General features: G+C 36.4%; 2 pseudogenes; both read right to left on the reverse strand.

Moving 5' to 3' along the window:
- Nucleotides 1-27,386: 27,386 nt before the first annotated feature.
- On the reverse strand, nucleotides 27,387-28,889 carry LOC131489755 (eukaryotic initiation factor 4A-I-like; annotated as a pseudogene).
- Nucleotides 28,890-42,871: 13,982 nt separating this feature from the next.
- On the reverse strand, nucleotides 42,872-43,904 carry LOC131489756 (glyceraldehyde-3-phosphate dehydrogenase-like; annotated as a pseudogene).
- Between the last annotated feature and the right edge of the window lie 28,185 nt (nucleotides 43,905-72,089).

Consider the following 72,089-nt stretch of genomic DNA (forward strand, 5'->3'; position numbering starts at 1 on the left):
TTTTTAAGCAAACATAGTTGAAATAGTAGAGCTAAAGTTTTACAATTTATCATTTAAAGGTTTAAATTATGCAAGGGAAAAGTCAAGAAATCTCCATTTACACTGTGATTTAGTAGTAGCCATTTTATGAGTTGGCAAGCTTTGTACCCTCCATTTGATGGGGGAAAAAGTGCAACTTAACTAGAACATTAAAAGATAGATCAGAAAAAAAAAAGAAGAAAAGAATAGTGCTTTGGAAAAAAAAAAGAAGAAAATAATAGTTCATGACTCGAAACATGGTTGATACAGTGCCAGCAGCTGTCCAGTGGAATTATTGCGTGTCACCTTGGTAGTTAAGATGAGTATTTGGACTTCCAAGTACAAAAGTACTTCCTTATCCTCAACTGAACAGTAAAATATAGGAAAAGTATTGAAAAACTGAATGGGTAAAAACACTTTGTCATGATAAATTATATTTTACCAGTTAGGATCCTATGTCAGAGTTTCAAGACAGACCAATGACTGATTAGAAGCTAATAATACAGACACATGATCTAATACCAAAGATGAACGTTTGCTTGACGAAAGAGATTTCTTCCACTAATGTTGACTTCTTACAAGAGGGTTCCCTCTGCGGTTCACTTCACAATGTTGCCAATTTCACTGGATTTTCAAATATCATTTATAAATACAATTCTGACCTTCATATTTCAGTAGGGTTAATGAGACTAAATCAAAGATAATACCAATTCAAGAATGGCCATAAAACAGGAAATGTCAGGATGTAGAACTTTTATGTGACATATTCTGATTTTAAAAAAAAAGTCTTAAGAGTTTAATAAAGTTTCCAGCTACACTGCAAAGCAGAAAATAAAAGAAAATAAAAAGATTTAAATAAGAATATTAATATTTGCCATTTACTCCCCAGAGCATCTTTACAGTAACTAAAAGAGAGAGAGAGAGAGAGAGAGAGACTTATCCCAAATTATTTTAATTATGTATTGGGGCATATTCATATACATGTGTCCTGTCCGGCTGCACACGATCTTTCTTAATGCAAGATCATAGTATTTCTCATTTCTATCACTTAATTAAATGCCACATACTGACTTGAGGTTCATGGCAGATATCTCAAAATGAAGGGTACTGCATCTGTTTTGTCTCTCTCCAACTATGAAAAACGGAAAGAGATTTCATTGAGAAGATATTTATAAGTTGTATGTTGTATTTGTACTAACATAGTGATTTGGGTAGAATGTGCACAGGTAATCAGACCAAACAACATTGGGGGTCTCCTAATTTCCAATGCATGCAATTTTGTCTTTCTCACATTGATACACATATAAGTACTCACCGCCAACTCAGCATCTTAGGGTCAAGCCTAGTACGTAATGCTAATTCACGACTTTTATGCCTTTCCTATCTTTGCTTGGAACTATACATGCAAAATTATATATATGTGTATATATATATATATATATACACATATATATAATATAATGTTTATAGTATATATATATTTATAAATATATGTATATATTTATATATGTTATCACCACATTGAAGGAATTTAACCCATGGTCATATTTGTCACATTTCAACTTAGATTCCCAATTCTTACCATGCTGCACTGGCTGATTATTTCTCTAGTGTTTCTGGAGAAACCAAATATAAATGGTAAAATAATATATTAATAACAACAGGGGCACCTGAGTGGCTCAGTCGGTTAAGTGGCTCAGTCCGACTTCGGCTTAGGTCACGATCTCACAGTTTGTGAGATCAACAGTTTGTGAGTTCAAGGCCCACATTGGGCTCTGTGCTGACAGCCTGGAGCCTGGAGTCTGCTTCCGATTTTGTGTCTCTTTCTCTCTCTGCCCTTCCCGGACTTGTGCTCTGTCTCTGTCTCTCAAAAATAAATAAATGTAAAAAAAAAAAGTAATAATATATTTATAATGGCATAATCCCAATAAATTGGATTAATAAAAAGTCTTCAATTAATTAAAAAGATAAATGAAAAAAGTAATAATACAGTTCTAATAAATGGGGAAAACAGTGGTTGTAAACTTAAATATATCAGTGATTATATTAAATGACAAGGGATTAATCATTCCATTGAAAAAACAAGACTTTTCAGGCTAGATTTTAAAAATTATAAAGTCAAACTAAGTACACTCATTGTGGAGGACTTCATTCAATAACTGATAGGATAAACAGAAAAACATCAGAAAAAAATACATATCTGAACCAATTTTGACCTAATTTATACACACACACGCACACGCACACACACACGCACACGCACACACACACACACACGTGTGTGTGTGTGCGTGTGCGTGTGTGTGTAGACATAAATGAAAGAGAAAATAAATAAAGGCAACAGAAAAAAAAATTAAAAGTCACACATTTAGTTATTTTAAAATATTAGTACATCTGATGAACCCCAGTATGACTAAAATGAAAAGGAAACACAAAATAGCAATATAAGACATAAAATGAGAGGGCCACAACAGATCTTACTGATATTGAAAAGATAATAAAATAATATTACCTACAACTTTATGCCAATAATTGAAAATTTAGATGATGTGGATAAACTTCAAACAAAAACTTACCAAAACTTCGTAAGAAGAAATTAAAAAAAAAAAATTTTCACTGGCTGGCCTAAAAAATATCTCTGAAAATACCTGTTTTCTAGCATTTGACTCTTATCCAAGAAATGGCAATGGATTTTATGATGTACTGTTGAAAGTCTAAAACCCTTGTTCCCCATGTTGGGGTAGGTCATCAAGAAGGCATGACCTCAGGTTTGACCCTTGAGCTGGACCTGGGAGATTGGAGGCTCCTCACAGCCTCCCCTGTACTTGAGATGTGCCCTCCACTTGCCTTCCCCATGCTAGGACTCTCTCTCTTGAGAGAGTAAAGTATTGTTTCTCAACATATGGGCTGAATGTCTGATGGAACTGTGAAGGCCTCTCAGTAAACTACTAGGACTTGGTGGGTGGGTTAGGAGATCTACTCATCTTGCAGCAGCAGAAGACAAGCTTCTTATGTAAGTTCCTTGCTTGTTGAACCTGCTGGCCAAGCAGTTTGGAGTGGCTGCCTTTCTCCTCCATCTCTCCTTGCCCTCCTTGCTGGAACTGGCTTCAAATTTCATGGTGGGGGCTGGGGGGAGCTTCTGATGTTGCAACCTACATAGTCTCTTCACTTTTGGTTTGCAATGGCCTAACCAGTTGGACAAGGCTGACTTGATTATATAAAGGGCTGCTGAGAGCTCTTTGGGTAAACTCTTCCAAGCCAAGACTCCTCATACCAATGTGAAGGTTCACACTGGGGACACAGCATGACACATGAAACGTGGGTCCAAGGGTAGCTTATGCCTGAGATGCCCTTCACATTTGCAATGTGTGACTGCATTCTCTTTCTCTTACTGCATTATATTTCTTGCCTTTAAATCTCTGTGGAGGTTTATGAGCCCTTTTGAACATCTATTCTTAGGAAAAAATATACTTAGATATTGTAAAGAAATCAAATACGCAATTAAACCTTTTCAAAAATATCCAAAATAATAATAATAATAAAGACATAAATCATAATCTGACTCCAGATTCAGGTAAATTTGTTTGTGCATTCTTCCAAATATTTAAGGAAGATATAACCTCAGTCTTAAATAAGTAAACCCATGCAGTTAACAGGTAAAGAGGAATAACTTCCAAGTCAGTTTCTGGATTCAGCATATCTATTGTATTAAAACCCAGTGAGGATACCAAGGCAGGGGGAATGACAAATGTAAAATTCCTAAATAAAAATGTCAACAAATCAAAGCTACCAAATATAAAAAAAAGGGTAAACCATCATAACAAGGTAGTGCTTATGTTTGGAATAAAAAAATGACTTAGCACTTAAATATCAATAATGTGATCAACCATATTCACAGGAATAAGTGGGAAAAAAACATAAGCAACTCAATAGATGCTGAAAAAATCATTTGATATTAAAAAAACTTTCTTAATATGATAAACTGTCTAAAATAAATACAAGGGACACCAATTATAATGGTAAATAATTGAGAACTTTCTTTCTAAGTTCTTTAATAAATCTCTCTATTTGTATCAAGCACTTTGTATTTAGTCAATAATCATTGGCTCTCCAGTTATTTTTTTTGAAGAATAAAGTTATTTTTATTATGTGATGGAAGTTAAAATGTTCCATTGCATGTTGTTATTAAGCCATTATGACTTCATTTCAGACTTCAACACACGGGGGATATTTTCCATCATTACAACTCTTCCTTTTTACCAAAATAACCTATCCAGAAACTTCCAATGAATGTTGATCCCCTCTCATTTCATTTTTAAATTTATCCTTGATTTGGCATTCTTACAAACTCTTCACAATCAAGTCTCACAAATTCTCTTGTACTAATTCTCCCCATGAACTTTCTGCTCAATTTATATTTCTGTTATATTCACTCCAAATTCCTCCTTCCACTCCCCACAAATCCTTGACCTTTAATGATGTCTCATGATATTGCCCTAAAATGCAGTCCTTCTGATCTCCTCTGTTTGATTCTTATAAATTCTTAAAATTCATGATTAACTCCATCTACACAATAACATGTTCTCTAACCCCTCTGATACATTTGGATCCTGCTATTGTCAGAGCTAAAAAGCCAATTATTTTTATTTTGAACTTCCATATGTTCTTCCATATTGTGCATTTGCATACTAATAGTTTATGGACACAGCTTCATTGAAAGCTTCGAAAGGCCAAGATCATGACTCTGCTTTTTATTATCTCCCAAGATGCCTATCTTGGTTTGGCATGGTACATAATTGACTGGTTGATTTTTACATGGTTCTCTAATAATAAACACCTTTCTTTTTTATGGGGCTGGGGCTAGGATGAGGTGAATAAGTTGCTTGCTTTAGGCACAGAATTAAGGTGCACACCAAAAAGCCCTCTTTAATCAAGATAATTAATAATGCAATAAATTTGAAAATCAATTAATATGAAACTTCATGAGGAACAAAATAGGAAATTGTAAATATAAGATCACTATTATTGATTTTGCTTTATGTCTCAAGCCCCAGTATTCCTTAGCACAGCAATGCTTACATACAAGCAAAGAAAAAAATATATAGATATGGGGTCTTTTCACTATTTTTTTAGTCTATTGATGGCTGTAAGTAAGCTCAAAACTGAAATGGCGGAATGACACCAGTAATCCTGTGAAACATTGGCAAACTTAATGTTTAAATATTTCAAACTATAAGGAAAAGAGGTGTAGTGGCCTAGTGGTCAGAACTCAGATACTGAAGTACAGATATAGACTTACTTCCAAATTGTGGCCTTTTATTATTATTATTATTATTATTATTATTATTAATTGGAAACTCTTGAGAAAATATCTAACATTTAAGAAATAGTTTCCTGATTTATGAAAAAAATATTAATATGTTTGTAGAGCTTAGGACAGTTAAGGAAAAGAAGCAATACATATAAGATGATGGCTGGAGGCATTGTAATCATCTCTAAATTACAAATATTAAGGTTACCACAAACCATTTGTAAAATATGTTAAAAAGAACTCTTTTCTGATCTGCAATGAATCTAAAAATACAGATGACTCCTGAGGAAAAGAAAAAGAATTGATTTGCTTTTTGGAACATACGAAGAGCTCAAGGTAAATAGGGCAGCTGGAATGAATGGAGAAACTTAGGGTTCCCTAAATGGGCCAGGAGCATAAGGAAATCATTTTTGTCCTTTCCAAACAAAACCCTTCAAGCCGAAAGACTCATCCCCCAAAAGAACAAGCTATAGTTAGAATAAAACAGGTAGATGGAGCAGGAAGGACACTGCTGTCCATGGGTGTTGTGCAGCAAGCCTGGTGTGAGGAAATAAAATTTCACTCTCTGTAGACTTGGAAAAAAAGGACACACTATTTTAGAATCCTTGAAGAATGGGGTGGTCCCTTGAGAAATAAACTGTATTTACAGTCTTTCTCAACAAGGGATCAATAAGCCCTTATGATAGGCCAAAAGCAAAACAAACAAATAGTGAATTAATCAATAAAATATTTTAAATTATAAAATGCTGATAAAACACAGTTTCTGTATCCAGGGACTCACCATCCAACAAAGGAACGCTAATGATTATAATTCAATGAACACTGGAAAACAACTAAAATTATTATTAAAAAGAAAAATCTAATAAAATAGAGAGCTCCTTTTTCTTTATTCTGATAAGCAGAGTTCAGAGCAATGTACTAACCCCATTAGTGACCTTGAGCAGGGAAGATTTATACAGTCACAAGTTCAAAGGTGAAAGTAAGACAAATTCCCACAAAACTTTTGCCTTAAAATCAAGTAATTACACACCTGATACCAAATAAATAAATAAATAAATAGCTTGAACATATCCTGGATCTAAAGAAGACAAGTCCCACAAATGAATACAAATGAAAATAAACCAATGTAATGTTACATCAGTTTCATAGTATTGACACAGGAAGAAACAATTTACATGAAGTAATTTAAGGAAAAGGTGTTGACTGTACTTTAAGATTATACTTTCGTTGGATGCATTTGAATGAAAAAATGTACAAGGAAATTGTAAATTTCACATTATAGTGTTATTTTTAGTAGTCAATTCATATTTTGTTTTGAAACTACTGTTCTATGCTTCAAGATAAAACAAGTAATTAATTATGGAATTCATGGATGTAAGATATACACATATGTAAGCTTTTAATACATAGATGTATGTTTAAAATACATATTATGTGTAATACATAAATGTATACAAACATAAACATATGTAAGTGGACATTTGGGGTCTTTAAAATGGATTAAAACAAACTAAGATGTGAAAATGCAAAATTCCTACAAGAAAATATAAAGACAAAGTCCTTGACGTTAGCTCTGGCAATGATTTTTTGGATAAGAAACCAAAAGCCAGCGAAAAAAACCAAAAAATAAACAAGTGGGACTACATCAAACTAAAAAGGTTCTACACCAAAGAAAGCCACCAACAGAAAAAAAAAAAGAAGGAACCTATGGATTGGGAGAAAATATTCGCAAACTATATATCAAATAAGTGGTTAATATTAAAAATATGTAAGGAACTCATACGTCTCCATAACAAGAAACCCCACAAATACCCGATTAAAAAGCATCCATTCCATACCACAGATATTTTTGACAAATTTCTTAAAGGCATCATCTGTACTCTTGGAGGCTTTATGTAATCTCTCAACTGGAAAGGTAAAGGAAATGTGTCAGTTTTGTGACGCTGATCATTGGGACACTCATTTTTCACCTAATTTTAGAAGTTGCGTTTTCTTTTCTCATCTACTCATTTGTGACTAGGCATTGGAATACCCTGAATAAAGCGTGCAAGACAGAACCACAAACGTGTAAATCTTAAGGTTTTTTTTTTTTTTTTTTTCAACGTTTTTTATTTATTTTTGGGACAGAGAGACAGAGCATGAACGGGGGAGGGGCAGAGAGAGAGGGAGACACAGAATCGGAAACAGGCTCCAGGCTCCGAGCCATCAGCCCAGAGCCTGACGCGGGGCTCGAACTCACTGACCGCGAGATCGTGACCTGGCTGAAGTCGGACGCTTAACCGACTGCGCCACCCAGGCGCCCCAATCTTAAGGTTTTTTTGAAGCAGCAATGGAGACTATTCTGCAAGCACCATATACACTAAAGTAGTAATGGCCTCGATACGTTCTGAGCTCTCCATCAAGCAAACACATTTAGGAAGGACTGGAGCCAGCGGGCGGGCTCATTCTGTATGAGATGTCTGAATTATGTTGACAATCTAATAATGCAGCTGAGGAGCTAAAGGCTTCTGCAGGCCTTCAGGAGTTAGGAATGTTTTTACAGCGTTAATGGCATCATGGAGATAAATGAGACTAATATAGTTTGAAACTGATCATCTCTCTTGTTTTAAAGAAAGATTTAAAATGTATAAATATTATATATTTATATGCATATGGCTCATCATTCACATTATATGTCTTAGCACACTGAGCGTCGCATATAAAGTAGAAGAAACCAATAGTGGTAAGAAGTCTTTGTGAAATTCAACTGAACGTTTTCTTAAAAAGGCTAATTAAAGGGTAATATATAAGATTGATTTCAAATTCTAATATGATTTTTAAGAGAGAAAAGAATGTACACTCCTTTTCTTTCTCTCAAACAATGGCTGTATCCTCATAAAAATCCAAAAATATAATATATGAAAAACTAATGAATCGTGGGTGAACATGTCAACAGAAATGAGATATACAGCTGTGTACTTTATAACTACATGTGATGGTAATTTAAATACAGTCAAAATACTGCTCGTTACAGCACTTCAGACAAATGGTTGATGAGTTTATTTCATTCGATTTTAAACAGTAAACTAAAGGAGACTGGTATCACGGAAGTTAAAGATTATTTATTATCGAGTGTTTTGTATTCTATAGAATTTTCTTAACATTAAAATACTTTTAATAGCTATTAAAAATTCAGTCAAAAGGTAACATAATAGGCATTTCTGGTTGCTCAATCCATTTTTAACTAATTGCTCTTATGTTCATTTGCAGAAATATAGACATTTTCTCTGAATAATGTAACAATCCATTGCCTGCAAGTGAAAGAATATAAGAAAACAAATACAGAAAAACATCGTCATGGTATGAGTAAAAGTGACATTTTTGTCTTTCAGTTGATAATGAAGAAAGGGTTAATGTGACCATTCATTTTCAGGTTCTCATGTTCTTTGTTTCAGAGGCAGGGAGAAAAAAAAAAGAAACTAGGTATGTCCAAGGGCAAATTAAAAAGCGAAAGGAAATAGCCCCCATGGACAGAACCAAAGTGATGCATGCTGATAAAAGCAACCTGCGGTGAGAACAAGAGACACGTGACAACTTCCGCACTGAAAAACTGCACTGCTTACAGTCAGAAAGCTGCTTGTAGCAACTAGAATTCCTTGGCTGCTCTGTGAAAACTTGCCCAAGCAGAAAGAACATTTTAAGTTATTCTGGGACAAGGAGAAGGCCCCTTATAGGTATCACGTTCAGCAAGCATTGCCTTCCTGGTCACACATCTATCCGTGTAAACATCTGTCCCTTCCATCGATCAAGCCTCAATCATCTCATGGAAACACATTAAACCAAAACTAATGATTTTGTTAAAAAATTAAGTCACTTCCTTTGCTTCTGATTTACATATTCTTGGCCTCGTTTGCCTGGCAGACGACTTCGAGTTTCTATGTTAGTTTTTGATCTACTGACCATGCGGCTACCCCTGGGGTTTCCCCATCCTCCTGTGGACGATAACGTTCTTGCATGGTTTCTGTCTTTTTTTTTTTTTTAAATTTTTTTTTTTTCAACATTTTTTTATTTATTTTTGGGACAGAGAGAGACAGAGCATGAACGGGGGAGAGGCAGAGAGAGAGGGAGACACAGAATCGGAAACAGGCTCCAGGCTCCGAGCCATCAGCCCGGAGCCTGACGCGGGGCTCGAACTCACGGACCGCGAGATCGTGACCTGGCTGAAGTCGGACGCTTAACCGACTGCGCCACCCAGGCGCCCCGCATGGTTTCTGTCTTTGCGTGAACTTTTGTCTTCGGTGTCCTCTGCTGTTTCAGCTGACAATATCTTACCTGGAAGTTTTCCAGCACTTGTCACTAGCCTGTCTCCAGCTAGTTAAAATACCACTCTAGCAGCTACCCAGGTCAGAACAGAGGGGATTTGAACATTTTCTTTCCAGTAGAATGAAAGTAAATTGAAATACAATATAAGGACACAGACGAAAGAAAACCACAAATGCAGATTCACTAAAAGAAACTAAAATGGATCCACCAAGCCATAAAATGTACTTATTTCTTTAAACTGGAAATACATGTCTTCATTATGTCATACACTTTTTATTCTTGATATTTCCTAAACCCTGGTCAATCGACATTAATTTGATCATAAAGGAACTTTACCTTTTATATGGAATATGAAAGTGGCATGAGGAGTAATTGCCAATTCAAATAAAGCTGAACATTTTTTTGGAAAGTGTACGTGAAGACTGACAATAAATATTGCAGCGATGTTTGGCAACTATCCAATAACCATAAATGAAATGTTTGGCTTTAACATGCAACAATAGAAGATCAAATCCAATGAAAGACATATTTGGATCTTCTGAATTTTGGAGCCATGGGCTTGTTTTTGAGTTGTATTAAACCTTAAATCTATATTTACAGGTTTTCCACCATTGAAAAACATTCTTAGGTCTTGATATTTTTCTCCTCAACGTTACCCATTTCCTATGAACCTCGATTCCTGGCATCGCAGTTAACATGCCTTTGCAAAAGGAGCAGATTTTTATGGTGGTAACTTAAGACCATCTAAAAAGCCATTTCTCTTTAATATTTCCTGTGAAAATTTTAAATCAGCATTTTGAATTTTATGTCGTTACAAAGAAAAACTGGGCACAGTGTATGAGCCATATAATAATCAACATATAGTTAGCTATTGAACAATGTGACACAATTGAATAAATATCATATTAATATTTAAATATACACTCTGTCTAGAAGAGCATTTTGGCTATTCTTGTTTTTGCTTGGTAGGAAATGTAACTTGTCACAGACATTTATCTCAGAATAATGAGACCCACACTTTTCATCTCTACATTATCACGTTTGTGTGTGTACTGAAAACTAGTCTTAAACAAAATTGGTTAAAAAAAATATTTTTTTAATTAATTAATTTATTTTGAGACAGAGAACGCATGAGAGGGAGAGGGTCAGAGAGAGAGGGAAAGAGAGAATTCCAAGGAGACTCCATGCAGACAGCAAGGACTGCAGGTCTCAAACTCGTGAACCGTGAGATTATGACCTGAGCTGAAATCAAGAGTCAGATGCTTAACCCTCTGAGCCACCCAGATACCCCAGGAAAAATAAATGAAAGTAACAAAGGAAGCAAACTTTCCATTTTCCTCTCGTTCCCAGGATCCAAATGGCTTTCAGTTGTACATGGGTGTTTTACTGTGGTGCCTCTCCCAAAGCTGGCAGGTTTTTCTCCTCCCTTGTGAATATAAATTGAAGCTTTTTAGTGTTGCAGCCACAGATAAAAGTGTAGTTGTCTCAAAAACACTTTTAAAAGGAAAATATATAGCAATATAAGTCTGCCTCAAGAAATGAAAGTCCAAATACAATCTAACTTTAAACCTAAAGGAACTAGAAAGAGAAGAACAAAGAACAAGCTGTGTAGAAGAGGGGAAATAATAAAGAATCCGAAGAAAAAGAAATGGCATACAGAGAAAAAAAAATCAATGAAATCAAGAGTTGGTTCTTTGAACAATAAATAAAATTGATAAACCTGAAGCAGACTCATCAAGAAAAAAGAGCAAGGACCTAAGTAAATAAAATCAGAGATAAAAAAAGGAGATGTAACAATGCCACCATAGAAGTAAAAAGAGTTATAAGACAATACTATGAAAAATTATACGCCAACAAATTGGGCAACCTAAAAAAAGGATAAATTCCTAGAAACATACAACCTTCCAAAACTGAATCAGGAAGAAGTAGAAAATCTGAACAGATTAATTACTAGTAATGGAATTGAACTGGTAATCAAAACAGCTACCAGAAATTAAAAGTCCAGGATCAGATGTATTCGCAGGTAAATTCTACCACACTTTAAAAAGAGTTAGTATTGGGACTCCTGGGTGGCTCAGTAGGTTAAGTGTCCGACTCTGGATTTCAGCTCAGGTCATGATCTCAGGGTTCTTGGTTTCAAGCCCTGCATTGGGCTCTCTGTTGTCGGCGCAAAGCCTGCTTTGGGTCCTCTATCTCCCTTTTTCTCTTCCCCTTCTCCACTTGCTCTCTCTCTCTCTCTCAAAAATAATAAATAAACATTAGAAGAAAAGAAGAGTTCATACCTATTCTTCTCAAACTATGTCAAAAAATAGAAAGCTTCCAAACACATTCTACAAGGCCAGATTGACACTACACCAAAACCAGACATAGATAATACAAAAAAAGAAAACTAGAGGCCAATATCCCTGATGAACATTTATTCAAAAATCCTAAGCAAAATATTAGCAAACGATATTCAACAATAAATTAAAAGGATCATTGACCACAATCAGGTTGGACTTATTCCAGAGATGCTAGAATTGTTCGATATTCACTAGTCAATCAATGCGATGTACCACGTTTACAAAACAAAAGATAAAGAAATCATATGATCATCTCAATTGATGCAGAAAAAGCATTAAAAAAATCAACATTCATTCATAATAAAACCTCTCAACAAGGTGGGTTTAGAGGGAACGTACCTCAACATAAAGAAGCCATATATGATAAACCCACAGGCCAACATCATATTCAATGATGAAAAACTGAGAGCTTTTCCTCTAAGTTCAGGAAAAAAACCCCAGATGCCCACTCTCACCACTTTTATTCAATATAGTACTGGGAGTTCTAGAAACAGTAATTAGACAAGAAAAGAACCAAGAGACATCTATATTGGTAAAAAGGAAAAAAAAAGAAGGTAAACTTTCACTATTTGCAGATGACATGATACTATACTGTGAAGAAAAATTATATATTATGTATTATATGTATCTTATATATCATACATGAAATATATATCATATATATGTATCCACATCTATATAAATCCATATTTAATAAATATATATCTCTACATCTGCATATATTTTATTGTGAAGAAAATAAAACCTGGGTTAATTTCTAACTCATTTCAACTGCAAAACAATGTAAGAAGGTGATCAAGAGAAAGATGTCTACCTTTCTGTTTTCATCTCTGAATATAATGATTAAAACTACTAAAGTTTATTAAACTGTATATTTTAATATTATCAATAATGTTTTATAGTGATGTGGAATATTATATAATTAAGCTTTATGTATTTATTAATTTTTAATGTTTGTTTATTTTTGAGGAAGAGACAGAGAAAGAGAGAAGCGGGGGGGAGAGGGAGAAAGACACAGAATCCGAGGCAGGCTCTAAGCTCCAAGCCGTCAGCACAGAGCCAGACGAGAGGCTCGAACTCACGAATGGCGAGATCATGGCCTGAGCCGAAGTCGGATGCTTAACTGACTGAGTCACACAGGTGCCCCATCCCTATACTTCAATTTAGTTGTGTTCATGGATATATGAGTACATTTTTGGTTTGAAGTCTAACTTAATAGGTTAACAATAATGACTAGCTGTATTATAATTGAAACACTGTCCTGTGCATCAATAAAACTATTTAGCTTTTACCCAGACTACTATCCACAAACTGCTAAAGATTTAGGAGTGGGTAAAAAAGAGAAAATTTGAAAATTATCTCCTTGTGTGTGTGTGTGTGTGTGTGTGTGTGTGTGTACCATGGTAATTTGGATATTACCTGAATATTCCACAATGAACTTCATAGAAAGTAAAACATTTAGCTACAGAGTAGGGTGAGACTTTTTATAATCAGTTCTAGAAGGAAATATTTGTGTATAACTTTTATGAAGATAGTAATGTTCTACTAGCCATGTAAAGACACATGGTCATCCTTGATTTAAGGATAAAAAACTAGATCTTATTTGATGGAAGGGGAAGGATTTAGAGTTAATTTTGTAATCTGCCCTAGTCTTCACCCTATTTATAATATTCCTATTGTTATCAAGTGCAAAATATGATCACTTCCATCCAAAGGATCCCCAAATTATCATCTAATTATGACATCAAAATCCCAGACCATACTTTGCATTACCCTTATCATCTCTCTTGGGTCCAAAGGGAAACAAAACTTCGGTGCACCTTCTCACGTGTGGTACTTCTTAATATAGAGACCTCTGAACTGAGGAAAGAATGATCTTTTTACATTTCTAAGTATCATGATGAGCCGAATTGTGGATAACCGCACTAAATCCCCATACTCTGAACGTGAAGAATGAGAGGCCCATAGCAGTCACTTGTCCATAACAATCTGAAATCCCGCAGGGTGCCTGGGCGGTCCACCCAAGAAGTAGTGAGTGCTTCACCTTGTTCTCATCTGTAGGGAGAGGGTTCTAGTGGACTCTCTCTTTTGGCTCGACCATATGGGATCCTTCCTCTGCCTCCTGAGATGTCCCTTTTTTTTTTTTATTCCTGAAAAATTGCCAACGTTTATAGCTTAATAGATTTCTCCACAAACTTCCTGCCAGTAGAAGTTTGGCAACCCCAAGGGCATTATGGAACTTGAGCAATTTCAATTCCTTTTCAGTGAAAGGCACCACATCGCTCTTAAAACGTTTTGTGACACTATTATTTTTAAATTTATACTATGTTTATTAGGGAAGAAGAGGAAAAAAACCTACAGTTCTTTCTGAAATGGTCCTTTCTCTATTTTGTGTTCAGCTTTATGTAAGTCCTGTTATTCTAGCTGCACAGGTATATTAGGATTCATATTAAACCTTTTACAGGCATTAATGCTGATATTTATAACCGTGTCTTTGATATTAACTATGGTGTTAGGTATCGTTTTATTTTCAGAATCTTAATACTGGTTTGGAGACTAGGGGTAAGAGCTTGTTTTCCATCTCAATAATTTATGGCTCGTTTTTAACCTTTTAAAATTATCCTTGCGGTTTTAACAATTTCTTCCGTGGCTCGTTTTTCTCCTAAAGTTCTTTATCATATGCATCTGGGAACATTCAACAGATACTTTCAATATTCTCTTCGGGGATCTCCTTGGAAAGATCCATGTTTATTAGGCTAAGTTGCTGCAGATGACCGTTCTGCCAATTGTTCAACAACTATATAAATAAATTGTCATTCTTTTTTACCACCCTTCAGTAATAATTTCTGCGTCATTTATCCAGATTTTTCCAACTGTGTGTTTGGCAAGTTTTCATTTTTGATTATCATCTGATTCCAAATTGCATGCCATATGTTTTAGGATTTGTAAAGGCAGTATTCGTTTCTAGAGAACAACTTTTGAACCAGGTAGTTTTTGTTACGATTGTTCACTTTTTGTAAGCCGTCCTCCACCTTAAAACTTATACGACAATGTTATATCAATATTTATTTAGGTAAAGCAGTCTGTGGTCATTTTGGTTTGGTTAGCTTTGCTGCTGTCTGCTGGGCTTTCTCATCCCTCCAAGATGAGTGAGTGAGTTCGTTGGAAGCTGCTGTCTGGTGTCAGGCAGACTGGTTGGTGTAACTGGGACCACTTGTTACCTGTTCTACATGATCTCAGGGTCTAGAAGCCTAATCTGGCCTTGTTAACATGTTCGTCTTACTGTCCAGCAGCTGAGTAAGCTCGTCTGCAAGCACTTTTCAAGCCTTAGTGCTCCTCACAGTTGGTAACGAATGGTCCACAGGCCACTGAAGGTCATTGCATAGAAGTCATCGCACAGCCAACGTAGATCCATGGGGTGGAGATACAGCCTACACATTTTGATGGGAGGGGAAGTATTTGTGATCATGTTCGACTCTACCAACGCATGTTTCTGCTTGCTCTCTTGTTCATCGGGAGGAGAAAAATTCTCTCAGGTAGTAGCTGGTCTACCAGGCTCAGCCTCAAGAGGGATTGTGTGTTTCTATCTGTCTTCCTGCACTTCTTTTAATCCCACACAAAATAGCTTTCTCCGTGGAGTCCCTGTCCCCTTAGCGTGGACTCCAGAATGGAAACATGTGGAGAATAGATCTTAGCTGACATGTAGTGGGAATCATCCCAGCTAGTTCTGCAACTTGAAGAAGCAGCTCACGTAGCCTTGCCTGCCCTCTGTCAATCTACCAAAACCAGACACACGTGTGTGAGAGAAAGTAAATAATTGTCAGGCTATCCCATTGAGTTTGGAGTCTTCTAGTGAATCAATAAATGACTATACATGCACTATCACCCAAATTGACTGAAGACTTGGCTTGCGTTCGCTGGGTTTATTTCCTCAGAGGGACCGAGAATGTTCATGATGTTTACTTAATTATTTATCTGTGTGAACTAATACATTTTCTTTTTCATACCTCAGTGATAAGAACTGTATGTCATGTTAGGAACAAATGGAATCAATGTGTTTTCACTGCTATAACTCTTCGTGGTGAGTGAAGAAACTGTGGCCAAATTATTCTTTTTCTTTTTTGGATGAGCAGGATATCTCCAAAGAATTCAAGAAATATCAGTTTAATATTTGTACAATCGGATACCTGCTAATGAAAGCAAGATTACACCTAAATAGCAAATAGGACGGTGGGGGGCCAATATTAAAAAGCTTTCAGTTTTTACTCAATTCGTGCATGATGACTGTTAAAAAGTTGCTTCAGTCTTTTCTTCGTTTGGGTTTTTTTTTTTTTTTTTAACAAGGATTTATACCAACTTTTGGAATCAGGACTTTTTCATAAAACAGAATTTTGCTGAAGTTAATTTAATGAATACTATGGACTGAACAGCGCTGACTTCAAAAATCGCCTTCAGTACAATTCCTACGCGCGCGCACACACACACACGCACACGCACACGCACCGTGCACTCACACACCAAGATACTTCTCACTAGGGTGATGTTTAACCCTCACAAATTAGTAAAGGCAGAAGCCCAAACCTGGGTTCTTATATTAGCTTTACAATTCACTGATTTAAGTCTACAGTACATGATTTCTCAATTATAGTTTGCTATATCAAGACACACAAGGCTGACTACTTCCTTGATTCAGTTGTTATATTACTCAGACCTTAATGTCTACTTTTCTCAATGGTCATTAAAATATAGGGAATAAGTCATTCGAAATAATTATCTCCCTGTTTGCTCCTGCAAGGACTGGGACCATGCGAAGCCACTGGAGTGCAATTTTTTCTAGTTGAAATGAATTCTACCGACGAATTCTACAATATGTTTGTTACACAAACTATATTAGACAATATTTTGTGATGTGGCGAGAAAGAATTTATAAAGTTGATGGCCTTAGGAGCAGAAATGGTTCTTTGGGGGGGTTAAATATTGTTTGAAGAATTCTCCACTTTCTCAGAATCTGCCCCTTCGGCTGTAATTCCCTAAGAAGCTTAAGGGTTATCTGGCTACAGGAGCCAAATGGATGGTACCTTGTAAATATTTCACAGTGATATCATGGTTATGAGAACAGCGAAAAAAAATCCTAGATCCTTGAAAACATGTTAGATCCTAGGTTCAATCATTTGCTTTGATAAGAAATCCAGAGATCGATAGGGCATTTGGGTGCATTTTATTTTCACTGGGTGTTTTATTTCAATTTCTTATTTTATTCTGAAGGTCTTACTCAAGTATTTGTTTGTGAAATGGTGGAATCAAACTTCAAAAAGGTAGGAGGGAAGGCTAGAAGGGCAAGTCTCTGAAGTTTTCCTGACTCGGCCCGTGCATGAAGCATCTTGTTATCCTTTGTGTTGTGTAACAGCGGGTACCAGTTGCCTTTGATTAAGTAATTGGGTTCAGGAAACTCTCAGGCATGAACATATAATTATTGTTTCTGCTTCTTTTTGTTCCTCTGACCCGCCAAAAGACATCTGGCTCAACTGTACTATTAGGAATGAAGAGAAGAAAATGGAACTAATAATTCAAATTGTAGTTTTTAAATTTCTCACAAATCCTCTTTTCAACAAAGAAGAAACACAGGAATCTCTTCTTGACAGCCCTGAAGGCACACAACTGGGCACCTAAAATAAAACGTGTAACAATTCAAAAGGACAATTTTAATTTTCAAAGTAACACAGTTACACACTTTCATCAGAAATAAAATGGCACCTTAGTTGTGATCAGCACTGAACAGAGAGAAATATCCAAAAAGGAAATGAAATACCGAGGAACACTCTTAGGGTGGTAGATGTTTTTCTTTATTTTACTTCAAATTTGTGAAAGCTGCCATGTCAGCAGTTTCAAATTAAAAAAAAATAATAAAAAGGCACATTTTCAGGTTTCTCGAGTTGCATATTCTGTATTTATGCCCGTTTTGAAACACAAGTGAGGAGGCAGATTATATTTTCTGATGCTGTCAAACATTCCATTTTTATCATGAAAATGACACATTTTAATGTGGTAACTAACAGTTAATATCAGCAGATGGAAAGTCATGTTTATCTTTCAGCTGGTTGCCAGGATGAATTGCAATGTCAGATTTTGTACCTAGGAATTCAGATACTTAGTATCATTTCCACAGTTTAAAAATGTGCATCAATATGTTTACATGAATGACTTTAATGTGGAAGGTCACACATGTAGCTTATTGCTTGCTACTGACATGAGTCGAATTATCTGTTTTGAAGTTTTTCAAGCATTGCGATGCCTTCCCAAACTTTATTCCACACCCATTATGTAACATGCCCATTTAAAAAATACTGTGTCCTTGGGCTTTTAGGGGCTGGTTTAGGATATTAGCATACAAGCAATAAGATAATGAAGGAATGAGAAACAGTATTTTGATATCCTATCCTCTATAGTTCATATTTTCAATCGGACCTCAAGTAGAACATAATGGTCACTTCTGGAATACTGTCGAAGTTTAAGGAGCAAATTGCAAATGATATAATTAGAAGATAACATTTTAGAGCAAGAATATCATTACTATAAATTGTTAGTGAAAACTTAGTTTTAAATATAATTTTGTAAAAATAAATACACACATACAAACATAAGACTCTATTCCTACCTTTGAATGGAACTATTTATCATGGCGAGAAACTGTTAGAGAATTCAGGAGGCTTTCTGCCATTGAGGTAAGATGAATGATGAATCCAATGCAAGGCAGGGTTTCTTAATAATTTATTGGGTCATGAGTTATGGTTTTGTTCAATTGAAAATTATAAGATAGGTTTGCTTCAGGCAAAGAGCGTAATGTATGCAAAAGGAAAATAGATTAAGCAAACATTCCATGAGTTTAATCATTTCAAACATTATACTGGCTAAAGGCCCTGATGCATTTGTCATTAATTCAGGGGACAATTTCACCTCCACATAACATGATCACAAGATGGGGGTTGTCACTAGAGCTCTTTTAACGGGATGCTCATAATGAATAGTCGGCGGAAGTCATTACTCACATTCAATGTTTTTCCTTGTAAACGAGGATAAGAAAGACTGCAGAAACCAAAGCTTCTGATTATTTTTTTCTCTTGTGGAACGTTAATATTTTTTCTGTTTCTCATCACTCATTTATCCATTGACTTTGACATTCATTCAACATACATTTATTGAGCACCAACTTTGCACCAGAGACCCTGTTCCAGGTTCAGTATAAAAGCCATTTCTAAATAGTTCTTGCTGGCCAGCACTTTTGAGGTGAAAACAATTGCATGGGTTTTCTTAGACTGAGGAGTTCATAAAGTTGCCCAGATTTTACCAAAATAATGAAATCAATGGGTAGGTAAAATTACCACCTCAACCTTTATTTAATCAATTCCCTTTCACGTTTATTGAGAAGTTAGCGTATGCATGTTCTTATGTACATAAAACAGTGCTCTATTCTACAGGTTGGTCTAAATAATATTTACTTAAAGGTTGCAAATCAGTGTTAAATCAACCCCAATTCAATTTGTATTTGATTTCAGGATCTTTGGTTTTGTCTTGGGAGGTTTTTCATGATGCTGCAAGTTGTTGTTCTTTACCTGGTAACTCCTCATAAAATGTATTGGTTCTGGCAGAAAAAAACCCCAAACCCAACAATAATAAAATTATAGTAGTCACATTAGTTTTATGTTCCTCCCAGATAAATCTCCAACCGAGGTCTCGATATTCTGGGGTATAAAGGATCTCAAAGGAGTAATAGCATGGCCATATATTTTGATCGTAACGTTTCTCTGGCAGTGAGTTGTCCAAGAAATGTGTCTCTTGAGGGCTGCATTCAGCCTCCTACAGGCTTAGGAAGAAACACAAAAAACATTTTGGCTACCTATCTCTGGGCTTAAGGATGATGTAGTGAGTGACTGTCCCATAGTGATCAGGTACAGGTACCTCTTGTCTGAATGGAATCTGAATTCATTTATTGCCCCAGTCAGACATATCTGTTCATTTCTACAGAACACTGCAGAGGAAATCTATAAGACTTCTTATCTATTAAATACATATTTTTTATAAAAAAAATCTAACTTAATTATTTCAAATATTTTTAAAGATCATCTAATCCTTTTTCTTTTAAGTACTTATCACATATTTTGTGGAAGAAACTCTATGAGTTGCTGATAGATCATAACTGAGAACAGTACTCAATAATTTCTACCCTAATAGAAAGACATTGTATTCTGACAAAATAAAAGGTAAACATATAAATGAAAATAAATTATATTCTATATTGAAATATGCTACTGGTAAGCAGAAAACAATGAAAAGGGATAGTGAGTCTTGAGTAGAACAGTTGCACTTTCAGATTTTTTTTTTACAAATTCTATGAAAATTTTAGGAAAAAGGTGATTTTTGAGCAAAAAGCTAAGAGGAGTAAGCACATAGGACTTGATCTTTGGGAAAGGTATTCTAAGCAGAGGGATCAAATACTGTGTCTGCTTGTGAAATTAAAAGTTCTGGCGGGGGTATAACCACCCTCCGAGAAAGAGAAGGAAGGGTCTTTTAAGAATCTGAAAATACCTTGGTTTTAGTCTGAATGCAACAGGATCTTAGCACAGAATTGACATCATCTAAAATCAATATTAACTTGATAAATCGGACTGATTTTTGAAATAAATTGAGGACCAAGGGTAGAAGGAAAAGTTATTGGAAAAGGAGACTCTTCTTATAATTTATTAAATCGATGAAAGTGACTTGAATTAGGCTGATAGTAGTTGAGGTGATAAGAGGTAGGAGATTTGGGATATATGTGTATTTTTTTTTCACAGTGAAAATGAGGCAAAGGTACAGACATTTCTTGTATATCCCCTGCCTCCATATTTGCACAGGCTCCTGCATTATCACCATCCCCCACTGGAGGGGTGCGTTTGTTGTTTGATGAACCTACACATCATCATGACCCAAAGACAGTAGCTTACATTACAGTTCACTCTTAGCGTCGCGCATTCTGTGGGTTTCAACAAATGTATCACTATGGTATCATACAGAATATTGTCACTGCTTTAAAAATCCTCCGTGGTCTGCCTGTTCATCCCTCTCACCACGTAAAATGTGTGTCAACCAGTGATCTTTTTACTGTCTCCATACTTTTGCCTTTTCCAAAAGGGCATATAGTTGGAATCCCACAGTAGCAATCTTTTCAATTAGCTGCTTTCACTTTAATATGTATTTAAGTCTTCTAAAGGGTATGTGCTTGCCCTTTCACAAAGAACGGAATGGATTACAGAGAATGACTGCAAATCTCAAAAAGATTTGGTGTAAAGAGGGAGGTGTAATTTATTTTGTTAGATGCTCTCTTTATTTTATATTTAGAACTTAAGCACGGGGAGAGAGTATTCGATTAGAGATATTACTCATTTGGCACTTTTTCCTTTACAATGCCTGAGGCATTTATCTTGATCGCTATGTGGAAAGAGGTACTTCTCAAAAAACACGAATGTATACTTTTATTCAAAATTATGCATTTTCATTTCAGGTAACAAAAATTATTTATTTCTTTGTGGCTCAACAATCTTTTCCTAAACTAGTCATTATGACATTTCTTTCTTCTATGTATTGTTTTCAGCTCTATGACTTTTACATAAAGGAAAAGAAAAACTACAGAAGAAAGCTGTATATTTTAAGTTAGGCATATAAGTTGTTAGCTTGCATTTGATTCTGTGACTGAGTATTTTACTATTTTCTGAGAAAGGAGACAAAAAGTGGGGAAGGGAATCAAACAAACATGTCAAGTTATTATGTACCGTTAAAAACTTCTTCAAAGGGTACTAAATGAAACGTCAAAGTTTTCAATTTTTAAACTATTTTTTAAGATCCAAATGAAAAGGCAAAAATATGACAATCTTATTACAATCTGGCTTTAAAATCCCCTCCTTTATTTTTATAAATTGTGGAGAATATAAATTACCTGTATGAATTATATAAATCATGTGTGTCTAGATTATAACCAAAATGTTTTATTTGAAAATATTATATAGGTATTTCTTTTATCACATATGTATGCTAGAGTCATTATTATGTTTAGCCAAAAAATGCTGAATGCATGTAGTATTTTTGATCCTGGTACATATTACACAGGCTCATTAAAAATTCAAGCAAAATGTTAAGATGTTAGCTAATTTTCCAGGAAATAAGACTGTGGTATATTTGTAAGAGTCAGACCTTATTTCCTATGAAATATTCATAGCATTGATTTCCCTTGTTTCATAACACACTAGAGAGAAAGAGTTCAAAAATCCAAACAAAAAAGAAAATATTTTTATTCCATTGCTCATAGAAGTTCCCTAAGTTTTGAGGTACGCATAGAGCTGCTGTGGGTGGTCAGGAGAGCTGCAAACCACACAATCCACAGGGCACTATTTGTGTGTTACATTAACAGTGTAACACAATATCTCTAAGCTTAGGTCTAGTTTGAGACTCTTATTTTGTACTAGAGCTATGTAATGTTTTATCTGGGACTGTAATATTTGATTTTGATTTTTCAGTATTTGATGTTGAAGAACATGATAATGTGGCCTCCTTGGGGAGGAAAGTAAAATAAAAAATGTTAGGGAAACTTTTCGATTAACCACTAGTTCTTTTTTTTTTTTTTAATTTGTCTCAAATTTTTATTAACTTCCAGTTGGTTAATATACAGTGTCATATTAGTTTCGGGTGTAGAATTTAGTGATTCAACACTTACATACAACAGCCAATGTTCATCACAAGTTCCCACCTAATCCCCATCATGAATTTAATTCCCCCACCTCCTCTCTGGTAACCCTGCGTTTGTTTTCTGTCTCTGTAGTTCAGGGTCTGTTTCTTGGTATTCCTCTCCTTTTCCCCCATATATTTATTTGTTTTGTTTCTTAAATTCCACATGTGAGTGAAATCATATAGTATTTGTCTTTCTCTGACTTATTTTGCTTAGTGTAATACTATCTAGCTCTATCCACCTCATTGCAAATGGCAAGATTACATTCTTTTTTATGGGTGAGTAATATTACATGTGTATATATACTTTTGTGTATATATACTGTGTGTGTGTATATATCCTCACCAACACCCCTTGTTTTCTGTGTTGTTGATTTTAGCCATTCTGACAGGCGTGAAGTGATATCTCATTGTGATTTTGATTTGCATTTCCCTGATGTCGAGTGATGTTGAGCATCTTTCATGTGTCTGTTGGCCATCTATGCATCTTTGGAAACATGTCTATTCATGTCTTCTGCCCATTTTTTAACTGGATTATTTGGTTTTAGGGTGTAGAGTTTGATAAGTTTTTTTAATGTATTTTGGACACTAATCCTTTATCAGATATGTCACTTGCAAATATCTTCTCCCATTCCATAGGTTGCCTTTTAGTTTTGCTGATTGTTTCCTTCACTGTGCAGAAGCTTTTTATATTGATGAAATCCCAATAGTTTGTTTTTGCTTTTGTTTCACTTGCCTCAGGAGACATCTAGCTAAGAAATTACCATGTCCAATATCAAAGAGGTTACTGCCTATGTTCTCCTCTAGGATGTTAGTGGTTTCCTGTTTCATATTTCGGGCTTTAATCCATTTTGAATTTATTTTTGTATGCAGTAAGAAAATCGTCCCGTTTCTTTCTTCTGCATGTTTCTGTCCAGTTTTCCGAACACCATTTGTTGAAGAGATGTCTTTTTTTTTTTTCCCATTGGTCCTGCTTTGTTGAAGATTAATTGATCATATATTGTGGGTTCATTTCTGGGTTTTCTATTCTGTTCTATTGATCTACGTGTTTATTGTAGTGCTAATACCACACTGTCTTGATCACAACAGTTTGAGTAACACGGTGTCTGCAAATAGTGAGAGTTTGGCTTCTTCTTTACCAATTTGGATGGCTTTTATTTCTTTTGTTGTCTGATTGCTGAGGCTAGGACTTCCAGTACCATGTTAAATAGAAATGGTATGTAGAAAACCCAAAAGACTCCACACACACACAAAAAATTGCTAGAACTGATACACAAATTCAGTTAAGTTACAGGGTAAAGATTAATGTATAGAAATTTGTTGCATTTCTATACACCAATAATGAAGCAGCAACCACTAGCTCTAAGGCACAAAATATATAGAGAGAATGAAGAACTTCACCAAGAAGTAAAAACAAAAAGGGGTGAAGTTATGAAGTTGTCCTTAGAAAGTTGAGTGTGGGGAAATAACCCGTTCTCCAGTAGTCTTTATTCTATCGTCCTCTTAATCTCTTACCAAACCAAAGTCACAGATGTGGGAGGTAGGTTTGAAATGCCAATTTCTTTAGAACTCATGATATATATCCACAGAAAGGGCAGACATGTGCCAGTTTACTTGGTTTTATTTTATGGTCAGTATGTAGATCCAAGAAGCACATATGACTCACAATCAGCTAGTAGAGTAATTAATCATAAGCCAGAGGCCAATGTTACCTACCCAGAGTTTAGTTTCAGTGCATACTTTGTATAATTTTTTTTAAATTTTTTTAACGTTTATTTATTTTTGAGAGAGAGAGACAGAGCATGAGTGGAGGAGGGGCAGAGAGAGAGGGAGACACAGAACCTGAAGCAGGCTCCAGGTTCTGAGCTGTCAGCACAGAGCCCGATGCGGGGCTCGAACCCACCAACCGTGAGATCGTGACCTGAGCCGAAGTCGGATGCTTAACCAACAGAACCACCGAGGCGCCCCAACTTTGCATAAATTTAAGCATTTTATTGAAGTTTGGTGTCACTGACAAATTCTCTGCTGTGTAAAAGAATCCAGATGGTGTGAATTCTAGGTTAGGTTTTTGTATTTTCATGACTGAGGCAAAGTGAAATTCATATATAGATTATAAAAACATGTCTTACGGTTTTGAAGCCATAATTCAGAGACTTAATAGCCTATTGCTATATATTACAATTATACATATAGCATTAATATAACATTAGCTAAAAGGCCTGCCATATAGCCACGACGTTAAGGGAAAAAGTTCATTTATATTTTAATTTTAGCTTGAAACAGATAACTCTGGAATGTTATTCAATGTATATTAACTAAGACTGATAATCAATGCTTTCATTTAAACTTAAATACTAATGCATGCAGCAGAATTAAATCCAATGACTTTGATTTTCTTTTCCTGGAGCTATTTGAAATTATTTGATCCATCTTTCTTAACACTCAAATCTGGTCCATTAAGACTGAAAAGGCAGGAAAATGCTGCATTAAAATTAAAAGCTCATATTCTGAAAAGCAGTTAGCTAAACTCTGAGACTTTAATGTCCAGATGTAATATTTTCATTTCATATGAAGGAAAATAAGTTATTATTGCATTTGACCTTTAGAAGTTATGTTTTATGTATAGTTAAAATAAGCAAGTTCCTGTATGCTGATCAATAAACAAGACTGTTTTTTGAAGTCAGTTGCAATAACTGTGTGTACATTAAAAATGAAAAGAAAGGACAGTGTATGTCTATGAGATTTTAGAACATTCCAAATTTTGTACCTTATAGCTATTGAGCTGTATTCATAATTATTCTACCTTCTTAAATTATACACAATTATTTACACACATCAAACCATTTAGTCAATTTCAGCCCTGTTTTTAGCTCTCGGTTTTCTTGACCACTAAAAAAAAATGTTGCTTTAGGTACTAGCAAAGTACATTATTTATTAAAATAAAATTATTTGAGCCAGATATTTCTCTGACTCTTCTCAGGGTTTTGTGTCTTCTTTTTTAATGATCATCTTTACACACTTGAACACATCATGTCTACAGTCCTTCCTGAGGGGTCATTTTTAGTCTAGATTCTTAGGATATGACGATGCTCGACTGCATTGTCTTATAATGAGCAACCAGAAATAGATGTCTACTCCGTATCGGTAGCCCTTGCCAACCAATCAGAATGGAAAGGCAGAGCCGTGTTAGAATTAGTGACCCTCTACTTTGGGTGAGCCATTCCTACACGCCTTTTATGAAATTATCATTATTCTTATTCTGTCCTTCTCATGCATTCAGGTGGGGTATCTCAATGTACAATGCAGAGAGTTCAGTGAGTTTAATTAATAATCAAAAGTGTCTCTTTTAATAGTATTAAAAAAGTATAAAAAGTTAATTCACTAACTCAATAAACAAATACACTCAACTATGCCATGGCATTTCATGCCGTTCTGTCTGGAAAGTTTTCTCCCTAAGCAATTCTACATTTGTTGTTACAGTTTGAAGAAAATATGCTGGTAAAATAATGTTTCAACTGTAAACATAATATGTATTTTTAGAAATTCTATTGGTTTTGGCACTTCCCTGAAGATTCACAGAGATCTTTTAGAAATTCAATATAATGTGACTATGAGGTAAGGATTAAGAATAATGTGGTATTTTCAAAATGACACATATGAAGGTATCTTAGTAATTGATAGTTATTTTGAAAACAAAGGTACGAGAGAAAAGTCAATTTATCCCCCAAAATAAAACTATATCATCATCAGGATGATTTTCCACAAACTAAATGGAAAAAAAAAAAAAAAAAAAAAAAGAATGGACTCTGGAGTTATATCACTAAAATTTGAGTCTTGGATTTGCAGTCTTGAGCATTGAACCACCATGATCTGTTTCTTCATGTTTAAAAATATGAAGTAACAGTTATTGTATCTATTTTATAGTGCTGTTGTGAGTTCTCAACAGGTCACAGTGGAAAAATGTTCTTAGAAAGCTATCTCCTGCATACTTATGACCTCTTGTTACTATTATCCAAACTCAGTAATATACATATTTTTCAGTTTCCAGGTCATTTTATTCAGAATCTTGTGTTTTTTCCTTAATTAATCTAGACTATACAAAACAATGTAAAAATGGCTACCATTTTCTCTCCCCAATGCCCATCATGGGGACAATAACCTGGGCCATTTAACTCAGGGGGTTCCCCAGATTCGGTCCAGTAAATGAGGCCAAGTGACACACTAGCCCCTTGAATCATTTTCAGATGCATTTAGCTGCAGTGAGGAAAGCCTAATGGGGTGTGGAGATTAACTAGGCTATGGAGATAATTTGGGGAAAAGAGATGGTACCTGGGGCAAGAGCCTACCCAAAGAAAAGAGTGTCTAAGATGTTTATGATTTCTTCTTGTGCCTCAAAAAGTGACATTTACTCAAAGAAAAAAATGACAGAATGTCCATCCCTTGGTTCCCTTTCCTCTCCACTCCCACTCCTTTTCAGCACCCCATCCCCCCAGACTGAACCCTGGGTAGGGCTATGTATCAGGACACTCTCTCAGGTGAGGTCAGCAACACTGAGGGACATCTCCTCGATGGAGGTGTTGTAGAATTTCTCAAAGAGCCCTTTGTCTTCTACTGTGACCGTGTCAACACCCACATCCTTAGGGCCAAATCATCTACCATCACCTATTCTCTGGATATAGTTTTCCCTGTTGGTGGGAATGTCATAGATGGTGACTAAAGAAACCAGCTGTACATCAATGCCTCTGGCCAGCAGGTCAGTGGTAATCAATACTCTGCTAGAGACAGTGCAGAACTCCCTCATGATAACATCTCATTATCCTTTTGGCCCCTATCTCTGTGCATTGCAGTCACGGTCAAGTCTGCGGCTTGCATCTTTTCAGTGAACCAATCAACCTTCATTCAGGTGTTGAAGAATGACTGCCTGTGTGAGGGTCAGCATTTCATACAAGTCACATAGTGTGTCCAGAGTCCAATCTTCCCATTCCACACTGATGGAGAACTGGCAGATACTCTCCAGGGTCAACTCTTGCTTCTTGACCAGAATCCAAATGGGGATTGAATTTCTTGATCACCTCGAGCATGTCAGAAAGCATCGCAGCTGACGGAAAAACCACCTGGGTTCTGCTGTCAAGCTTTTGGAATATGTCATAGACCTGGTCTTTGATTCTGTGGCTTAGCATTTCATCAGTTTTCCTCCAGTACAAACATCTTGAGGTATTTGGGAGACAGGTATCTCTGGTTAAGCATATCAAACACAAGACATGGGGTACCCACCACAATATGGGAAGCTTTCATCTTCTGTATGTCAGCTGATATCTTGGTCCCCCAAGTGTGGCAGAAGGCACCCATAGAATTTCCTAATGCCATGGATACCTTCTGTATCTGCTGAGCCAACTCTAGTAGGTGTGGGGCCAAGGCCTCTGTAGCCTTTAGATATTATTTTCTCCTTACCACATCAACTTCATGATGCATGGACCTCTAGTTTTTCATTTAATTGAGCAATCACGCTCAACTGCCTCATGCTGGGAACACCTTAACCCTGGATCAATCCATCCAGTTAGCTTTCCCATAGCAACTCCAAGACTGATGAAACCTATTAGACAAATAAATAAATACATACATACATACATACATACATACATACATACTACTTCTCAGATTTGGTCCCTTTCTCAGTTTCTTAACTCAAATTTAACTGAGTCCTCATTCGTGCCTGGAAATAATAAATTCTTTCCTTTATAATTGCTATTTTCCAATTCTCTCCTTTTTATTCATTTATTTTTTGTTACCAATGGCCCTGCTACTCATCCATAATCTTAACCAGGTGAGCCTCATCTCTCCTTCACCAACCGAAAATAGAAAAAATCAGAAAGATCCAATTCAATGTGTTGCAGAATCGATATAAAAAAAGTGGCTGTTTTCCCAGTCCCAGATTGGGCTTGAGCGGTCTCATCATAACCACTGATACAAAGAATGGCTCGCTCCTGGATGGCAGAATGTTTCTCAGAACCATAGGCAGAGATGCCATGGAGAAGGGACTCAGAGAAGCTCATGTCATCAAAACTGTTGATGATCTCGTTCCAGTTACTGTCAATGATGCCTTCAAGCTCCATCCCTTCCAGGCCACTGTCTCTGGATCAGGAATCCTGACTCAAAGACATGATCCTTAGAAACTTCAAACTCAGTAATATATTTGGATAGAATTTCACATTTAAGCTATTCCAGAAGCAATTTTCATTGGTCTGGTCAGAAGTTAATATGGAAATAATGTACCGGTCACTTATTGATTTTGTATACAATTCACATACTCTTGCTCCTCCGTAATACATATATAAAAAGTTATTTCAAGTACATTTTATTTTTTAAGACCTCCTGACAAGTGTTTTGCAAAATATACCATATATCGGGAAGAAACTTTTTATGAGCCTACAAATCTCTTCCATGTTGACGACCTCCTTGTTTCCTGTCAAATATTTCTAAAGAGGCCTAGACTTATTTTCTTGTCACACATACAACTGTGCTATAATTGTCATATATATATATATATATATATATATATATGTATATATATATATGTCATATATATATGATATTTAATTATACATATAGTCACTGATGCAAATGAATACTAAAACTGTCAAATAATCTTACTCTATTTTTATGGAACTTTTAGTCTTCTCTCAGAAAATACTTTTATTTTCTTTATTCCTAAACTTCTCATGCTGCATACAGATTTTCACCTGATTACCTTTCCTTATGCTTCCCTTAGAAAATCAAGACAATTAGGAGGGACCTAATTCATCCTTTCACATCAATTATATGCATCTGCAAACACTTGGGCACAGAAATTCTGCCTTTTCTGTAGTTATAATTAAAGGTTTTGTTCTGTGTTTTGTTTGTTTTAATGTCTTCCTTCCTCTGGTAGGAATATGGATCGCATACTCTCTCAACTTTTCAAAGACATGTCTCCAGAAATTATATTCTAACTCTTTGTATTATTAATTTGGCACTCACTACTAATTCTTCAAGGAAATGAAATATTATTCAAAACATTCCCTGCTTCTATCACCCCTCTTTAAAAATTCTCATTCTACAAGAGGATTATGTTCTTCTAATGCATGCAATCATATATCAGGATTTGTCATGTGACTTCCTTTGACTAATGGTATCACAGTGAGACTGACACATACTAACTTAAGAAGAACATTAGAAGTATTACATGGTTTTCCTATTCTTGCTTTCCTCTAATATGAGGAAAGTTGTCACAGACTATAAGTCTGGAGTTCACTCTTGCCTTACAAGAGTGAAGACACAGAATTGAACATGAGAGAGGCTAATGTCAGGGAAAAGAGGAGAGCCCCAAACAGGGGTTTTGTCTCCGTATTAATTGAGCTCGCAAGATATCACTCACGTGGGGAACATGAAGAAAACAAGATCTTACCCACGTGAACATGGAGAAAACAATCATTAACTTGTGTGTATAAGAAGCAAAGGGTCTGGGAGGGCAAGTGGTGTTTGTGATCAAGGTACATTGGCTCCAGATGGAAAGTAATTTCCTGCAGGTGATATTACAAGTTACTCGTGGTTCATTATAATATCTCGCTTGCTAACCTCGGGCACTTTCGCCCCATGGTAGTAGCTTTTTGTCCACAAGCTTTTATCTAACCCATTTATGTAAGGAGAACCTATTTCCCCACAGGGAGTGATGATCCAGGGAGGGGATGTTATTTCATGTTCTCAAATGTTTATTTACTTATTTTTCAGAGAGAGAGAAGAGGGGCAGAGAGAGAGAGGGAGGGAGAGAATCCCAAGTAGGCTTGGTGTTGTCAGAGCATAGCCCAATGTTGGGCTCAAACTCATGAACCGTGAGATCATGACCTGAGCCAAAATCAATAGTTGGACGCTTAACCTGCTGAGCCATCCAGACGTCCCCTGGAGAGGATGCTATTTCAGCCAGAGCTACACATGACCCGAACTAAACAAGAACCAAATTACACAAGCTGGCACTAATGAAAAATTTTTTTTAAATATACGGTTTTAAGCTCCTGACACATTTCAGTCCTGGACAGTTTTGGATCTGGAGTCTGTAACTTCTGTTGTAAAATATAGTCACCACTTTCGTAAGGGATAGACACTCAAAAGTCAGATCAGCCTAACATATTCAGAAGTGATATCTTGACTTCACTTCAAAAATGGCTTTTCAGATTGAAAACTTGTAATCAATCTGCTAGTTTTTTTGTGATACTAGACTCTCTCCTTCTTGATCTTCTACCACTGAAATCACACGAGACAGATGCACATATGCTTGTACTGTCTGTAATGTCTTTAGAGCTCAGTATTGAAAGATAACAATTCTACATTGTTGCTTGGAAATTTACCCTAAACATGGATAAAGGAAGACAGCCTTCCAACTCTGATACATTCAGGAAATCTTTTGTTAAAAACACGAGTCCTTCCTTCCTCCCTCCCTCCCTCCCTCCCTCCCTTCTTTCCATCTTGCCTTACATAAGTAAAGACAAGGGAGTGTAAAGCATCCTGAAATGCTCTGGGAGTCACAGGCATTTCCAGCATTTCGAAGTGGCTAGTTTCCTGTGTGTGTAAGAAGTACTGAGTAGGGATTTTGTCCCGAAACCTTGCGGCATAGATTTCTTTGCTTTGTAAGTGACGAAAAGTGTACACAAAGCATGCCATTATAGTTGTGCGTATCTATGAGGAGTATATTAATTACACCATGAATCCATATAAAACATGTCACTGCCTTCAGGAGCAGCTTTCATGGCTACCTCTCAATGCCTAGAAGACACATGTCTTAATGGTGTTCATACCGTAAACTTACGTCTGCAGCATGAGAGCAATAATTTTAATTGCACCTAAAATGGATTTAAATTATTGTACTAGGATAGCAGAGACACAGGACATTTGTGAGGTTTCAGGAATAGAAGTGTAGCATAGGGATAAAGTAACTGCCAAGCAGCGTCAGGATGTGCTAGGATGGCCACTTAACAGCAAGTCAGAAAAGAACTCCGTCCACCCTTGAGTAACTTTTTAATTAACTATTAAGCATATTAATTAGGGTGAAGAATAAAATAGACTGAGACCATTATTGTGAAAATAAACTAAAATGAGCTTTTAAAGTTATGCAAAATATTAAGATAGAATACATTTTGCCCAGAGAAAGATTTATTTGTTTTTGACAATGTAAATAGAAGGGTATAATTGGAAATTAAGTTTATTATCATTTTTATGTCAGCATTTTTTTTCTGAACTTCGCACTGGGAACATTGATGAATAAGGCATTACAAATGGGTGTTCTTCATTTCAGAAATACATCACATGTTAATGCATTATAGAAAGCTATTCCATAAAGTAATATGAACATCTGGTTTTGAGAAAGTTTTTCAGCTAATATCAATTTTATTCTGTGTGAGCTGTTTTTTCTTGTTTTTGTCCTAATTTCCTTTTAAAGAAATATTGTCAAAACCCTTCAACATGTGAAAAGCTATTTTTATAAGAAGAAAAGTTGACTTCATGCAGGTGTGTCCAGTCCAACAGCCTTTTTTGTGTTTTTGTTGGGTTTTTCCTGCAAAATTCAGCATTTGCCTCTAATTTTAATTTTTTGTACCCACTCATGCAGGATTTCAGTGGTGAATCAGTTCCATGTGGCTTCTGTCCTCATACATGTTACCTCACTCATATCTTATTTACACTTCACAGGACCCACTGGAACTAAGTTTAATTATTCCTTCACCTATTTTTTAGATGAGGAAACAATGTCTATGATCACAATGGTATAAACCTGTCACATTTAAATAGCTGACAGTCTTTCTCTCCTAAATCCCTTTACACTCTTATCAATACCAGGGATTTCCAGGGCGGTCATTTTACAATTTTATTCATTTTTATTTTTTTAAATTCTTTAAGTTTTTCATTTTACTTCCAGTATAGTTAGCATTCAGTGTGATTTTAGTTTGACACGTATGGCACAGTGATTCAACAGATCTCTACTTTACTCAGTGCTCATCACAATAAGTGTACTCTTTAACCTCCATTGCCTATTTATACCCATCTCCCCACCTACCTCATTTTATTTTTTTTTTTTTTAATTTTTTTTTCAACGTTTTTTATTTATTTTTGGGACAGAGAGAGACAAAGCATGAACGGGGCAGGGGCAGAGAGAGAGGGAGCCACAGAATCTGAAACAGGCTCCAGGCTCCGAGCCATCAGCCCAGAGCCTGACGCGGGGCTCGAACTCACGGACCGCGAGATCGTGACCTGGCTGAAGTCGGACGCTTAACCGACTGCGCCACCCAGGCGCCCCCCCACCTACCTCATTTTAAACTTACCCTTCTTCTTTATTATCTGTAACCGTTTAGTGTTTAAGTGCATATCAGTGAGTTCTTATAAACAAGTTCTTTAAAAAAATTAATGCATTCTTATTCCCATGGTAATCAACGTGGTCCGCACTTTCAGGATTGGATAGTTACCATAAAAACAACCTCCTCCTTAAACTCCTTAAACAATTTTTTAGTTCAGGCACTCAATCCAAAGCATTGAAATTAGCTTTTTAGACCCTGAGCTGCTTGGCAATAATAGGTAAGAAGAAAATCGTGGCTTCTTCATACCTCCCCCCCACCTTTTTTTTTTAAAGCTTATTTTTATTTTTGAGACAGAGAGACAGAGCACGAGTGTTGGAGGGCTCTGAAACAGGCTCCTGGCTCTGAGCTGTCAGCACATAGCCCAGCGCGAGGCTCTGACTCATGAACCATGAGATCATGACCTGAGCTGAAGTCAGAGGCTTAACTGACCGAAACACCCAGGCACCCCTTCCTTTTTTCTCTTTTATGGTTAAATTTTAAAAGGGTTTCCTCTCCCTGTGTTGTATTTAATTTGTATGAGTTACATATTTCCTTATCTTCTGAACTTATTCCTGTTGGGAGTAACATGTTCTTAACTGATCTTTTACCATATACTGCTCTTTATTTCATTTCTTGGTTAAAATCTGTATGTATGTTTATTTCTGACCACATGGTTAAATTTTTAAAAAATATTTATTTAGTTTTGAGAGAGACAGGCAGAGCATGAGCAGGGGGAAGGGTAGAAAGAGAAGGCGACACAGATTCTGAAGTAGGCTCCAGGCTCGGAGTTATCAGTGCCAAGCCCGATGTGGGGCTCAAACTCACAAACCGTGAGATCATGAGCTGAGCCGAAGTCAGATGCTTAACCGACTGGGCCACCCTGGCGTCCCTCTGGCCACATACTTTAAAATGACCCATTCTTTCCTAGTTCACTCAGGGGTTGTTACAACGGATGTTTCTGAGCCTCAGACAGACCTCCTCTAGTGTCTTGAGTCCTTATTTTCTCCCTATCACATCAACTGCATACTGGGTGAACTTCTATTTTTTATTTAATTGGGCAATCACACTCAACTGCCTCATGCTAGGAACACCTTAACCCTGGATCAATCCATCCAGTTAGCTTTCCCACAGCAACTCCAGGACTGATGAAGCCTACTGGACAAAAAGAACAAAAACAAAAACAAACAAACAAAAAAACAAAAAAACAAAAACAAAAACAAAAAAAGAAACAAAAATAGTACTTCTCAGATTTGGCCCCTTTATCAGTTTCTTACCTCAAATTTAACCGAGTCCTCATCAGTACCTGGAAATTGTTTCCTTTCCACTTGCTGTCCTGTTTTGTTTTGTTTTGTGATCTCATCTGTAATTGTACGTAAGTGACCCTAAACTAATTCACCAACCAAAAATAGAAAACATCGGAAAGAATTTCCCTCAAAGTTATGCCCAGGCCCCTAAAAAGTGATGCTAATGGGCACCTTTGCTGTCAGACTCCAGTGGACAAGAATCCCCTCAAGAATAAAGGAAATTCTTAGTTCCCAGCTTTAGATCCACGCTCCTTCCCTAATCCTTTAAAAAATCAGTTTTTCTTTTCTACTGAGCCCCTCCTACGAATACTAAGCACAGCTAAAATAGTGTATCTTATAAACATACAGACAAAAGCACACAATCCTCCTTTCTCCTGACCTCATGGCACTTCCTACTATTGCCCCGTTTATCTCTACCCTCTAGATTAAGTCTTCATGAACCGGGGACTTCACTATGCTTCAATCATTCACTTTCTGAGTACAGTAAAACCTTGGTTTGCGAGCATAATTCATTCTGGAAACAGGCTTGCCATCCAAAGCACTAGTATATCAAAGCGAATTTCAAGAACCATTGGCTCAGTTCTGATCCTGTGATACTTGGTGTCACATACTATTCCTATTGCAAGACTTTGCTTGTTTATCAATTAAAATTTAGTAAAAATGTTTGCTTGTCTTGCGAACACTCCCAGAACAAGTTACTCACAATCCAAGGTTTACTGTATTTCTTTAAATCACTGACACCTTTGTAGTGCCTGGGTGGCTCAGTCAGTTAAGTGCCCGACTTTGGCTCAGGTCATGATCTCACGGCTCATGAGTTCAAATCCTGCATCTGGCTCTGTGCTGACAGTTCAGAGCCTGGAGCCTGCTTCAGATTCTGTGTCTCCCTCTCTCTGCCCCTATCTTGCTCATGTTCTGTCTCTCTGTCTCTCTCTGTCTCTCAAAAATAAACATCAAAAAATAAAAACTGACACCTTTGCTCCCAGCAGTACTTTGTCACTAATGTCATTACTGATATTAGTCACTAATGACCCAGAAATTACACACTCCACAAAAATTAATTTAAAATGGGCCATAGACCCATATGTAGAATGCAAAACTCTAAAACTCCTAGAAGATAGCATTGGATAAATTCTCAATGACGTTGGGTTTGGTGATGACCTTTTTTTACAACAAAGGCATGATCCATTAAAAATAATTGGTAAGTTGGTCTTCATTAAAATAAAAATTTCTGCTTTGCAAAGGATACAAAAGAATGAGAAGATACCACAGACTGGGAAAAAGTATCTGCAAAAGATACTGTTAAAGGGCTACTATCCAAAATATACAAAGAACTCTCAAAACTCAATAATAAGAAAGTGAAAACCAGATTAAAAAATGAGCATAAGTTCTGAAGAACTTCACCAAAGAAGATAAACAGATTACAAAAAAAAAGGGGGGGTTGGAAAAAAGAATGTAAAAAGATGCCCAAAAAGCAAATGCCATTAGGGATTTTACAAATTAAAGCAACAATGAGAAGCCAATACACGTTTGTTAGATAGGCCAAAATTCAAAACACTGGATCACCAAATGCCAGATGGGATGTTGAGTGACAAGAAAGCTGATTCCTTGAAAATGGGAATTTAAAGCAGTTCAGCCACTTTGAAAGGCAGTTTGTTCAGTTTCTTACAAATCTGAACACAAGCCTCACCATATTATCTAGCAATTATGCTCCTTGGTCTTTACCCAAATTTGTTGAAAATCTTTCCATACAAAAGCCTACACATGGATGTTTACAGCAGCTTTACTCATAAATTGCCAACATTTGGAAGCAGCCAAGATGTTCCTCAATAGGTGAGTGGATAAACTGTGGTCCAGACAATAAAATATTCTTCAGTGCTAAAAAAAAATATGAGCCATCAAGCCATGATAAGACATGGAATCTTGCATGCATATTAATAAGTGTAAGAAGCCAACCTAAACAGCTACATACTGTACAATCCAACTATATGATATTCTGGAAAGGGTAAATTATAGAGACAGTAAAAAGATCAGTGGTTGCCAGAGTTTACAGGGAAAGGAGGGATGAATGGGTGGAATACAAAGAATATTTATATTAGTGAAATTATCCCGCGTGATATTATAATGGTGGATATGTGTCATTACATTATATGCTTTTCCAAACCTATAGAATGTACATAGGAAAAATGAACTGTAATGTAAACTGTGGACTTTGGATGATGATGTGTTAATATAGGCTCATCGAAGGGTGCCTGGGTGGCTCAGTTGATTAAGCATCTGACTTCAGCTCAGGTCATGAGCCCCACACCAGGCTCTGTGCTGCCAGCTCTGAGCCTGAAGCCTGCTTCAGATTCTGTGTCTCCTCCTCTCTCTGGCCCTCCCCTGCACACTCTGTCTCTCTCAAGAGTAAATAAACATTACAAAAATTAAATATATATATATATATATATATATATATATATGTGTGTGTGTGTGTGTGTGTATATATGTATGTATATATATATATATACACACATATATATATGTGTATATATACATATATATATGTGTGTATATATACACATATATATATATATGCAAGCTCATCAACTGTAACAAATTTATCATTTTGGTGCTATAATTTGATAGGCCAGAAGGCCATGCATTTATGCGGGCATTGGAATAGGGGGACTTTATACTTTCCACTCAATTTTGCTGTGAACCTAAAACTGCTCTTAGAAAACAAAGTCTATTTAAAAAATATAGTATCCAGGGGCGCCTGGGTGGCGCAGTCGGTTAAGCGTCCGACTTCAGCCAGGTCACGATCTCGCGGTCAGTGAGTTCGAGCCCCGCGTCGGGCTCTGGGCTGATGGCTCAGAGCCTGGAGCCTGTTTCCGATTCTGTGTCTTCCTCTCTCTCTGCCCCTTCCCCCGTTCATGCTCTGTCTCTCTCTGTCCCAAAAATAAAATAAACGTTGAAAAAAAAATTAAAAAAAAAATAGTATCCAAATGAAAAGAAAAAATCTAGGGATAACTTTAACAACACTTGTGCAAGACAGTTCTACACTATGCACTACAAAATTCTACTGAGAGAAATCAAACGTTATTTAAATAAACAGAAAGTTATATAATGTTAATGGTCCAGAGACTCAATACTGTTAAAATATAGACTTTCAGTTTAAGCCTATTTGAACTTATGGCAGACATTTTATTTACAAATGCACAAGCAGATTGTATAATTTATATGTTATACAAAATAAACTAGACTAGCCAAAATAGTTTTGAAAAAGTGGAACAGGATTAGAGAACTTAACCCATCAAATTTCTATATTTACCCAAGTTTTACAGTAATTATGAAAGTGTGGTATTGATAAGGTAAAGAACATGCATATTTTCTAAACAATATAGTCTAAGAGAAGCAAACATTTCTGTACAGCACAAGATAGTCAATATTTTTGCTTTTGTAGCCACATAGAATTTCTTTTGCGTATTCTTTTGTTATTCTTGATTTTTTGGTTTAACACTACCTTTAAAAGGGAAAAAACAAACAAACAAACAAACAAAACATTCTTAACCTGTGGCTCACAAAAAACAGGTTGCCAGGCCAGATTCAACCATGTGTTTCTAAACCTAATATAGAGTCCAGAAATAGGTACAGGCATGCACGATCATTTAATTTCAGAAAAGTGTTAATGTAATTCATTTAAAAAAGTAGTTTTTTCTACAAATACTTCTTCATTCTCTAACGTAGAGTAAGCTTACTTCTATATTAAACTTGGGAATAACTCCAACAGTATCAGTGTTTTTGTTTTTTACTTGTATCTTCAACGGACTGTGTGTTTTACTTCATTTAGGGCTTCACTGCATTTTGTTTTTAAATCACATAGTTGCATTTATTGTTAAGATAGCATTTTTCCTAGTTGAATGGAATTTATTCCTTTTACCCATGTAAAGAATAAATAAAATAATATTTTCACTTTTTGCAAAATCTTTAATGTTTTGAAATAAGAGGAAAGAGTTGTATGATAGCAGTAATTTCTTACGATTATCGTGACCATATTGAATTTTTATCTCCTATAAAATAATCACAGGTTTGAGTTGCAGACATTGTTATTACCTATAGATCTTACAATTAAAGGTACTGGACATGTGTCACAGAATATAAAATACTACATACATTCTAAAGATATGTTGCCTATTTGAGTGAGGAGTAATAATAATAATAACTTCCACTCAAATATATACTTATTAAGCAAAATAAAGGAAACTGTCACAAATTTGTAGTTAAACTTACTTTAAATCACAAATATATTGTCTATCCATTAATTGTAAAAGGTAGATATAATTTCTTTAAAAGCCCACGTAAAATTGTTTTGTAAATATTTTTCAGGCGACTATTTTGGATTTGGGAGATTCACTAACTTTTGTAATATTGTGATTTCTGTTATATTAGTTATTTTAAGATAACATGCTATCTCATGATTATTATAAATTTCCTTTATTCTTATGTGTCAAAGAAAATTTGTAAAAGACGTATCACTAGAGTATTTTAATAAATATCAAATACATGTAGCATGTAAAACAGATAGTACAATAATTCAATGAAAAAACAATGTCGTGCAATTTTAATAACATCTTTTTAGACAACCACACTTAAACCCATATGACAACTTTGCCTTTCTTAAAATTTCTTTTAATAAAAAGTAAAATTCAAATGTATGCGAAAATATTTGTCTCAATACGTGGGCCTTGCCAAAAAATTGAAAATAGAAATGACTGAAATATCATTAATTAGAATGAATCTCCAGTTTTCCCAAACCGTGCCTCTAACGATAATGAGAGGGAGATTGTATACCAGCAGGAAGGTGATAATGAGCCGATGGCTACTTAGGGGTACAAATGAGATCAGGGTTCATGAGACACAAGTAATAAGTGATGACTAATTCTCCCTGCAAGCAACCAAGGAATATTCCAAGTCAAGTAGTTATGCAAGTAGGAAAAAAATAAAGATCTGTACAAATGTTACTTATAAGGTCTGATGTTTCCCAATGTGTTTTTTATGTACACTCACTTCTGTTTGCTATTATTCCCCAAATTTGACTGAAACACCTCTACAGTGATAAGCTGCTACTTTCCTTTCCTTTCTTATAATGTCAACATTTTAAGTGAAGAAAAAAAGGCCATAGAAACATAGCAAGCAAAACATTCTATAATTTCATGAAGCCCATTGATAGGAATCAAGACAAGGTGAGGGATAAGATAGCATCTCTGTGTAGGACTAAATCTACCCTCCCTATAACATTTCCTGTGTGTGAATTTGTGTAACAGATTTCTCTGTGTATTTTCTCATCTAGGAAGTCACAGTGATAATTGTATACAACTCAGGTTTGTGTGAGAATTATGAGTGCAAATGCATGGAAAATTCTCGGTAGTGTCATGCTCAAGAAAATATCTCCTATTTTGATTGTTATATTTACCATAAATAATATGCTTATTGATTTTCTTACTACTGTTTTGCTTTTGAAGTTAAACTACGGAGTAAGGCCAACATGATAGATAAAATAAGATCCAATAATATCATTGGTTTATTACAGTAAACTTCTTTAATAAATTCTATGGTCACAAAGGTTATGGTTTCCACTGTAACTGAGCCATTCTGGTGTACTTATTACAAGCAACACTAATTGAAATATTTAAAATAATCACAAGAAATTTGTAACGGATGCTTCAGATGGAAGGATTCTCAGGGATATTTGTTCCCAAGCTATATGTTAAATATTTAGGGTTTCAAGGTCAATACTTTATCGAAAGAAGTTTGGGAGAAAAGAATATATGAAAAACTTACTCTGGAGACTTACATGTGGGATAATATCACCTGGATATTCTCCTAGTGTAAATGATCTTTTCCCACACTCTTTTATTTTTTTTACTGCTTCTATGTTTCTGGGATAAATGGAAATTTATTGTTGACACCAACAATTAACATCATGATGATATTGCCTGGAAGAAACTAATGTAGAAGCTTGATAGGAAAAAAAAATGATGCTGGCAATATATGGGCTGACAAGGTACAGAACCGTATGTGAAGTAATAGTTATAAAGAATTTAAATAGTAATACATAATGCATGGGGAAAGATTATGTAAATCTTATCATATTTGCTATTTCCCTATAAAGGTATTCAATATCTTTTTTTATTTTTATTTTTTTACGTTTATTTATTTTTGATAGAGAGTGACAGAGCACAAGTTGGGGAGGGGCAGAGAGAGAGGGAGACACAGAATCCAAAACAGGCTCCAGGCTCAGAGCTGTCAACACAGAGCCCCACGCAGGGCTCAAACCCACAAACCGCGAGATCATGACCTGAGCCTAAGTTGGACGCTTAACTGACTGAGCCACCCAGGCGCCCCAAAAGTATTCAATATCTTAGTTGATGATTCCAATTGATAAATTAGGTGTGGTTCAAATAAAAGTGAGTTTAACTTTGGGAAGATAGGCACTTGCATGATACAATGTAAGAAAATGTGGTTGCCAAAAGAAAAATGCCGAGCAGCCATATCAGTCAAGCGACAGTTAACATGGATTTATCTCTCACATTTTGATTCTGCATGTTTTCTATTGATGTATTTAGTATTCAGGCAGAGACCTTGAAAAATGATTCATTTTTGCTGATGGATGTAGGGGGTGGAACTGCATCATTGCACAGAAAATGCATTAACTGATATGATAACATAGTCGTAAATGTAATAGGATTCATTACTACCAAGGAGTAGCACTGTGATGCCTATAAACTTTTCCCCTGATTTTATAATGTGTACCAAATAGAAATTCCACCAAGATTTTAAGCCTATAGGGGTTTACGTTATAGTCAGTAAATAAACTGAAATTAATCATCTTAAATGCAGAGAATTAGTTTTGTTCTACAGAATATATTTTTTGTATGATTAAGATGGGAAACAAAGCAAAGTGTATGCATATATAAACACATACATCTATTAACTACCTATAGCCAAACACCCATACGATATTTTGTTTGGCTCACAATTGTTAATGTTCCGTTGGGAAACTCTGCCCTACATTAAGAACCTATGATCAGCTACATTTCAAAGGATTCTCCAGAGAAAAAGATTATATATATATATATATATATATATCTTTATATTATATTAATTATGTTATGTTATATTATATTATATTATATTATATTATATTATATTATATTATATATGTATATATTATATATACATCATATATACATATATCATATGTATATCATATATATCAATAAACACATATCAATATGTATCAATGCATTTCATCATATACCAATTTCTATGTCTATCCATCATCTATCTATCAATTGTCTATCTATCTATCATCTGTCTATACTGAGAGAGAGAGAGGGAGGGAATGAGAGAAAGACTTCTTATGAGAAATCATCTCATGTGATTACTGAAGCTGAGAACTCCCACCATCTTCAAGTGTACAAGCTAAAGACCCCGGAAAGCCAATGATAATTATTAAAAATAATTCAGCCCGAGCATGAAAGCCTGAGAACCAGGAGAGCCAATGGCATAAATCCCATTCTAAGGACTGGAGAAGATGAGAGACAATATTCCAGATCAATCAGTGAGGCAGGAAAAGAGAGATGGATTTCTCCTTCCTTGTTATTTTTTGTAGTTAGGCCTTCAACAGATTAGTTGAGGTTCCTTCCACGTACCGGAGATGGCATGCTACTTTACTAAATTTACTGATCCAAATCCTAATCTCATCCAGAAAAAAAGTCATAGACACACCCAGAAATAATGGTATTCTGGGCACCCCAAGGCCAGTCTTATCGGACATAAAACCAACTGCCATACCAGCTATACTAATCTCTAGAAGATTAAAGAATTCGTAGACTCCCCCACATTTTGATCTCACATCTTGGCTTATACATGACTTCTTCCATAAAGATTTTCTTGTTTCCTTGAAATTTTACTATTTATTCATCAATCCTACATTATTCCATAGGCGTTATGAGATATTATCTTGATTTTACTCTATTTTGTTTTCCTGCTTGCTTATCTGTATTGTCCGAGAGCATGCAAGCCCATTGGTGGAAACAGTGAGTACGAAAATGATGACAGCTAACATTTGCTGACAGGTTACTTTGTGCATATCATCACTCAATAATCTTACACTAAAACATGTTACAAAAGGATAACTTGGATTTCTATTCAGATCTAATATTTACTCTTACACCTTTAATGGATTCCGATTTTCACATAGTGTTAGGGTTTGTCAATTCTACTTGATAGAATCTTTACATCCTTCTATTGTGTTGTAATGTTACCAGACTCCAAAAGAAAGTATTTCAAACCAGCAATTTAGGAATTTTCACCAATTCTTGAATAGGTCAAAAGATCTTTTTATTTATTTATTTTTCATTTTCATTCTTTTTGGCTGGGTACAGTATACTTTATTGATGGTACAAGACAAGGTAGGGCCCCCCAAGCCCCTCCACTTCTGCAAGGGGTCTGATATGGAAACTGTTTTAGAGATCACAAGACTCACAGTGTTGGGGGATGAGTTAGGGAAGGACACCTCAGCAGCTAAGGGCCTCTCTCTTCACCTTGCTCTCGCTGAGGCTGGTGGTCTAGGGGGCTCTTACTCCTTGGAAGTCATATGGACCATATGGTCTACCACCTGGTTGCTGTAGCCAAATTCATTGTCATATCAGGAAATGGACCTGACACAGTGGTCACTGAGAGCAATGCCAGCACCAGGATCAAAGGTGGAAGAGTGGATGTTGCTGTTAAAGTCACAAGAGACAACCTGGTCCTCAGCAGAGCCCAGCATGCCCTTGAGGGGGCCTTCTGATGCCTGCTTCACCACCTTCTTGATGTCATTGTATTGGCAGCTTTCTCCAGGTGGTAGGTCAGATCCATGACTGACATGATGGGGTGGGGACATGGAAGGCCATGTCATTGAGTTTCCCATTCAGCTCAGGGATGACCTTGCCTATAGGTTTGGAGACACCAGTAGAAGTTGGGATGATGTTCTGGGTAGCCCCTCAGCCATCAATCCACAGCTTCTTAGAGGGACCATCTGAGGGTCTTCTGGATGGCAGTGATCGCATGGACTGTGGTCATGAGTCCCTCTACCATGCCAAAATTGTCATGGATGACCTTAGCCAGAAGGACCAAGCAGTTGGTGGTGCAGGAGGCATACTGACCATTCTTGAGGGTGTTCTGATACTTCTCATGGTTCACACCCATCACAAACATGGGGGCATCAGCAAAAGGGGCAGAGATGATGACCCATTGGGCCCCACCCTTCAAGTGAGCCCCAGGCTTCTCCCTGGTGGTGAAGACCCCAGTAGACTCCACAGGATGTTCAGTGCCAATGTCACCCCATATGGTGTTGGTGGAATGTTGCTCCTGGCAGACAAAGATGGGCTTCATTGATGATAGATTTCCTATTTTCAGCCTTGAATGTGCCTTTGAATTTGCTGTGGGTGGAATCATACCAGAACCTATGTACCATGTAGGTGAGGTCAATGAAGGGGTCATTGATGATGACAATATCCCCTTTGCCAGAGTTAAAAGCAGCCCTGGTGACTAGGGACCCAATATGGCTGAATCCATTTACTCCAACCTTCACTACTGTGTCTCAGGGACACGGCTGGCACTGCACCAGGAGATGCAGCTATCTGTCCAACTGGGAAGGGTGCAGAGCCAGAAGATCTTTTTAAATAGCCCTTCAGGACTCCTGGGTGGCTCAGTCATTAAGTATATGACTTTGGCTGAGGTCATGATCTCACAGTTTGTGAGTTCGAGTCCCACATTGGGTGAGCATGAGCTCCGCTTTGGGAAAAACATGAGTCCAGTGTGGGCCCCGCCTCTCTTTCTCTCTCTCTCTCTGTCCTCACTCACTTGCACCCTCTCTCTCAAAAAAAAAAAAAAAAAAAATTAGCCTTTTAAATGCAAGTCTCTAATCTGCTGGATAGCACTAATTTTATTTAATTAAAAAAATTATAAGTCTCTTTAAAATTGTAGTCTTAATTACTTGCTTTAGAATCATCTCCCTATTTATTGTGCAGAATTTCCTTCTACAATTATTTCCCCAATTTTCCTGAATTGTACTTCTTACTGCAGTAGCACAGGCATATTGAGGTTAAACAAAGTTTTTGTTTGTGTGCATTTTCACCTAGAGAAATAGTTTTTCTGGGTATGCAATTCAGAGAAGATATTTAATTCATCACAGCACATAAAGATATTATATTACCATCTTCTGGCTTTTTGCTTGCTTCTTGTTGAGAAAACTGTCTTTCTAAATGTCTTGTCTTTGTAACTGTTCTCTTTTTCCTCCGGTGGCTTTTTAGGCCTTAAAATTTTGTCTTCAATGTTTGCCCTGTTAATAAAATGTGTCTAGTTGTACATTTTGTTTATTTTAATTCAAAAATTTCATGCCTTCTGGATCTGGTCTTCTTCAGTTCTGAAAATTGTTATCCATTTCTTTCTCCCATACTGTGTCTCTCCAATTTTTTCTATTCACTCTCTCCTTAAATCCATTTTTTTTTAATTTTGCACATTAGACTTTCATTTCCTGACCTACTTTTGATTCTGGGAGTTTCCTCTATGGGAGTTGTATTTGTAAGAAGTATCTCAGGATCAGTTCTCCACCTCTGCAGACCTCAGGGCTGGTTTAGTTTTTTGCCCCATAAAAATTCTCCAAACCAATTGCTTTCTTTTAACAATAGCCATGGGTTTTTCTTTCATCTACTGTTTGTTTATACTACTCTTGTGTGTGTGTGTGTGTGTGTGTGTGTGTGTGTGTGTGTGTGCGCGCGCGCGCTCACGCTCATAGGAAGCAGTTCCTTTGCAGATTTCTCTTTCTTTTCTTTGAATTTCAAAATCATAGAAAATAATATTTGGTATAATTTCTGTCAGTAGATGGAGGGGGCAGGTGGATATTTCAGATTTTCAAATTTTCCATTCTGTCACAATCAGTGTGCAGCTACAAAATTCGGCATTTGTTGTGGTGCTGACTGTGCTTTATCAGTGGTTTGAACCCCAGTAAGATACAGAGGTCTCGATGCATGTGAGAGTTTAACACATTAGTTGAGATGAATAAATAAATGAATGAATGAGCAAGGGAACACAACTCTTTCTAGTAATATTTTCATATACATAATTTGTGGAGGTTTTTGCTTACATAGAAAAATAATTGATTAATTTTACATAAATTTTTAAATATACAGACCACAACATCTGGTGATTTCACAGGTTCATTGGTGATAATTAATATTTTCCATTCTGTACCCATTTTACAATCCACCGGAAATATTCGAATTGTTGGCACTATAAATAGATTATATGGATGGCGTTGCTTATCAAAAACTCCCTTATAAATCTACACTTAGCTCAAATGAAACAAGACTGAAAGCTGAGAGAATACTGAGGTGATTTTTCATAAATCCCTGAAACTTATTTCTTACAATGTCTATTGATTTCTGCCATAGACTGTCTTAAAATATCTCTTTATGAGAAATATCTGGGACTTTTTCCATAGCTGTCCACAGTAAATAATTTTTTTTTAATATTTCAGGTTGTGGGGCATTGTTGGACTCCATTTCAATGCAACTCTTTGTTCCAAAATTTTATAATCATTTTTTATTAAAATGAGATCTGGCATTTATCTTTCACTAGGGGATAGCAATGTTACTGTCAGCGTGTCTCCATGCATTTCAGACACAGCTTCTCATTAAGGAGCGATATTCCTCTTTTAGTATATGCACTGAGATATCTGAACATAAATGGACACCTAGTGTGACACAGTACATTTGTTTAAGTCAAACTAGAGAAAACTCTTTCACTTGAGAAAAGCAACAATATTTCCCTCATACTCCTTTAAAACAACAATAAAAAAGGAGATGAATTATATTTGTAAAGTTCTCTGGGAAGTTTGTTTCCAATTACTCATCCCTACTTATAAATTGAGCGTATTTTTATTCGCTTTATTGTTTAATTTAACAGAAAAACATATAAACACTTCAGCATAATGAAATTTGCAATTATTCTTCTAGCAGATATTTTCCACATACTGCTTAAACAATGCTTTGCAGTGAGTTCTGCTTGGTCAGAATCAGATGGTGAATGCACGTTGGTGAATGATCCATTATGTACAATCACAAAACTTCAGTTTGGAAATGGATTAGTAGTTATCTCATTTAATCTTCCATTAGTTGAAATATCTGCTCCTTTAAGATTCTTTTTAAGTAATCATTCAACCAGCACTTGAAGTTAAGTGGAAATTATTATTGTATTTGACAATATGATAAATATGACCCAACAAATGCTCTGCTTCATACTTGCTGTTTGTTCTTTATCAAATTGAGCGATGAAATGGCATATTTTGTCAGTAAATGATTTTAGGCGGAGTATATACATTTCCTTCATCTTTATGTAATAGACATAAAATCAGAAAGCTACACATTACTATCCGGAAAAAATATTGTTATACATTTAATATGAAAGAACACACTATCTTCATATTAGTCCTTTTCTAAATATTTTGAGACATATAGATGTGCATCATTTGATTTAATATTAAAATACCCATCGCATTTACAGCAAAACTGATCATCTAGGCATATGAAGCCATCCAAATTATATGACTTTATTATTTATTTATTTATTTATTTATTTATTTTTATTTTTATTTTGGTGATCCACCTTGCCCAATTTGCAAAAATGCATGTGTATTTATGCTTCGCCCAAATCTATTCTACAACATAAAAAGGACAAAACCCATGTATTTCTCTACCAATTTATATCACTAATATACGTCTTTATTGTGTCTCTCACAGATACTCCATTTTCATTGTTTTGGCCTACGTGTAAACTATACGCAGCTATCAATAATGAGCACGTACTGAAGGTACATTAGAGTTGATGAATCCTCTAGTTTTTGATTAGAGAAATTAGGTATCCTCAACGATAATCCCATCACTGCTTACCCAGGAGCATTCCATCTCCACTCTAAAATGTCTGGGACTTTCAAGTAGACACGATTCGAGTGAATTGAGGAGGAATGTATCAGAGTTCTTAGTACGGTAGATGGCAATTAAGTGTTTTCCAACTCTGGGAAGAGTAATACATTTAATAACCTACATTAATATTGCTTTTCTTTACAAATATTTCCAGGTAGGCTACCTGGCTGTCTCAGTCCATGGAGGAAGAGGCTCTTGATCTCAGGATTATGAGTTCAAGCCCCACCGTTGGGTATGGAGCTTCCTTAAAAAAATAAAAATTAAGGGGCGCCTGGGTGGTTCAGTCTGTTAAGCGTCCAACTTGGGCTCAGGTCATGATCTCATGGTTCGTGGGCTCAAGCCCCACGTCGGGCTCTGTGCTGACAGCTCAGAGCCTGGAGCCTGCTTCCGATTCTGTGTCTTCCCCTCTCTGTGCCCCTCTCCTGCTTGTGCTCTCTCTCTCTTTCTCTTTATCTCTCTGTCTCTCAAAAATAAATAAACATTAAAAACAACTTATTAAAAAGTAAAATTAAAAAATTGAAAATATTTCCACGCAATCCCTCTAGTAATAGTAAAAGAAAACATTCACAACTGTTCAAACTTACTTTTCTGTTTAGATGTATTACCTGAGCCCCGATGCAGTATTTCAAACTTGAAGCACTTCTTTGAAACTTCACAATAGAAAATTATCTACCACGACATATTTATTTCCTAAAATATATTTGTTGATGCTAAATGGGAAGAGGGCATTGTTGAAATATCAGATATTTCTGAACTCTAATATCCACTCATGGAATTCATTAGAGAAAAAAATATTTCTGTCCAATTAATCCCTTTTTTTATTATTTAAACTCTGCATTAATGGCAGGAGTAGAATAAGCCATGTTTTCCTCTACCCCTTCAAAAAGAAAGAAATGCAGTACCTAACGGAAGAAAAGTAGAAACGCAACAACAAGTGAACGCACACACTGATATTGAAAGATCATGACCAGAATCATCGGTAGACATGATGAATATGTGGAATATTTAAAGCAGGAGAGGTCAGGCTGACAGCATGATTAAACTGAGCTGAAGAATATTCCATTCCAGAAAAGCAAAGAACAGAATATCACCAATACGATGAATTTTCGAATAAAGAAATAACCTAAAATAATCTGTACATTGAGGACAAGAGTGCCAAAGGAGAATGCTAAGAGGTATCTAGCTGGGGGATTTATTTAAGACAGCAAAGCAGCAGGATGATGGCTCCACATTGTTACCTAATTCAGAGTTTTGGGCTTCTGCAGTTTCCCTCAAGAGAATTTCGGAAATACCACTCCCCGATGTAGAAAATGTCAAAAGTGACACTTCATTGTCAACACTAGACCTGAAGTAATGAAGTTTTCCCCACGTAACCCAGCTTTCTGGGGAAATGTAGGAACTGTTCTAGGATGGAAAAAATCACTGGCAATTGTTGAAGGGAAACCCATCCAACAAATCCTTGTTCCCCACCACATTTCCAGGATCAGGGCGTAATCATCAGAATTCTGTATTTACTGATGACCCAGGGGTAGAAATAATGTTTTCTTTCTACATGAAATTACCGAATGTTATTAATCTAGTTATTTATTCTCAAATTTGACTGGTAAATTAAAAATTTTACCAAATATTAGAGAACAATAAGAGATAAATTCAGGAAATAAATCTACATAACCTAATCACACATATGTAAAAAAAAATTGACACGGAAAGCAGAAAGAATATTTTATTTATTTTTAAGTGTATTTATTTATTTTGAGAACAACAGAGACAGCATGGGTGGAGAGGGGTAGAGAGAGGGGGAGATAGAGAATGTCAAGCAGGGTCCATGCTGCCAGCACAGAGCCCGATGCGGGGCTGGAACCCATGAAGGTGTCAGATCATGACCTGAGCCAAAATCTAGTCAGACGCTTAACCGACTGAGCCACCCAGTCGTCCCAGAAAGAATATTTTAAATATAAATAGTCACATGAGACATTTGAGAATGTGTGTAATTTGAGAAGACTGCTATGAAAAAAAATATTTATGCTGTTGGGATTTAAAAATAAATGTAATAAAACTGGAAAACAATCTTTGTAAGGTCTGGAGGAAACTTTTTTTTTTTTTTTTTTTGGTCTGGGGGCTATTTCGGCTTCTAATTTAGAATCATCTTCATTATTTTTCCAGTGAAATTTGTATGCCTTGCAGTTGCTAGGCTAGGAGTATAGAGCCAGAGGCTTGGGAAGTGCCTATTTTGCAAGATGGTAATTGGGTATAATTACTTGAAGTGCAACACGTCAGCTTAGTTGTAGCGGCCACGTTGGTTGACTTTGGGGGAAATAACAACATAACGGAACAGCTGTTTCAGATCATGCATAGCAGCCCGTAAGTCCGCACACACACAGACTGTAACTGGGCTTTTCATAGTCGATTTCTCCTTCGAGAAAGTGGCTGGGTTTTATAGTGCGGCATGCAGAAGAAGGCGGGGGGGGGGGGGACATACTCACAGCTACTGCCTAATAATTTGTCTGCCAAGTACATTCTGTAAGTTTTCACGTACAGCCAACCATGAGGGTGGAGAAGGCCACATATGAGCCCATAAGCAGTGGAACTGAGGCACCCCTGGCAGTGAACTCATATCTACATGTATAATAAACAACCACCCTGGTGATGACGAAAATACACACTGAATTTACTCTACTCCTAATAGGTAACTGTAGGGCCTTTTATTGCTGGATGCCCAACAAGGGAAACCTTTTTGTTCCGTTTTGTTTGGTTCCAGGAATATTCTGTAGCAGTGCTGTCCAAGAGAACTTTGTCTGATGGCAGCCTGATGGCTACCCACAAGGTAGCCAGGAGTCACATATGGCTTGTGAGCACTTGACACAAGAGAGTCAAACTTAAAATTCTCAAAATAAGAAAAAAAAAATGTGTCACGGGTGTGATGACAATTGGTCAGTAGACTTATTGTGGTGATCATGTCACAGTATATACAAATATTAAAGTATTATGTTTGACACTGGAAACTCATATAATGTTACATGCTAATGATGCCTCAGTGAAAACAGAATGTGGCCATTGCAATGGAGGGACTGACTTTATAATGGTGGTTCATTTTAAGCTAATTAAAATTAACTCTAAGTAGCCACAGGTAGCTCCAAGATACTTCTGGGCTACCAGAAGCTGGAAGAGGCAAGGAAGGATTCTTCCCCAGAATAATCCTTTGAGGGAAATGTAGCACTCCAGCACCTTGATGTTGGGTTTCTGCTTTCTAGAACTGTGAGGGAGTGAATAGCTGTTGTTTTAGCCATCCACCTTGTAGTAATTTGTTCCGACAGCCCTGGGAAACTAACACAGATGGCTTCACTGAGGAGTTTGAAACCGGAGCAAGAGGCAAAAAGGCCAGAAACAAGGAGGCGATCGTTCATGAGACAGGTCCAGGGCACCGGCTACCATCCAGGTCTGAGTCGTGACGACACCATTCCCCCCACCAGGCTGGCCCTGCAGTACAATTTCACTGCATTTCTGGGCCCTCATCTTCATGGTCACTGTCCTTACCCTGCGCCTCTTTAACCTTCCCTTTAACTGTGTGTTCCCATGTCCTCTATTAGGTGGGTCAGGTTGACTGGAATTTATATCCCTCATCCACCACCAAAAACGGAGGATCTCAATGGTTTTGATCAATTTTCCCAAGTAATACTCATTGAGTAAAATCCTTTTTTACTTTTATATAAAATATATAATATATATGTATACATATTTAACGTCAATCATTATTATATATACCATAGATATTTACTTTTCTATCTCTCAAAACTTGAGGCCATGCAAATAAAGTGTGCCTCAAAATTATGATCCTCTTCTCAAAATAAAACACATAATGAGTTTTCCTGTTGCTGAGGGAAAACAGAAGTGAGTGCATTTCTTCACACTGAGAATTATGTTTGCCATCAGAAAGCCATGGGTGAGTGGAAAAAGCAGCCACAGTAGAAATGTAAATTGAGCTGAAATATTTCATTTGGCAACAGCTCAATTTTAAAGTTATAAACACAGTAATCTGCAGAAATGTCATATTTATTAAGATTCTTATTTAACAATGGCTATGATTTTAAAAGATCATTGCATTAGAGAGAAAAGTCATGCTTCACACGAAAAGTGTAGCATTTTAGTAATCTGTAAGAAGTGTTATTTCACATTATTATGAATAATTCATATATTTTCAGTGTATTTTTGTCTTAGCTAGAATTCAGAAACTGACAGCGCTAGGTGCACATTTTCATTATTTTCCTATTCTAATATTTTAAAAGCCTTTTTAATTTAAATGATTTGATGAACTACGTTACCCCCAAAATAGCCAAGAGACTTATGTACATGACCCAGTTTATAGAATACAAATAAATATAGGGAGTATGTTTTTATTTATTGTACTTCTACTTTAATTTTTTAGTATAGAATTTTCTTTACTCTCCATATAATTATGGCTCTGGTCATACATTAAAAGGTTTCTATAATGCTACCTTTTCTGTCTCCAAATTAAGAAATGAGACTAAGATTCCCTCTATCCTTTCTGTTTTTTTGGGGTTTTTTTCATGGTACATAGTTTATGTTCTCTACACGTCTACAATTATCTACATCTATCTTCACCTGTGCAGTGGTCTATAATTACACTTGATCTCAGATGATGGGGGATGTTAAGGTTGGTATTTGATAGCTATAGGATACGGATCTCCTTTTCTTTTCCTTTTTTTTTATTTTTCCCTATGCGTATGATTCTGTCATGGTCTTGTTTTTATCTCAATCTAGTGTGGTCGCAGAATGATTTTCCGACAGTGTTTTGTGAAATTACCTGTTTTCCATAGGAAACACCTCGATCCAGCTGAATGTCAGGCAGTCACAAGCTGGGAACTCTCAGGGTCACTTTCCTTTTCTTTCTCTTTCCTTATCTTCCATTAGCTATATCCTTTGCAAGGTGGAGGATCCTCTATGTGAAGGTTGCCATGGAAATGCCCACTTGTTATTTTTTAACTCCTTGTTATTAAGGTAATCTCTCCCACGAAATGTATGTGGCCAACTGCTAAGGTCATGCCATTCGCCATTTCTGGGTTGAGATAGTCACGCTCCAACATACAACACTAATCAATGTGAACATAAGGTCATATATGTCTTAGGCATATGTTCTAGTTATCAAGGAAGGATGGTGGGTGAAGAAGTGCTCTTTGGAATATAGGGCATTTCATATATGTATCCATACATTTCATTTATATACTTAAAAAATTTTAATATTTATTTATTTTTGAGAGAGAGAGAGAGAGACAGACAGACAGACAGACAGACAGAGTGCGAGCAGGGGAGGGGCCAAGAGAGACGGAGACACAAGATCTGAAGCGGGCTCTAGATTCTGAGCTGTCAGCACAGAGCCTGATGCGGGGCTCGAACTCATGAATGGTGAGATCGTGACCTGAGCCAAGCCGGACACTTAACGGACTGGGTCACCCAGGTGCCCCAATAACTTACTTACTTGCTTATTCACACATTCTTCTTTATATGTAACGTGCCAGTTGTGAATTGTGTTACTTTGGATAATTGCTGGTTGTATCAGTAGTTTCTGTCAGGCCATTTGAGTCATGGCACCACTGGATATGACACCCTCACTTCAATTAGGGTGCTCCTATAGAGTAAAGACAATTTTTTTTAATTTTTTTTAACGTTTATTTATTTTTGAGACAGAGAGAGACAGAGCATGAACGGGGGAGGGTCAGAGAGAGGGAGACACAGAATCTGAAACAGGCTCCAGGCTCTGAGCTGTCAGCACAGAGCCCGACGCGGGGCTCGAACTCATGGACCGCGAGATCATGACCCTAGCCGAAGTCGGCCACCTAACCGACTGAGCCACCCAGGCGCCCCGAGTAAAGACAATTTTAAGAGAAGGAAACTGCTATCCCAGACCTGCCAATGACTTGAGAAAAGAGATCCACATCACCTCTGTCTTTTGACTTCTGTCCCCCACTAGATGAAAAAATAGCACGGGACGACCTTCAGGGAGAGTGGTGATAAGCATGGCAGTGCTATCCTTCCAGTGACGTTAAGGAAGTTGTAGCTAGACTCACCTCCCATCTGCTTGAGACGGGATGTGTCTTGTTAATACATTAAAACAACACCAAAAGAAAGGCAGATAGGATATTCAATATAAAGAAAGAAAGTGAGGGGCGCCTGGGTGGCTCGGTAGGTCGAGTGCCCAACTTCAGCTCAGGTCATGATCTCGCAGTTGGGGGGTTCCAGCCCTGCATCCGGCTCTGTGCTGACTGCTGGGAGCCTGGAGCCCGCTTCTGATTCTTTGTCTCCCTCCCTCTCTCTCTCCCCTCCTCTGCTTGCACTCTGTCTCTCTCTCTCTCTCTCAAAAGTAAATAAACACCAAAAAAAAAAAAAATTAAAAAGAAAGAAAATGAGATTCACCAGTGCAATTATGCATTCATGTAACTTGATCCATTCACAATTATTTAAGAATGATAAGTCTTCTAACTGCATCTTTAGACTTATGTAAACAGTTGATCACTGAGTTGTATTTAAGACCTAAACTTGAGATTTTTTCCCCTAAAAACTGGACAGATAATTTATAAATAATCTGAGACAACAAGGTCACTTCAATTGAGAACAGAAAGAATCTAAAATGGTTGACTCTTTTTTTGCTTGTTTTTGTTTTTGTTTTGTTTATTTTTTTTTGTATTGACTTCTGATACAACAAAATAAACGGCATGGATGTTGAAGTTTACAGAATCAGAGGTGTTGGAATGGGAGCTGAGAATGAAAAACATTAAGCTAAATAATTAAAGAAAAAGGAAAATCATGGTGATGACTCTGTATTTAACAGACATGGTTATTGTTGCACTTTGGAGGGAGCTAAATATAATCATTGTGCTTCTGTCTAACTTTAAGAGGATTTAAAATGTTTAAGAGAATCTAATATTTGCAACATATAACAAGCTGGAGTTGCAAAAAGTTTAATTTATTAAGTGTGCAATCAGTTTTAAATGCTTTGCAAAATCGAATTGGTCATAGGCATACATTTTGTACTATCAGTTTATGTAAGTATTATTTGAATATTAAGAGATTATATCTGAATAGTAATAACTTTAACATTAGGCAAATAGTTTTTTTAAAAAAGAAATATTTCTGTCTGTTCACGAAACTTTTTCAGAAGAAATATTTTCCCATTAAAGCTTCTGAGTCTTGACTCTGATTGAGGCTCCAATGATTATAGTATTCCTTTTACTCTATATTGTGGTACAAGAATGTTCTTACAGACACAGTGGTAAGATTTCAGGTCATCTGAAACTCCTCCTTCCTGTCTCCATTATTCTTTGATACTCTATTACCATAGACTCCACTCCCTCCTGTGGACTATTCCTTTACCATATTTAGGACTCTCTCAAAAGGAAGAAAAGGAAATTGTCAGAAAACAATTTTTTAAGGTAGTTATTTATTTTAAGAGAGAGAGCACGTGTGCGCATCCACGAGCAGGGGAGGGGCAGAGAGAAAGGGAGAGAGAATCCCAAGCAGAATGAACACTGTCGGCGCAGAACCCAACACAGGACTTAGTCTCACAAACCGTGAGATTATGACCTGAGCTGAAGTCAAGAGTCGGACACTTAACCAACTGAGCCATCCAGGTGCCCCTGAAAACAATTTTTAAAATTAATCTTTCAAAGAATAATATTTTTGAAACTCCAATTTTTTTTTTCTTCAGAAAAGAGAAGAAATTGATTGGGTAATTACCAAAAAGAAGAATTTGGAAGTTTCTGAGTGCTAGAAAGGGGAAATTCATGATACTAAGCTAATTAGGCACTGAAAAAATACTTGGGTTAAGACAGAATTACTCCTGTGAGTCCACAGTTGGTTAAAATTAGTCCCTTTGTTCACTGGATACGAAAGTGTCTTAATTAAGTGCAGTGGCGCTCTGTCATCCCGAGGTAACCTGAAATCCATGCTCTTTATCAGGTTCAGTTGATTAGAACCTGTTGCGAAGAAACATGATGCCAGTTTTGATGTCTCTTGGGCAAGAGCTGTTGTCATTGGAAACGTTTATTTTATGATTCGCAGCCTTTGAAACACAGTAAAAGAAAAACAAAGCTATGTTTCATCAGTTAGTTGGATCCTTTATGTATTAATTTCACAAAGGAAAAAAAAATAACTGGGCACTGATTTGGACTCAGAAAAAGTCTATGTACTTCGAGTGAGGAAAAATGAACTGATTGGAAGCATATGGATACTGATGATGATTATGGTGATGGTGATGATGATGGTGATGATGATGGCGATGGTGATGGTGATGTTTCTCGGCACGCGCTAAGTGATAAGCGCTGTGCTGAGATCTCTGCATATGACTCATACTTTGTCCTTGGAACAACCTTGTAAATTGAGTGCTGTTATCTTCTCCATTTTGTGGATCATTAAACAAAACATAGCAATGTTGGGTGGCTCCCCTCGGTGTGTACAGCTGGTGAATGGCAAAGACTATTCATTAAATCTAATTATATCAAAATAAGAGGACAGAACCTGTATCGAGGGCTTGCAGCTTACTACGAAAAAGAAAAATCACCCATGTTCTCATAATACAAATGATCAGTAGTTATGTGTACGTAACATGAGTACTGAAAACACATTTTAAACTGTATTAAAGTATGATACGTATGCTGACTCCTATACTATCACCGTTAATTGAGTGTATTTTCCTTAAGCCATGTCTGGTAAGTACTTGTTTCCTAGGCAAATCATGCTAGGAAAGTTATTTTTGTATGATAAATGAAGTTAAAATATTTTTTTAAAAACTAGAGGCCTAGAAATGTTTCTCTATGTAAGGTGATATCAAGCAGAAAATCAGTAGTATTAAATAGAAATCTGAAACTAAAGAAAGTAATTGTTTAAGAAAAAAAATCCCCATTTTTAAAAATCTGGACTATGTAAGGCAGGTCACTGTGAATTAAATGTGTATGAGAAATTCATACTGAAATGTCCTTTTTCAGAATGATCTTGTGTCCTTAATATAATAATTTAAAATTTGCCTGTGGTAATTACGACAAGTGGATTGACTTTTCCAGTTCATTTGCGGGTATTGTTTAAAAATGATCTTCCTAACTGAAAAGAGCAAATCCTGCCTCTCTCTCCAAGCCCCCAACACTGCAGGACTTACAGGAAAATTGTTAATGTTAGTTTCGTATTCTGTTTGTAACCCTGTGTCCTGGGGCTTCTAAACTGAGATCAGGCCAGGTGTAGAGGGCAATATACGCCCCTTCTGTCTTGGTAAAATAAGTTTTTAGTATCAATTATAATTAATAACATGAGTAATCAGAAAAATAATATTAAAAAATGCATGCAGAAGGTATAAGGAATCTGGACTAGACGCAGAAGACAGGGGGATCCCAGCAGAGGCAGAGGAAAAAGTGAGAGACCGAATCCCACAACGTGTCTACTGTTTCTGCTTATTCGTAGCCCTGACTCAGCCACGCCACAAAGGGAATCAGAAATGAAAGAAAATCTGACAAAAATCTGGTGAATGCCCTTCTGAAATAGGCAATTAAAGAAAGAGAGAGGGCTTCAGAAAGGGTCTACAGGGAAAGGTCTTACACGGAGCAGCCCATCATGTGTCAGCCCATCATGTTATGGGGCAATTAAGCTCCGCCCCACAATTTTAAGGACCAGACCAAGGTGCTTTTGCCTTTTCACTGGGGAAGCATAGCAACACTCCCTGGAATTAAAAATGATAATGCCTCCCTACAAATCACATGGTTTCTAGGGAGACATTATCTCAGTCTCCAGTGAGATCATGTACATTAGGTGAATGGTGCTTTCGTACCTAAAAACAGTTGCAAATTCCACACTTAACATAAAAAAAAAAAAAAATGAGATTACCATGTCCAAAGAAATTGTTAACCTAAAATTCCCAGAAAATGCTAGGATAAAATCCCATCCAGTTAAAAATAAATGGCCCCTTTCCAGACTTTTTTTTTAATTTGAATTTTATAAAACTAGGTCCCATATTTAAAGATCATATTGGATCAACAGAATAACTCAACAAAATGATTCTGTGTTCCTTCTTTGACTTAATTGTGTGTCTCTTAAATCGTGCCTTAAATCACGTGACTTGAATCACGACAAAATGGGGATTGGGAGATCATGATGAGTTGATTGATGCAAAAATTCCGATTTCCAGTAAATGTTCTGTTCCAATGTTGCTGAATTCTGTATTTATTTGATGTAAAAGTTAAAATGTCTGTGCAGGGGCTAAATAGCTGAAAATCATTTATGAAGACATTGAAAGATATGTAAAAACAATTTAAATGGATACTGCAACAAAATGTGTTAGTTAAAATACCTTTTAGGAGTTGGTCTTTTTGAGTGGAGAAAATGGTCTAAAACTATTGACCTCCAATAACCTCCCTACTAAACTCTTAGGTATTTTTCTAGTTCACTAATAGGTTTCTTTCAACATCCAAGGTCAACGAGCATTGATATTGTAGGGAACCTTTTTTTCAAGTTATGCAGAGGCTTTATCAAGATAATTTAATGGAAATTAATGGGACGGTTTTGAATGGCTTATTTCTCTCTTACAGATTATGTGTTTCCATTGTCATTGTCTGAAGAAACCATTTCACTGTTTGGGTAGTAAAAACAAATTGTAAAATGTATTGCATGAGAGACAATTCGTTTAATGTTTTCCTTATCCTTACCATGCTAAAGCCATTAAGCAAAGACATAGGATTTTAAAGAACAAATTGACTAGATTTTGTGTATTAGTGTTCTCCACAGAAACAGAGTAAATGGGCTGGTATATAGGAAGAAATTTATTATAAGGAATTTGCTCACATAATTATGGAGGTTAAGTGCTAGGACTTGCCATCTGCAAGTTAGAGACCCAGGAAAGCCAATTGTGTCACTGAATTCAAGTCTGAAGTTCTGTGAATAAGGGCACCAAGGACAGTAGAAAATCAATGTACCACCTCAAGTAATAGGCAAGAATTAAAAGGGGTAAGTCTCTTTCTTCTGTCTTTTGTTCTATTCATGCCCTCAACTGATTGGATGAGGCCCGCATTGGCGAAGGCAATCTGTTACTGAGTTCACCAATTCAAATGCTAATACCATCCAAAACACTCTCAGAGGCATGCCCAGAAATAATGTTTAATTTGAGCATCCGATGGCCGGTCAACTTGACACATAAAATTCACCGTCACTTTGTGATAATACAAATTCGAGTTGGGCAGGCCTCACCTTTCATCCCAAGGGTTGGCAGGTGGGGCACACCACTGAGGCAGCTCTGGGTGGAATCCTAATGAGTCCCTCATCCAGCCCTCCAGCTTTTCTATTGCCATGCTTGAGCATGAACTTCTGTTCACCTCCAAACACTTTCCAGGTGGCACCTGGCTTCTTTGTGTCTTCATTGTAGCCAAATGAAGTTTGGAGGACAATTTCCTTCTGTCTGAAAGGTGCTTTATTATTAACTCCCAGGTTAAATACCAGACATTTCACAATTCAGCAAAAGCTTCCTGACCTTGGGGAAGCTCTTCCTGAATCATTCAGGTGAAGTTAGATGTCCAGTCTTCCATGGTTCTGTAACACTGATAAGTGTAGGTAATAAACCATTGATGGCATCTTTTGTAACTTTGTATTTCATTTTTATCCATGTCTCCTCCCCAATGAATCTATCAAAGATTGGTATATCTTTTTCAGCTTTGGATATTCAGTGCCAGAGATAGAATTAATTAATATTTAGTGAGTGTATGTAGATGAATAATTGGAGAAAGGACATTAATCACCCAGTTGACACAAATGAAAATAAAATCAATGCAACCAATAAAAAAAAATCAAGATAAACTAGGAGAAATTAGAATGACTTTACAAACAAAACCAAAACAAAACACCTTGGAAATCAACCATTAGAGGGAACAAAGGAGTAAAATGAAGTATTGACAAAAATGGAAATGGGGGGATAATCAGAAACAGAGATCACAGAACACGTATGGACCAGTACAGATGATACCAAAAGAAGAGCAAAGTGGGCATCTGAGAAGATGTTAGTATTTGCTATGGATAATGGTGGCTGTTCTTGAGCCCATGTGATCCGTGGAATGGATGCTAATATGGAAGTTGGATGGGGAAGGTTTTGAAACAAGAACACAGCTGCTTATTAACTGCTAATTAAAACTCAGAAGTTTAGTTTGCGATAAACTTTATTTCAGTAGGAAGGCTTTAAAGGCCAGGCAAATTGGAAAGGGTTGCTCTCTGCTACACTAGATCAATGAAAGAGAGGACTGGTGATGGCAAACCAGACCCATAAATCTTCTCTATCCTTTTAATAATGTTTCCCAGGAGCGTCCAGAGCTGCATTAAGCTGAGGAAAATGTTTTGGGCAAGAGAAACAGGTGAGAGGCCAAAGGGAATTCTTAAGGTTAAAAGTAACTAATAATAGAACACTTTCAATACCTGAAAAAAAACATTTTCTTGCATTTGAGGAAAATTGTTTATCTACTCTCGTAAACAAGGGCTCTGTAAAGAATGTAAGTGACAAGTTCCTTTGCAAGAACATGTAGCCTCCTTACTAATGTATCAGATCCATCACGTACACACACACATACACACACACACACACACACACACACACTCTCACACATGCACACGCAACATAGGTATATAGAGTTATGTACACCTAGACTGAATTCTGATACTAAACCCTGTGGAAACTACATACTATTCTTAATTTTGTTAACACATTTTTAAAAATGGAACATTCTTGCATGTGAATGTTATATGGAAAATGCTTACTAAGCACCATAAAACAACGTAAGTAAAATTTATAGTAAGAGCCTACCAAATTGAAATATGCGAAATTAACTTGCCTTTTCCTACCATTTTTGTTGACCTGTGAGAGAGGCTAATTTGTCTCACTTTTTAGTGTCTGCTTGTACTTAGAAACCTGCATCCTCAAAAAGGAAAAAAATATATATAAAAATTCATAGCAATAGATTTTTAAACTTAAATTCAGTTTATGACAAAGAAATGCTTACAAATGCACATAATAAATATATATAAAAAGCTGTCATAAGCAACATGTAAATTGCTTCCTATGAGTCCACAAACTTCCAACTATCAATTAATTCATGGACACTTTTGTGACAAGTAGAACATAAAAAAAGAATTTATGGGAATTTAAAAAAAGGTTTGTAATATTAGTACAATAAAAGACTCTTTTGATCAGTAAATTTACTTAGTTTCAGAGGAAATTATAGGTAAAAGAAATTTTTTAAAAAATGTAAAATATGGTTAAACTTCTAAACTTTTCAACATTAGGCTATTATTTTGTTAAGCTAATATAGACTGGGGAGATTTCTATAAAATATACATAGACCTCAACATTCTGATAAATTTGAAATTATTCTTATTGTGTTATTTCCATTTGTCAGATTTGCAGCAGTCAAATGGAGGGACCAATTGCTGAAAGTTTTGTGTTTATGACAGAACTTTGTATTTCAAATGAAAAAACAAACAAGTAAGAATGACAGTGCCTTATTAAGATAATATATAAGTTTTCATTAGCTAAATTTAATTGGACAGTCCATTATAAGCCAATGTCCTAAAAGATCAGGAGAGCGTTTGACATGAAGTATTTGACTTGGTTTCTTTGATGTCTGTGCCATTTTTCTGTCATTAACTTTGTTTTCATGTCAAAAATCAATAATCCTATGCTTAATTTACCTTTATTATTTCCATTGAGCATTCTCACAGCTATTTGAAAATATTTTCTATAGATATGTAAATGAAATAGATTTAAATTTATGCCAAACAATTTAGAATTTTCTAGCAGCACCATCAAATTATTTGTACTGAACACATAAAATAATTTTCACAAGAAAAATGTGACAACCATATTTTAATGAAATATTAAAAATCTGAAACCGGATGCAGCAGTAAGGGAAAACTACCATTTTTTTTTCTTCAAACCATACATGTGGTATTTTAAAACTTCTGAAATTAGAACACATCTTTAAAATAAATCTCTAGGTCTATTGGAGGTAATGGCCCCTCAAAAGCTATTGTATAATTGTCATACAATTTATAACCAGAAATGCAATTAGTATACAAACCAAGGTGCTATCTCAGTAGGGTTTGTGCTTGTGACATTCCTAGATGGACACCGGCATTCTGGAATAACCCTTCCCAAAAATATCCTGCGATGCTGGCTGGAACTACTACTTGTATGCTGGGGAGATTTCTGAAAACCAGGGTTTGGGGGGAAACATATGGAAACTAAATTTAGGATTAGATTTTCTCATAATCAGCAGGGCTCTAAGTATTCCTTCTGTTTCTCTGCCTTAAGTGCTGGTTTGGGTGTTTGGTCCTCATATTCTCCCATCAGCTACTTTTTGCACACTCTTGCCATCCCTTTTCTAAATCCCCCAAGACTTAATTTTATAGGATATCTTTATTGAAATGTATGGGTATAATTGGAATATTATCTCATTTCACCAAAGAAGCACTTTCAAATTTAATGTAACCTTTACAATATAGTTGACATTTTTTGATATATAGTATCTCTCTCTCTCTCCCCTCAACCTTTCCTATGTTCCTCAATATGTTGTAGGTGCTTGGCATCTTTCTTTTTCCTTTTTTTACTGAGTCCTTCATACTCTTTCTCTTATGCTTTCCTCAAAATTCAGGATTTCTCTTACATTAATTCATTCCCTAATCGTCTCCCTACATAGAATTCAGACAGGATTAAGAAGCACATTCCCACCATATGCTGTCTACCTTAGAAACACTTTACATTCAAAGACACATATAGTCTGGAGGTAAATAAATGGAACAAAATATACCACACACACAGGAATATTAGTGTTGGAAGGGCTAAATTAATGTCAGGCAAAATAGGTGATGGGACAAGAAATATGACTAGAAACAAAGATATATTTCATAGTGACGAAAGAGCCTAGGTGCCCGACAAATACATGAATTATAAGTGTATATGCATCTTAGAACATCAAAATACATGAAGCTAAAAGTGATAAAATTGAAAGGAGACTCATACAATTCCACGATTGTACTCAGATATTTCAGTAGGCCAACATCACTAATTAAAAAAAAAAGGTAGAAAATCAGTAATTTTACACAAGACTTGAATGACACTATCAGCCAACTTGAACTGTCACTATGTATATGCAAATAAAAATCCAACCACAGGAGAATACACGTTCGTTTCAAGTATGCATAGAACAGTCTACAAGAAAAAGCATATACTGGGCCATAAAACAAATGCCAATGACATTAAAAGGATTGGCATCATACAAAATATGTTACCTAATCACAGAGGAATTTAATTAGGACTCAAAAATAGAATAACATGTAGAAAACTTGCAAGTATTTGGAAAGTAAATATTAAATACATATCCAAATAACCTGTGGATTAAAAAATAACAAAGAAAATTAGAAAATATCATATTGGGGTGTCTGGGTGGCTGAGTCAGTTAAGTGTACAACTTCAGCTCAGGTCATGATCTCACAGTTCATGGGGTTGAGCCCTGCATCTGGCTCTGTGCTGACAGCTTGAAGCTTGGAGCCTGCTTCAGATTCTCTGTCTCTGTCTGTGTCTCTGTCCCTTCCTCACTCATGTTCTGTCTCTCTCTCAAAAATCAATAAACATTACAAAAAAGAAAATATCATTATTAAATTAAATATATTTGAACTTCTATGATGCAGTTAAAGCAGTGGACAAAAATTCTTAGTTTTAAGTACTAATAATAGAAAGGAAGTAAAATTTCAAATTAACAGTTTAAACCCATATACTATTTAATACTATCCTATTAAAGCTACGAAGTGTCAAGAATAAGGTAAGATCCTCAAAGCCTCCAGGCAAAAGATAAGATAAAGTGAATACAAAAGGAATTAGACTAGCAGCAAACTTTTGAAAATTAACATACCAAGCAAAGCAACAGTAGAGTAACATTGAAAAAAAATCAATGAAAGTAAGTGTGAACCAAGTATTTTACATCAACTCACTCTTTCAAGTATCAAATCTTCAGGAAAAAACAGGATTTGATATGTAAATACTTAAGGAATTCTGCATCTATCAGCAAGTATCACCCACCCGAATCATGACTAGCGGGAAATTGAACAAAAGAATGCCTGTGACCCCTTCTAGACGTGTAGATGCTCACATACGACTAAGAAATAAGTGAGAATAAGGATGTATGGCAAATATACGAATGCTATATGTCAAAATATAGTACAAAGGATGGTTCTAAAAATGAGAGAAAAAATAGGTAAAGCACAAAGTAGCGAACAATTTATTGGTGTATGGGTAATACACAGGTTAAAGGGGACTAAACATTTATAAGCCATATCTCAAAATGTTCAATAAGTAAACAGGGAACTAAAAGCAGTAAAAAGCTCTAAGTACAAAGATAACTGTAGAATACAAATACAAACTACCTAAATTGGAAACAAATAAGTAAAAGGGAATGCACATCTTATAGAGAAAGAAAATATCACAAATGAATCATGGAAATTATCACACAACACACATACTTATAAAATCCTATAATTGTCATGTAGGATTTTATGTATCCTATATAATATACATAAGAATGTTACATAACATATTAATTATTATAGTCATGTACTAATATGACATGGTTGGAAACAAGGATAAATCTTAAGAAAGGACCGAAGGTTGCGGAACAGCATGGAAGTTTTTTGTGTGTCTCGCTTCCATGAAATACAGCCAGACCAACACTAAACCAAGCTGCAGAGGGCAGGGAGCCACTTTTGCATGCAGACAGATGGTGGGGGGAGAGTATGGGAAAAGCACCCCCCCAAAGCAGCTGGAGAGAAAATGGAAAAGTAGAAACAGCTGAGGGACTGAACTAAAAAGGGAGAAAGGAAAAGGAGAGGGTTTAAATTCCATTAAGACTATAAACAGGGGGAACACAGAGGCTGAACCTCCGCAGCTGATACCTGGCAGTGCTCTGGTGGGAAGGGAGAATCCCCTGGAGCAAAGTGGGGTCCAGGGTCTTCAGGCCACACGGAGAGAGGCAGTTCCCCTGCTGGGGGGACACCTGGTAGAGGCTGTGTGGGTCCCCCAAAGGCAAGGCCCCAGTGGAACCCAGGAGAACAACCACATTTGCTGGTGCTGGAACAAGGTCGTTAAGGGTGAAGCCTGGTGCCAGATGTATGTTGTGATTTGCCATAGTCCCTGAAATGCTGCTGCTACACTATCTTGAGAACTTTTTCTGGAGCGGGCTGTCACCAGGCCACAATCTCTGGGCATTGGCAGCAGCATGGTCCCACAAACTTCCCTGGGTTGGCCAGCACCCAGTCATTGCTTGGTGAGACCCTCCTGCAGAGGGGAGAATGGGTCAAGGCCACAGTCCCTCAGAAGTAAGGGGTCAGGAAAACAGCCACATCTGAGACAAAACTTAGGAGGGAGGTGCTGCCTGGGCTTGGCCACGGACTATGTAAAAGAAGGAAATGGACAGAAGCAGAAGATGAAGGACAGGTGATGGATTGCTGATCAGGGAGAACACAGTTCCAATACTATAGACTGCGTAGCTGGGTGACACCATTTTCTCCATACCCGTGCTTGTTCATACACACCTACAAGTGCCACAACAATCCACACCAGTAAGCTAAGCAGTGCCATCTATGGAGAATGGAGCCGTTAATAATCCCCGTCCAACTGGGCCAACCTCGCTCTTTAGGAACACAAGTCTCTCAGTGTGCTTAGTTTATGGACTATACAGTGCTTCATAGTTTCACTTCTAGGGGAAAACAAAGTAATTTCAGTAGTATTTCAGTCTGTTTGCTGGTCCATCTATCCAATTTCTTTCTTTTATCTTTTTTATTTTGTTTCTTTTCTTTTCCTTGAATACAGAAAGAGAAAAAATTCATTTTTATTTTCAATTTTTTTTTTTTTTTGGACAGAGAGAGACAGAGCATGAACAGGGGAGGGGCAGAGAGAGAGGGAGACACAGAATCGGAAACAGGCTCCAGGCTCCGAGCCATCAGCCCAGAGCCTGACGTGGGGCTCGAACTCACGGACCACGAGATCGTGACCTGGCTGAAGTCGGACACTTAACCGACTGCGCCACCCAGGCACCCCTCAATTTTTATTAAAAATAGTTTTATTTAAATTTTTTCTACTATATTTTGTACTTTGTGTAATTTTCTTTTCAAATTCTATGTTACTTCCATCATTTCATTTAGTCTACTTCAGTGTATTCATTTTTTTCAAATTTTCAAATGATTTCCTTTTTTTCTCTTTCCCCTTTTTTCTTTAATCCATCAAGCCCCTTTCAACACCCAGACCAAAACACACCAAGGATCTAGCATCGTTTATTCGATTCTTTTGTGTGTGGGTGTTTGTTTTTAATTTTTTAAATTTTAACATCTTTTAGTTTTAGTTTTTTTTAGTTTTAATTTTTTTTACCTCACTGATTCCTTTTCTCCCTTCTAAATGATGAAACAGAGGAATTTACCCCAAAAGAGAGAGCAGGAAGAAATGGCAGCCAGGTACTTAACTAACACAGACACTAGCAAGATGTTTGAACCAGAATTTAAAAACACAATAATAAGAATACTAGCTGGAGTCGAAAATAGACTAGAATCCCTTTCTGTAGAGATAAAAAAAAGTAAAAGCTAGTCACGATAAAATAAAAAATGCTATAACTGAGCTGCAATCTCAAATGGAGGCCACGGCAGCAAGGATGGATGAGGCAGAAGAGAGAATCAGCTATAAAGAAGACAAAGTTATGGAGAATAATGAAGCAGAAAAAAGGATGGCAATTAAGGCAAAAGAGCACAATTTAAGAATTCGAGAAATCGGTGACTCATTATAAAGGAACAACATCAGAATCATAGGGGTCCCAGAAGAAGAAGAGAGAGAAATAGGAGTAGTAGGGTCATGTGAGCAAATCATAGTGGAAAACTTTCTGAACCTGGGAACAGACACAACAAAATTCAGGAAGCCCTGAGGACTCCCATTAGATTCAACAAAAAACGACCATCCACAAGGCATATCATAGTCTAATTCACAAAATACTCAGGCAAGGAGAGAATCATGAAAGCAGCAAGGGAAAAAAAAGTCCTTAACCTACAAGGGAAGACAGATCAGGTTGGAAACAAATCTATCCACAGAAACTTGGCAGGCCAGAAAAGAGTGGCAGGATATATTCAATGTGCCGAATCAGAAAAATATGCAGCCAATAATTCTTTCCCAGCAAGGCTGTCATTCAAAAATAGAAGGAGAAATAAAACATTTCCTAGACAAACAAAAATTAAAGGAGTTTGTGACCACTAAGCTAGCCCTGCAAGAAATTTTGAGGGGGACTCTCTGAGGGGAGAAAAGATTAAATAAGTAAATTAAATAATAAATAAATAAATACCAAAAGCAGCAAAGAATAAAAAGGACCAGAGAACACCACCAGAAATTCCAACTCTACAAGCAACATAATGGCAATAAATTCATATCTTTCAGTACTCACTCTAAACATCAACGGACTCAATGCTCCAATCAAAACACAGGGTGGCAGAATGGATAAGAAAACAAGATCCATCTATATGCTCTTGACAAGAGACCACTTTAGACCCTAAAGCCACCTTCAGATTGAAAATAAGGGATGGAGAACCATTTATCATGTTAATGGTCAACAAAAGAAAGCCAGAGTACCCATACTTATATCAGACAATTTAGACTTTAAAATAAAGACTGTGTCAAGAGATGCAGAAAGGCATTATATCATAAATAAGGGGTCTATCCAACAAGACCTAACAATTCCATATATTTATGTGCCAAATGTGAAAGCACCCAAATATAAAAATCAATTAATCACAAACATAAAGAAACTCATTGATAGTGATACCATAATAGTAGGAGACTTCAACACCCCACTCACAGCAATGGACAGATCATCTAATCAAAATTTCAATAAGAAAAGAATAGCTTTGAGTGACCTACTGGACCAGAAGGACTTAACAGATATATTCAGAACATTTCATCCTAAAGCAATGAAATATACATTCTTCTCCAGTGCACATGGAACATTCTCCAGAATAGACCACATAGTGGGACACAAATCAGCCCTCAACAAGTACAAAAAGATCGAGATCATACTGAGCAGATTTTCAGACCAGAATGCTATGAAACTTGAAATCAACCACAAGGAAAATTTGAAAAGGTAACAAATACTTGGAGACTAAAGAACAACGTACTAAAGAATGCATGGGCTAACCAAGAAGTTAAAGAGGACATTGAAAATTTCATGAAAGCCAGTGAAAATGATAACACCACAGCCCAAAACCTCTGGGATGCAGGAAAGGCGGTCATAAGAGGTAAGTATATAGCAATCCAGGCGTTCCTAAAGAAGGAAGAAAGATCTCATATATACAACCTAACCTTATGCCTTAAGAGCTGGAAAAAGAACAGCAAATAAAACCCCAAACCAGCAGAAGATAGGAAATAATAAAGATTAGAGCAAAAATTAATGCTATCGAAACAAAAACACAAACAAAAAAAGAGTAGAACAGATCAATGAAACCAGAAGCTCGTTCTTTGAAAGAATTAACAAAATTGATAAACTACTAGTCAGTTTGATCAAAAAGAAAAAGGATACAACCCAAATAAATAAAATCAAGAATGAAAGAGGAGAGATCACAACCAACACAACAGAAACAAAAACAATAATAATAGACTATTATGAGCAATTATATGCCAATAAATGGGTAATCTGGAAGAAATGGACAAATTCCTAGAAACATATACACTACCAACACTGAAATAGGAAGAAACAGAAAATTTGAACAGACCCATTACTAGTAAAGAAATTGAATTCGTAACAAAAATCTCCCAAAAAACAAGAGTCCAGGGCCAGATGGCTTTCCAGGGGAATTCTTCCAAACATTTAAGGAAGAGTTAACACCTATTCTCTTGAAGATGATCCAAAAACATAAATGGAAGGAATACTTCCAAACTCTATGAAGCCAGCATTACTTTGATTCCAAAACCAGAGACCCCACTAAAAAAGGAGAACTATAGACCAATTTCCCTAATGAACATGGATGTAAAAATCCTCAACAAGATATTAGCCAATGAGATCCAACAACACGTTAAAAAAATTACTCACCATGACCAAGTGGGATTTATACCTGGGATGCAGGGCTGATTCCATATCCACAAAACAATCATTGTGCTTCATCACATCAATAAAAGAAAGGACAAGAACCAGACGATCCTCTCAATAGAGGCAGAGAAAGCATTTGACAAAATACAGCATCATTTCTTGATAAAAACCCTCAAGAAAGTAGGGATAGAAGGATCATACCTCAAGATCATAAAAGCCATATACGAAAGACCCAAGGCTAATATCATCCTTAATGGGGAAAAACAGAGCTTTCCCCCTAAGGTCACGAACAAGACAGGGATGTCCACTCTTGCCACTGTTATTCAACATGGTATTGGAAGTCTTAGCCTTTGCAATCAGACAACACAAAGAAATAAAAGGCAATCAAATCAGGAGGAATTCAAACTTTCACTCTTCACAGATGACATGATACTCTATGTGAAAACCCAAAAGAATCCACTAAAAAACTTCTAGAACTGATTCATGAATTCAACAGTTTCAGGATATAAAATCAGTGCACAGAAATTGGTTGCATTCCTATACACCAACAATGAAACAACAGAAAGAGAAATCAAGGAATCATCCCATTTACAGTAGCACCAAAAACCATAAAATACCTAGGAATAAATCTAACCAAAGAGGTGAAAAATCTATACACTGAAAACTATAGGAAGCTTATGAAAGAAATTGAAGAAGACACAAAAAAATGGAAAAAAGATTCCGTGCTCCTGAATAAGAAGAACAAATATTGTTAAAATGTCAATACCACCCAAAGAAATCTACATATTCAATGCAATCCCTATCAAAATAACACCAGCATTCTTCACAGAGCTAGAACAAACAACCCTAAAATTTGTAAGGAACCAGAAAAGACCCTGAATAGTCAAAGTGATCTTGAAACAGAAAACCAAAGCAGGAGGCATCACCATCCTGGACTTCAAGCTATACTACAAAGCTGTAATCATCAAGACAGTATGGTACTGGCATAAAAACTGACACTCAGATCAATGGAACAGAATAGAGAACCCAGAAATGGACCCACAAATGTATGGCCAACTAATCTTTGACAAAGCAGGGAAGAATATCCAATGGAATAAAGACAGTCTCTTCAGCAAGTGGTGCTGGGAAAACTGTACAGCAACATGCAGAAGAATGAACCTGGACCACATCCTTACACCATACACAAAAAAAAACTCAAAATGGATGAAAGACCTCAATGTAAGACAGGAAGCCATCAAAATCCTTGAGGAGAAAGCAGGCAAAAACCTCTTTGATCTTGCCCGCAGCAGCTTCTTACTCAATATGTCTCTGGAGGCAAGGGAAACAAAAGCAAAAATGAACTACTGGGACCTCATCAAAATAAAAAGCTTCTGCACACTGAAGGAAACAATCAGCAAAACTAAAAGGCAACCGACAGAATGGGAGAAGATATTTGCAAACGACATATCAGATACAGGATAAGTTCTATAAAGAACTTATCAAACTCAACACCCAAAACACAAATAATCCAGTGAAGAACTGGGCAAAAGACATGCATGGACACTTCTCCGAAGAAGACATCCAGACGGCCAACCGACATATGAAAAAATGCTCCCAATCACTCATCATCAGGGAAATACAAATCAAAACCATCATGAGATATCACCTTACACCTGTCAGAATGGCTAAAATTAACAACTCAGGCAACAAAAGATGTTAGGGATGATGCAGAGAAAGAGGATCTGTTTTGCCTTGTTGGTAGGAATGCAAGCTGGTGCAACCACTCTGGAAAACAGTAGAGTTCCCTCAAAAAATTAAAAATAGAACTACCCTACGGCCCAGCAATTGCACTACTAGGTATTTATCCAAGGGATACAGGTGGGCTGATTCGAAGGGACACATGCACCCCAATATTTATAGCAGCACAATCAACAATAGGCAAAGTATGGAAAGAGCCCAAATGTCCATCAATGGATGAATGGATAAAGAAGATGTGGTATATATATATAAAATGGAGTATTACTAGGAAATCAAAAGAATGAGATCTTGCATTTGCAACTACATGGATGGAACTAGAAGGTATTGACTAAGTGGAATTAGTCAGAGAAAGACAAATATCATATGACTTCATTCATATGCAGACTTTAAGACACAGAACAGATGAACATACGGGAAGGGAAGGAAAAACAATATAAAAACAGGGAAGGGAACAAAACAGAAGAGACTCTTAAATATGGAGAACAAACAGAGGGTTACAGGAGGGGTTGCGGGAGGTGGGGATGGGCTAAATAGGTAAGGGGCATTAAGAAATCTACTCCTGAAATCATTGTTGCACTGTATGGTAACTAATTTGGATGTAAGTTTAAAAAAACAAAATTAAAAAAAAAGAAAATGCTAAAGGACCTAACTCATTTATTAAAAGACAAAAAGCTTCCTATGTGGCTGAAAAACAAAATCTACAACAAATTGATTCAGATGGCTAAGGAGTGAAAAGATAAACAAATTCTATTATGTATATGGAAATAAAAATGGAACAGAGATTCTGATATCACTAAAAGTGAAATTCAAGCCTCAAACCATTAAACATGACAAAAGAATTTTATGGTGGAAATCCAGAATCCACAATGAAAAAATAATACTTACCAATGTGCATATACCAATTAACAATAAAACCACCTTTAGGAATAAAAAAAAAACTACAGAAAGTGCAAGAAGACCTATGTAGAAACTGGTGAGTAACAAGATTTTTTAAAAATGTTTATCTATTTTTGGGAGAGACAGAGTGTGAGTGGAGGAGGGGCAGAGAGAGAGGGAGACAGAGTCCGAAGCAGGCTCCAGGCTCTGAGCTGTCAGCACAGAGCCTAACGCAGGGCTCGAACCCATGAGCCGTGAGATCATGACCTGAGCTGAAGTCGCCGAACTAACTGAGCCACCTGAGCGTCCCAAAAAGATGTTTTAATACAGCATTCTCAGCACCAGACAGTTCAAGTAGGCAAATTATAAATAAAGAGACAGAAGATCTAAAAACACAATCAATAAGATTGATCTTATTGGTTGATTGATTGTATATGAAACTCTATACCTTATGATGGAGAATGCACATTCTTATCAGAGGCCTCTAAAATATTCAGAGAAAGAGATATATGCCCCACATGAGATCCAACATCTAGAAACCTGCCAAGTCAAGCCCAAGTACAGCCAACATATGACCCCAATCATTCCAATTAAATAAGCTTTTGCTTTTCCTGCAATATCCACCCCCCGCTCTACTCCTGCCAGCAGCAGATGGTTGGAGAATGAAGGAGGAGAAAGAGGAGAATCTTTGTCTTTCACCCCTCCGTGGCAATTCTTTCACAGTATAGATTCTTTCACATTATATATATTATAGTATAGATTCACATATAGATTGAGCCTCAGCTAGAGAAGGTTAAGAGAGTTATTAAAATAGTCAACCAGATACGACTGAGCTATTATTTTTAGTGCTTACAAGTTGTTGCAATTTTATAGAATTTGCATGAAGTAGACCTTATACATGAGACATAGAAGAGAGAAAAGTGTAGTGGCTTGTTTGAAGACGGT

The sequence above is a fragment of the Neofelis nebulosa genome, chromosome 11 (genome assembly GCF_028018385.1).
Source record: "Neofelis nebulosa isolate mNeoNeb1 chromosome 11, mNeoNeb1.pri, whole genome shotgun sequence".
Classification (NCBI taxonomy): Eukaryota; Metazoa; Chordata; class Mammalia; order Carnivora; family Felidae; genus Neofelis; species Neofelis nebulosa.